A 67,022-nucleotide genomic window follows, 5' to 3' on the forward strand; every position below is an offset into this window, starting at 1 on the left:
GGAGATCGTTCACTGCTCACACCTCAGGCAGACTCTTTGACGGCGTCCCCCAGTGCTACTGCCAGGCTCAAACACTCCTCACAGGAAGGGGGCTGGACAGACGCGTCCTTCTGGGAGGGTTCTGTTTGCCTGGGTACACTTTTACTGGCTGGAGCTTTTGATCGTGTGAGGACCATTGCTGAAAAAACCCAACCAACCAAATCTCAACACAAAAACAAACTCAAAACTCCACGGGCAGGAGAACACCCGCAGCCGTGCCCTCGGAGACTGCCACAGCCCTGTTTGCCCGCTCCTGTTCCCTGCGCTCCCCAGAGCCCTTTTTGAATCCGAGCGCCGCTGGCCGGAGGAAACCCCGCCCCACTCGGGGGTGTCACCCCCTTTGCTCTGCCCACAGAGCTCCTGAGCCGCCGGCGGCCGCAGCCCCTCCCCGTGGCCTCGGGCCCGGCCGGGACCCCCCGCTCCATCCCCGCGCTGATTTTGGGGGGGTCGTGTGTCCCCCCAGCCCCGCTGTCACTCTGCCCCCACCTGGCTGCTTCCAGTGTTCCCAGTAAAGCTTCCCAGTTCGCCCCGGTCCCGTTTATTGGGGAGCAGTGGGGAGGGACCTGGGGGGCTGAGATTGGTGGGGGCAGAACCTGGGGATGGATTGGGAATGGGGACCCCCGTGTGTCCCTCCCCCTGTGTCTCCCCCATATCACACCACTCTGGGGGGGCTTTGGGAGGCAACTGAACCCCACCACGGCACCCAGCGAACCCCAAAAGGCTGCTGGTGGAGAGCTGCAGAGGAAGGAAGGCTGAGCAGGGAGCAGGACCTGGCTCCCCCAGCACGCTGCCCACCGAGATCCACCTGCACGCGGCCCCAGGGTGGATTCTGACATAAAGCGGGAGCTCAGACCCCTCCCCTCAGCCCTCCCGTCATCCCAGCTCACCCCAAGCTTTGGCCTGAGCAGCTCGTGAGGGGCGAGAACTGACCTCGAGCTCCCAACCCAGAGCAGACCCCAGCCCGTCTCCTTCTGGGGGCCGGGCTCTGCACCCCTGAGCTCCCCCAGCGCCCGGAGCTGCCCCCCGCCCTCCACTGCAGCTTCACGCTGCTGACAGGATGTGGCCCCTCCGAGGTGTCACCGTATCTCAGGTGACATCGCAGCGGGAGCCCAGAGAGCGCCGGAGCCTCTGCTCCCCCTCCGGCACCCCGAGCTGTGCCCCCCGAGCTGTGCGGCCCAGAGGGGCCCGGCCCCAGGCTGAGGGGCTGCTCAGCACCCCCTGCCCACCACGGGGACAGTCGCAGCAGTTTATTTGGGGGGATTTTCCCCCAGCTCTGCCCCTCTAAGGGGTCTCCCCAAGATCCAGCAGACATTGGAGTCTCCCTCCCGCCTGCCCGGGTGGTTTGGGGGTGCTGGGGGTGCCAGCACTGGGCACGGGGCTCGTTTTATCGGGGCTCTGGGTGGCCCCGAGCTCGGCCCGGGCCTCCCAAACCCTGTCCGTGCCACAGCTGGGAGATTGTTCCCCCGCACGAGTCCCCCCACAGCTGTCGGGGCTGTCCCCGTGTCCCCATGGCCGCACTCACACGAGCAGCCCCAGCGCCACCGCGGCCTCTCCGAGCAGGAGATTCCCGGTCCAGCCGGCCCCGAGCGCCACGCGGTGCCACCGAGGACAGCCCGGAGCTGCAGGGGACAGAGGTGACCGGAGATCGCCCAGCCCCGCACCCAGCGGGCCGGAACTCTGCAGATTTGGGCTGTTTGTCCCCAAAAGCAGCTCCGAGCCCGGCAGCCCCCAGGGTTCAAACGTTGGTGGATTTTCCCAGCCGCAGGAATCCAATATTTTAGTCAGTGGCTGGACTTTGTGATCTTCGAGGTCTTTTCCAACCTCAACAGTTCTGATTCTCCCACTGGATTTTCTCCATAAGGAAACCGAAACTGGAGCCAGCAGGAAAAAGCACGGGGCACAAGGAGCGGTGGAAGGAAACAAAGCAGGAACCCCCACAAGCGCAGGGAAGATGGACCAGGAGCATCGAGACTCGGATCAGGGTGTCTGAAGGCACCAACAGCCCTTCAGCATCCCAGCTCTCCTTCGAGCAGCGGAATTGGGGCAGATTTGGGGCTTTTGCTCCGAGCACGGACCCTTTGGAAGAACCAGCCCCTGGAAATCCCGTTTGGTGTGGAGCTCAGTTTTCCCCGTTCAGCCTCTCCACGCAGGGATGAGGCTCAAAGGGCCGCGCTGGGCGATGCCAGGGCTTAAAAGTCTTCCTGCAAAGCCGAGCTTTGATCCCGGCAGGGCTGGGCCGAAGCGGCCGCACGGGGAGGAGGAGGAGGGAGGTGGGAGAGCAGCCGGTGTTTAACCCCGCGGCAGCGAGTGCGAACGTGAGCACACCCGGTTCCCAGGGCGGGGAATCCCGGGGGAGAATTCCCGAGGGAGGAATCATGGGGGAGGAATCCCGAGGGAAGGAATCCCGATGGAAGGAATCCCGGGGGAAGGAATCCCGGGGGAAGTATCCCACGGGGAGGAATCCTGCGCGGGGGAATGCTGGGGGGCATTAATTGAGGAATTCATCCCGTTCAATTGAGCCGCAGTGAAGCGGTGCCCGGCGCACCAAGGAAACTCAAACACAAAAGCCCCGCCGGGATCCCAGCCCCGCACCCACCCCCCGCCAGTTCCTGTCCCCCACCAATCGGGGGGGTCCAGCGGACACGACCCCCAGTGCCTGCACCCTGCAGGGGTGGGGGGCTCCCCGCAGCCCCCGCTCGCCCCTCGGGCTAAGACCGTGTAGCCCTCCTCGCCCTCCATGGCTCGGCGGAGCCGGGGGCACAGGCTGGGGACGCGGGGTGGGGACGCGGGGTGGGGACACACAGGAGGGGACGCGAAGCCACAGCACCTCTGAGCGCTGGCCCGGGGTGGGGGGTGAGTGGCAGCGGGACCGGAGCTTCCTGCCCCCACCGCAGCCCTGACACCCCGGGGAGGGGCACCGAGGGGCTGGGGGGTGGTGGGATTTTGTCTCCAGAGGAAGGAAAATCGGGATATGGGGCAGCTCCCCACAGGGGAAAGGAGAAGGAGCTGTGGCAGGAGCTACTGCAAGAGAAAAACCCCTCCTCACCCCGTAAAATGCTGAAAAGATCAGGAGGTTGGTCCTGATCTCTGAGAGGTGAGAATCAATAAAATATCATTGAAGGAGAAATAAAACGTTGAGAGTTGATCAACGAAAAGCCAGAGGTATCCAAAAATAGACACAAATTGTTCTGTGGAGCTCCCAGCCCAGGCTTTCCCAGCCCTGGGTGTGGAGTGGCACCGGCTCAGCGGGAAGCCCTGGGACCTCATTTCTCCTACCCCCTAATTCAGAGCAATTTATTTGGCTAAGTAATTATTACTTAATCGCTGTTTAATTATCCCTGAGCTGCTTTGCTCCTCTACTATGCACAGGCCAGCACAGGCTCAGGGGCTGCAGGGCTGCCCTGTCCTGCCAGGGCTCTGTGCATCGCTTTGATTTCCTCCAAAAAGGGAAAATGGCCCCAAACCCCTTGGGCAGAGTGCAGGAGGAGAGGAGATTTTTGGTAGAAAACTCCCAAAGTCGTTTTTCCCCAGCTTAGGAAGGACAACCCAAACCAAGCAGAGGTGGGACCCCCCAGCAGCGCCTCTCTGCCGCCCCAGCTGAAGCCCTCGCTGGCTGCTCCAGGCTGGATGGGCAGACTGGGAGCACTGGGAAGGGGCCCCGGCTCGGGCCGCAGCCCCCGGGGCAGCCCCACGGCCCCACGGCAGCTCCAAGGCTCCGCCAGCCGGGATGGAACGTGGGAGGGGGAGCAGGGCAAGGGCCGGGGCTGTCGGTGCCCAGGGGACACAAGGGACAGCGGGGGCACTGCACAAGCATTTCATGCAAAAGTAACAGAATAATTGGGTGAACAACCACAACAACAACATTGGCCCTGTGAGTGCTGGTGGGGGTCACACAAGGCCATTTCATAGACTCACAGACTCCTCTGAGCTGGAAGGAACCCACAAGGATCGTGGAGTCCAACTCTAAAGGGAATGGCCCCCGTGGGGTCAAATCACAACCTTGGCATCACTGGCAGCGTGCCCCAACCAAGGGCACATTCCTGTGGAAGCCCAGGTTTTACACCTATATTCATCTATATCCATATCTATCTATATCTATCCATCCATCTACAGGGTTACTCTATAAATACGTGCTGTTACAGAAACAGGATCAGTTCTGGGATGGTCCAAGAAGGAGCAAGAAACCCCCAGCCCCAGCCCAGGCAGCCACACATCAGCTTCCACATCATCTCCTCTTCCTGCAGCTTCATCTCCTGGAGACCAGGCACCGAGGTGACCCTGCAAAGTGGCACTGAGGTGACCCTGAGAGCCAGTGCAAGGCAGACGCTGCGGCTGAGGAAGGACATCCCCGTGCTGGGGGGGAAGAGGGGAAGCTGAGCCTGCCCAGCAGAGGGAAGGTCCTCTCTGCATCCCCTGTCACGGGGCAGTTTGGGCCCTGCTGCAGAGATACGGCCGCGGATTTGAGCAGGTCCCGCTCCTGAGTTCACCCTCTCCAAGGAACGCACACTCTGCATCGCCCAGGACCTCGACCCTGCAAGGAGGAGCAGAGGCAGCGCTGGCAGCACAGGGGGACACGTTGTGCCCCCGTGCCCCCCAGGCCCTGCCCGGCTCCCCGGCACTCACGAGGAGTTGAAGCTGCTGCCGTCCCCCCGGGGCAGCCCCTGGCCCCGTCTGCGCAGCCCGAGGCAGGGATGTGCGCTCCCACAGAGGGGAAGGGGAACTCCTGGGAAGGAGAGAGGAGCGGCAGTGGGAGCTGCCCCGGCCCCTCGGGGGGACGCGCGCCCAGGGCTGCCCCGCACCCCGGGGCTCCTTCCCTGCGAGGCCCCGGGGCAGGGCTGCACCCCCGGCCCCACGAGCACCGAGCCCGGCCCAGGAGCCCCCCAGGCTCCCCTCTGCCACCCCACAGCCCCCACGGCCCCTCACTCACCATTTCCTCATCCTTGAGCACGGCCAGGGAGGCCCCGAGCTCGGAGCACCGAGCCTGACCCTGACCCCAGGTCCCCTGATCCCTCGAGAGGAAGTCGCAGACCCCGCGGTACCCGACCCAGCCCTTGGGACAGGCCAGCAGCACCGGAGCCACAGGTGCAACTGGGGTAACTGGAGTTTTACCACAGCTTCCTGCTGGACAGTGAAGGGGAGAAGGTTCGAGATCGCCCTGCACAGGGAGCGGAGACCCCGCTCTGCCCCGAGGGGCTGGGCCGAGGCAGCTGCCCCTCCCTTACCTGACTGCACAGCCAAGGCCGCCCCCAAAGCCAGGAGCAGGAGCAGCAGAACCAGCAGCGTGACAGGGATGGGATCTGAACCACTCACCTGGAGCGGGAAAGAGCCGCTGGAGGCACTGGCCAGGGCCAGGGGCCAGGGGCCAGGCTGTGGCAGGAGAACTGCCCAGGGCTGGGGGCAGCCGGGGGCGTTGGGCCCGGCCACTGCAAACCACGAGGCCTCTCCCAGAGCCCTGGGAACAGCCACAGCCCTGCCGGCCCTGGGCTCCTGGGCTGACACTGCCCCTCCCCACAGGCCACAGCGCTGGCCCTGCACTCACCCAGAAATCCTCCGAGGGTTCTTTTCTGGATGACGCCGGTTCCTGATGCGGCCTGGGGATCCAGGGCTTCATTCACAACCCCGGGAATGGAGCAGAATTCCCTCTCCTCCAGCCCACAGCCGGCACCTCCCCGCTCAGTGCAACCAGCACCTTGCTCCAGAGGCATCAGCAGTGCTGAAAAACCCTTCCGCAGGAGCCTCAGGAACAGTTTTACAACCACGGCGAAGGCCGGCTGGAAGGACCCCGATGAGAGGCCCCGGCTGGTCCCGGCCCTGCGGGAGCCCCAGGCTCAGGAGGGCGGTGCCGGCTCAGTCCCGCCCTTTCCCGCCTGTGCCCTTCCTGCAGCCTGGTGGCCACAGAGGAGCTGTGCTCGTGTGGCTGCTGTAACCGAGCCCAAAGCAACTTCCCCCAAAGCAGAGCCTCCACCTTCAGCAGACGCTGCCAGGACAGACACAAAGCTCTCAGCTTCTGGGCTCTGCTTACAAAGGGAACAGCTCCATCCCCACCTGCCCGGACATTCCCGTTCTGGCACGGTGCCGATCCTAAAAGTAACATATTTTGGGCACAAATATGGAATACAATAATGCTGTGACTTACCCATGACAAAAATTCATAAAATAATAAGAAAGCCAACAGTAGCAGCAGCATTGGCACCGTAACAGTGCCGGGGGTCACACAAGGCCACTTCACAGAATCACAGAATCCTCTGAGTTGGACGGGACCCACGAGGGTCACCGAGTCCAGCTCTTAAGGGAACGGCCCACGTGGGGATTGAACCACAACCTTGGCATTATTGGCACCGTGCTCCTGAATCAGGGGGATGGGGAAGCAGAGATTAAATGATTTACTAAGAATTGCTTTGTTAGCAGCAATGCATACAGATTGCCCAACACTTATTGTGCCTACCAAAGCAGGATGAGAAGATATGAGACTATTGATAAAGGGGAAGGAATCTTGACCAAAGATCCTGGTCTTAACCTAAAGCTAACTCAAACCAGTCTTGAAGTTTGGACTTAGCCCGGGGACATAAAGAGCACGCGCAGGGAGGAAAGGTGAAAAGTTCGGGATGAGGAAGACCCTTTACTTCATCTGAGGAAGACTCTTATTTCATCTCGGAGACCCCTGCCCACGACCACCAGACAACGCTGTGCAAGCGCAACGCGGATGTAAATGACTTTTGGGCTCATTGTAATACGAAGCGAGGCTGGGCGGGGCCAGGTGATGAATATGTATAGACGTATTGGGAAAGTCAATGAATATGGAACTTGTAACCCGATAAATACCGAGCTGAACGCAGCTGTCGGCACGCATGGCTTTGGAGGAGCGATCCCCCGTGCGTCCCAGCGCTGGAATAAACACACCCACTGTACTACTTATTCCAGTAGCGGAGTCTTTCCCGCTCATCACTCCTGCCGAGGCAGCAGCGGGAAGGAGACCGCGGGCAGCCGCTCCCGCAGCGCCCTCACGCCAGGGCGAACACGGCGCCCACACGGCACAACGAACCCGCCACAGCCCCCTGCCGCCCCCTCCGCCCGCAGCCAGCCCCGAGCCCCGCCAGAACCGAGCGCTGAACTCACTCGCGGCTCCGCCGTGGTTGCCGTCCCCTCAAACCAGCTCTCCTCTGCTCCGTTCCGGACAGCGACGGACGAGGAGTGACGGCGAAAGCTGCCCATCGGGCGCTGGCCCGTTCTTCTCTTCCCTGCCCTCTCGGGTCTCGCAGCGTCACCGGCCCGAGCTCAACCCGCCCGGGGCCGGCTCGAACGTTCCCCCGCCGGGGCGAGCAGCTCCCGCAGCCTCCTCAGCCCCGGAGCCCTCGCAGCCTCCGCTCTTTCGGGCCGTTCCCGCTGCCCGCAGCGAGGGGCCCGGGGGCTCCTCCTGAACTCCCCTGCCCTCGGTCCCTCCTGGGCACGGCCGGGCATTAGCCAGGCTCCCGGGGCTGTCCCGGCACCGGCTGCTGCCACAGGGCACGGCGTTGCTGTAGAGTTTGTTGTTAAACCCAAACAACAGATATGGGGCGGGGTTCAAGCCTAGAAACCCTCGGGGAGCCCTCGGGAGCTCGGAGCAGCACGAGGGGCTTAAGGATCCCCCAAGACCTCCAAGCAGCAGCTCTGCAGCCCAGAATGGAGATGATTCCAGACCCCACGGACCATCCCGGGGTTGGAGATGTGAGAGCGGAGCAGGCGCCGAGCTGCTGGATGGAGCTTCCAGCCCCCGTCGGATCCATCGGGGTACGACAGAGTCAGTGATGGGCGTCTGTCAGGGCTCGGTGTCTGTCAGCGTTTGCAATGCACGTGGATGAGCCGAGTCCACACTGGCAGCGATCCCCACCGCCACCTGCTCTCTCTCCTCTCTTTTCCATGACAGATTTTGTGCTGCTTCCTTTCACTCTAATGACCTGGAAAGCAAAATCCACAGCTGGCCCACGGCCATCCCTGCTGCCTTCCACGTCTCCAGCCTTGATCCTCCGTCCACTCCCTGCCAGCTCGGAGGAAGGGGATTTCACCCACTGGCATCAAGTCCCTCCTCTCCCTGTGTCCCATTTTGCCCAGTTGGTACTTCTGTAACTGCCTGCGAGCGCAGCCGGACCCTCCCTGTGGCTGGTTAATGCTGGAGTGAATTATTGCAGCGATTACTGGGCTGGGCTGGGCCTGGCTGGGTGCCCGGGGCCACCAAACCCGCTCTGTCACTCCCCCCTCAACCTGGGCAGGGAACAGAACACACCAGGAAAGGCGGCAGGGTCAGGACAAGAGTAGGGAAAGATCACTCATGGAAATAACAGACTCGGCTTGGGGAAATGAATTGGATTTATTATCAAACAAATCACAGCAGGAGAATGAAAAGTGAAATGCATCCTAAAAGTGACACCTTCCCCCGACCTCTGCCTCCTTCCCGAGCTTCCCTTTATCCCCCATTCCCTCCCTCCTCCCCACCCAGGGGCACAGGGGATGGGGGTCGCAGTCAGGTCATGTCACTGCCTCCCCCTCGGGGACAGGAATCCTTGTCCTGCTCCAGCCTGGGGTCCCTGCCGCGGGACACAGTCCCTCAGGAGCAGGCTGCTCCAGCGGGGATCCCCCACGGGCTCACGAGTCCCGCCAGCAGCCACTTCCACGGCTCTGCAGGGGCTTCCCACGGGCTCGGGGCCTCTCTCAGGCATCCCCTGCTCCGGCCCGGGCTCCTGCCGGGGCTGCAGGTGGGTCCCTGCTCCATGCCGGACTCACCCGCAGTTCCCAGCGCATTCAGCTCCCGTCACACGGAGCTCCGGGCGGTTCAGGGCAGCAGCGGCTCCGTGGCCTCCGGCCCGGGCCGGGCCCAGCGCCAAAAACAACCCGCAGCCAAGGTTTCCGAGAAATGGCGGAGTGCGGGGAAAGGGAGGGGGTTCCGTGCCGTGTGCAGAGCCCGCCCCTCGCTCCGATTGGGCGGTGCTGCCGTCAGTCGTGGTTCTGGCGCGCTGATTGGTCGGAGCGGGGAGCAGCCCGGGCCCGGAGCCGCCGGCAGGGCGGCCGTGGCGCAGCAGAGGCGCCATTGGCGGAGCGTCTGTGCGGGCCCGGGAGCGGCGGCGGCGGCCGGAGCCCGGTGAGGCGGCGGCGGAGCTCGGAGGCGGCCCCAGCGCAGCGTCCGCGGACGGGGCAGCCACCTCTGTCCTACCCACAGCAGCCGGGACGAGCCAGCGCTGCTCCGGCACCGGCTCCTGCCGAGGCAGCAGCGGGAAGGAGACCGCGGGCAGCCGCTCCCGCAGCGCCCTCACGCCAGGGCGAACACGGCGCCCACACGGCACAACGAACCCGCCACAGCCCCCTGCCGCCCCCTCCGCCCGCAGCCAGCCCCGAGCCCCGCCAGAACCGAGCGCGGCTCCCACCTGCGCTGGGGCCGCCTCCGAGCTCCGCCGCCGCCTCAGCGGCTGTTCCCAGTCACCCCCAGTATGATCCCGGTCACTCCCAGTATGTTCCAAATCACTCCCAATGGGATCCCAGTTGCCCCCAACATGATCCCCGTTGCTCCCAGTCATGCCCAGTATGGTTCATTTCACTCTCAGTCCCTCTCAGTAAGAGTTCAGTGTGGCCCCAGTCACTTCCAGTATGAACCCAGTCATATCCCCTATGATGCCATTTGCCCCCATTGTGGCCCCAGTTGCTCCCAGTATGAGTCCGGTCACCCCCAGTATGATCCCAGTAGCTTCCAGACACTCCCATTATGAATCTGGTTTGATCCCTGTCACCCCCAGTATGATCCCGGTCACTCCAAGTATGACCCTGTCACTCCCAGTATGATCCCAGTATGACCCCAGCATGAGCCAGCTGCTCCCAGGATGATCCCAGTTGCCCCCTGCAATTTTCCAATTGTGTCCTTTCACCACCACTATGGTTCCAGTCACTCCCAGTAGGATTCCAGTCAGTCCCAGGATGATCCCAATCATGCCCACTATATCCCAGGAACACCCAGTTGCTCTCAGCATGCTCCCAGTAGCCCTCAGTGTGGTCCCAGTATATCCCAGTATGATCCCTGGTGCCCCAGTTCTGCTCCCAGTGGATTCTGGTCCCAGTCCTAGTGTATCCCAGTGTCCCAGTCTGTCCCAGCCTGTCCCTCTCTGTCATGGTCCCTTCCCAGCAGCTGCCGCCACTTCCCAGATCCTGCTCCCCCCTGCCCCATTCCTGGGCACTGGGACCTCCCTGCATCTCCTTCCCCAGCTCCAGGACCCCCCTGCACCCCCTGAACCCGCACCAACACCCCCCTGGCCCCCCTTTCCGGGTATCCACCTCTCCCAGACCCTGGATCCCCCTTTTCCCTGACCCTGGGGACCCCCGGACCCCCATTCCCGGCCATCCCGGGGCACCTCAGCCCCAGGCCTCCCTTTGCTGGGAAACCCGAACTGGGCACGGGGCTCTGCAGCTGTTCTGGGATTTGTGATCACCCAAAGGAAAGGGAGAGGAGAGGGGAGAGAGAGAAGGAGATTCGGAATCAGGGATTGGAGTCACAGTGCCCAGTCCTGCTCCCTCAGGGGTGGGGCCCCACAGCCACAGGACAAAATGGATCCGCGGGTCCCGGAGCTTTCCCCGCTTTGGGCCGAACCCAGCGGGTTCCCGGCAGAGTTTGGCCGCAGGGCCCGGGAGTTCAGCCCAGCCCGGCCCGGGGGTCCCACAGGGCGTGGCCGGGGAGGGTCCGGGGAGGGGATCCAGGTGAATTCCCTGGAATTCCCCCTTTTCCCCTCCCCCCCCGCGCTCCCTCGGTCACTTTCGCTTTCGCGTTTCCCAAACTGCGCCACAGCTGCGCTCGGTGACGGCTGCGATGGCTCCAGCGCTGGGTCTGGGGGTGCTCTTGGGGCTCCTGGGGCTCCTGGGGGCCCCGGCGGAAGCGACGAAAGGTGAGTGGGACCCCCAGCACCGGGACCCCCCTGAACCGCAATTCCCGGGCACCGGGACCCCCCTGAACCTCCATTTCCGGCCACCGGGAACCCCTAAACCCCCATTCCCGGGCACGGGAATCCCCCGGAACCCCCATTTTTGGTCCTGTGACCCCCCTCCATCCCCTTCCCCAGCACCGGGACCCCCCCTGTACCCCCTTATCTGGCACCGGGACCCCCCTGAACCGCCATTCCCGGGCATGGGGATCCCCCTGGACCCCCATTCCCGGGCATCAGAATCCACTGAGCCCCCATTCCCGGGCACCGGGACCCCTCTGAACCCCCCTTCCTGGGCACGGGGACCCCCTTGAGCGCCCATTTCCGGGCACCGGGACCCCCCTGTCCCCGCTTCCCCAGCATCGGAAACCCCCGGACCGCCTTATTTGGCACCGGGACCCCCCTGAATCGCCCTTTCCGGGCACCGGGACCCCCCTGTCCCCGCTTCCCCAGCACCGGGAACCTCTGCACCTCCTTATCTGGCACCGGGACCCCCCTGAATCCCCATCTCCCGGCACCGGGAACCCCCTGAATCCCCGATTCCCGGGAAGGGAACTCCCCTGAGCCCCCCATTCCTGGGTACAGGGACCCCTCTGAACCCCCTTATCCGGCACTGGGACCCCCCTGAACCCCGAAACCCGGGAAGGGAGCCCCCCCCCGAACTCCATTTCCTGGGCACCGGGACCCACTTCACCCCCTTAACCTGGGCACCGGGACCCCCCTGAACCCCCATTCCGCTGCACCAGGACCCCCCCGAGTCCCCCATTCCTGTGAGCGGGGACCCCCCTGCACCCCCTTCCCCAACACCGGATCCCCACCACCCCCTTATCTGGCACCAGGACCCCCCTGAACCCCGATTCCTGGGAAGGGAACTCCCCTGAACCCCCATTTCAGGGTACTGGGACCCCCTGCACCCCCTTATCCGGCACCGGGACCCCCTGAACCCCCAATCCTGGGCACGGGGACTCCTCTGGATCTCCATTTCGGGGGATCCGAGATCAATTCCCCATCTCGGGAACCCCCTAAACCCCCAATTCCTGGGCACCGGGACCCCCCTGAACCCCGATTCCCGGGAAGGGAACTCCCCTGAGCCCCCATTTCAGGGTACCGGGGCACCCCTGCACCCCCTTATCTGGGACTGGGACCCCCTCCCTCACCCCCTTCACGTGTCCCGGCGGGTCCCGGCGGGTCCCAGGGGGTCCCAAGCGGTTGTCGCGGGGTCCCAGGGGGGTCGCAGCGCGGATCCAGTGCGATCCAGCTGAATTCCTGGGAATTCCCCTTTTGTCCCCGTCCCCTCCCCCGCTCCCGCGCTCCCTCGGTCACTTTCGCGTCTCCCAAGCTGCGGCACCGTGATCTGCCCGGCGCCTGCTCCGGCACCGGGACCCCTCTGAACCCCCATTCCTGGGCAGAGAGACCCCCCTGCACCCCCATCTCCCGGCACCAGGACCCCCCTGAACCCCGAAACCCGGGAAGGGAACTCCCCTGAACCCCCATTTCAGGGTACTGGGACCCCCCTGCACCCCCTTATCCGGCACCGGGACCCCCTGAACCCCCAATCCTGGGCACCGAGACTCCTCTGGATCTCCATTTCGGGGGATCCGAGACCAATTCCCCATCTCGGGAACCCCCTGAACCCCCATTTCCTGGGCACCGGGACCCCCCTGAACCCCGAAACCCGGGAAGGGAACTCCCCTGAGCCCTCATTTCAGGGTACAGGGACCCCCCTGCACCCCCTTATCCGGCACCGGGACCCCCTGAACCCCTGCTCCTGGGCACCGAGACCCCTCTGAACCCCCCATTCCTGGGCACAGAGACCCCCCTGCACCCCCATCTCCCGGCACCGGGACCCCCCCTGAACCCCGAAACCCGGGAAGGGAGCCCCCCCCGAACCCCATTTCCTGGGCACGGGGACCCCCCTGAATGTCCCTTTCCGGGCACTAGAACAGCCCCCGCCCCAATTTGTGGGCTCGGGCACCGCCCTGAACCCCGACTCGTGGGCATCAGCACCCCCCGACCCTCCATTTCTGGGCACCGGGACCCCTTTGAACCCCGAATCCCAGGAGAGGAAGCCCCCGACCCCCTTTTCCTGGGGACTGGGACCCCCCTGCATCCCTTTATCTGGCACCAGGACCCCCTGAACCCCTTATCCTGCACCAGTGCCCCCCGCACCCCCTTTCCCGGCCCTCCCCTCTCCCAGCCCCCAGCCCCCACTTTTCCCTGATCCAGGGACCCCCTGCACCCCCATTCCGGCCTTTCCCAGCCCCCAGCCCCCTTTTTCCTCAACACCGGGGACCCCTGGACCTCCTTTCCTGGGGGGCACAGGGTACAGGGCCCCCCTGGACTCCCCCATCCCGCCTCTCCCAGTGCCCTCACCCCCCTTTCCTTGACCTGGGAGCCCCTGAACCCCCATTTCAGGGTACTGGGGCACCCCTGCACCCCCTTATCCGGGACTGGGACCCCCTGCACCCCTTCCAGGGCATCCCGCCCTTCCCAGACCCCAGACCCGCCCTTTTCCTTGACCTTTGGACCCCCCAGGTCTCCCAAATTTCCGTGTCCCCCCAGTTCTCCACTCCCGGCGCTTCCTGAAAGGGGGTCCCAGGGGGTCCCAGGGTGTCCCAGAGGGCTCCAGAGGGGTCGCAGCGGGGATCCAGTGGGATCCAGACGAATTCCCGGGAAATCCCCTTTCCCCAGCCCCTCCCCTCCCCCCCCTCCCGCGCTCCCTCGGTCTCCTTCGCTTCCGCGTCCCAACCTGCGAGACCGCGATCTGCCCAGTGACCAATGACGTCACATGGGGATCGGGTCGCCATTGGCCGGCAGGAAATAGCGGCGCCAATGGCGGGGCCGGAGGCGGGGCTGGGGGCGGGGCCAGGGCTGGGGGCGGGGCCAGGGCTGGGGCGGGGCCAGGGCTGGGGCCGGAGCGGAGCAGCGCGATGGCTCCAGCGCCGGCTCTCGGGGCGCTCCTGGGGCTCCTGGGGCTCCTGGGGACCCCGGGGCGGGCGACGAAAGGTGAGTGGGACCCCCGGCACCGGAACCCCCCTGAACCGCAATTCCCGGCACCGGGACCCCCCTGAACCTCCATTTCCGGCCACCGGGAACCCCCCTAAACCCCCATTTTTGGTCCTGTGACCCCCCTCCATCCCCTTCCCCAGCACCGGGACCCCCCTGTACCCCCTTACCTGGCACCGGGACCCCCCTGAACCGCCATTCCCGGGCACGGGGGTCCCCCTGTACCCCCATTCCCGGGCATCAGAATCCACTGAGCCCCCATTCCCGAGCACGGGGACCCCCTTGAACGTTCATTTCCTGGCACCGGGACTCCCCTATACCCCCTTCCCCAGCACCGGGAACCCCCGGACCGCCTTATGTGGCACCGGGACCCCCGTGAACTTCCATTTTCGGGTGCCGATAATCCGAATTCTGGGAAGGGAATCCCCTGATCCCCCATTCCTGGGGATCAGGACCCCCCTGAACCTCCAATTTCGGGCACCGGGACCCCCCTGAACCCCGAATTCCGGGAAGGAAACGCCCCTGAACCCCCATTCCCGGGCACCGGGACCCCCTGCACCCCCTTATCCGGGACTGGGACCGCCCTGCACCCCCTTCCCGGGCATCCCGCCCTTCCCAGACCCCAGTCCCGCCCTTTTCCTCGGCTTTTGGACCCCCCAGATCTCCCAAATTTCCGTGTCCCCCCTGTTTTCCACTCCCACCGCTTCCCAAAAGGGGGTCCCGGAGGCTCCTGGGCGTCCTAGGGGTCTCCAGGGGAATCGCGGCAGCGGGGATCCAGTGGGATCCAGCTGAATTCCCTGGAATTCCCCTTTTCCCCTCTCCTCTCTCTCCGCGCTCCCTCGGTCTCTTTCGCTTTCTCGTTTCCCAAACTGCGCCCCCGGGCTCCGCCCGCCTCTCCCAGCCCCAGCCCCTCCTTTCCCGTGTCTCTGGGACCCCCTGCACCCCCATTCCTGCCTTTCCCAGCACCCAGACCCTGCTTCCCTCCACACCGGGGACCCCTGGACCCCCTTTCGTGGGCACCGGGACTCCCTGGACCCCCCATCCCGCCTCTCCCAGTCCCTTCCTTGAACCTCGGACCCTTCCCGGCTCTCCCAGTTCCGCTTCCTGACCCTTGGACACCCCCAGACCCCTCCAGTCTCTGCGTCCCCCCAGCTCTCCACCCCCTGCGCTTTCTGACGGGGGTCCCAGGGGTCCGGGAGGGTCTCTGGGGGGTCCCAGGGGGGATTCTGGGCTCTGGGACCCCCCTGAATTTCCAGTCCCGGGCACTGGGACCGCCCTGCAGTCCTTTATCCTGCACCAATCCCACCCGATATTTCCTTCCCGGCCTTCCCGCCTTCCCCAGTCCCCAGACTTCCCCCTTTTCCTTGACCCTGAGACCCCCTGGACCCCCATTCCCGCTTTTCTCAGCCCCCAGCCCCCCCTTTCCTCTGCATCAAGGACCCCCAAGCCCCCCATTCCGGCTATCCCAGGTCTCCCCACCTCGTGACTCCTCTTTGCTCGACACTGGGGACCCCTGCACCCCTTTCCTGGGCACAGGGACTCCCTGCACTCCCTTTTCCTGGGTCATGAGATCCCCAAGCCCTTCCCAGCTCTCCCAGTTCCCCTTTCATTGATCCATGACCCTCCCCGACCCCCCAAATCTCCGTGTCCTCCCAGTTCTCCACTCCCTGCGGTACCTGCACGTGGCGGTGTCGGAGCCCGGCCCGGGGGTCCCCCAGTACACGATCATGGGGTTCCTGGATGGGATCCCCTTCACGCGCTACGACAGCGAGCGGGGCCGGATGGAGCCGCAGACGCCGTGGATGGAGAGGGAACCCGAGCCGGGATATTGGGATCGCGGGACTGAGATCTGCAAGAGGCACCAGCACACCAATGCCATTGACCTGGAGACGCTGCGGGCCCGGTACAACCAGAGCAGGGGTGAGTGGGGGGAGCCAGGGCTGGGATGGGATCTGTGGGGCTGGGATGGGATCTGTGGGGCTGGGATGGGATCTGTGGGGCTGGGCTGAGGATCCATGGGGCCAGAGTTGGGACCCATGGGGCTGGGATGGGAAGTGTGGGGCTGGGATGGGATCCGTGGGGCTGGGATGGGATTCATGGGGCTGGGATGGGATCCGTGGGGCTGGGATTGGAAATGTGGGGTTGGGCTGGGATCTGTGGGGCTGGGACGGGGATCAATGGGGCTGGGCAGGGATCTGTGGGGTCGGGCTGAGGATTCATGGGGCCGGAGTTGGAACCCGTGGGGCTGGGACAGGATCTGTGGGGCTGGGCTGGGATCCGTGGGGCTGGGATGGGATCCGTGGGGCTGTGCTGGGATCTGTGGGGCTGAAATGGGAAGTGTGGGGCTGGGACGGGACCCATGGGATCCGTGAGGCTGGGCTGGGATCTGTGGGGTGGGGCTGAGGATCCATGGGGCCAGAGTTGGGACCCGTGGGGCTGGGACAGGATCCGTGGGGCTGGGACAGGATCTGTGGGGCTGGGCTGGAATCTGTGGGGCTGGGATGGGAAATGTGGGGCTGGGATGGGAAGTGTGGGGCTGGGCAGGGATCTGTGGGGCTGGGCTGGGATCCGTGGGGCTGGGCAGGGATCTGTGGGGCTGGGCAGGGATCTGTGGGGCTGGGCTGGGATCCGTGGGGCTGGGATGGGATCCGTGGGGCTGGAATGGGAAGTGTGGGGCTGGGATGGGAAGTGTGGGGCTGGGCAGGGATCCATGGGATCCTTGGGACTGGGCAGGGATCTGTGGGGCTGGGATGGGAAGTGTGGGTCTGGGATGGAATCCGTGGGGCCGGAGTTGGGACCCGTGGGGTTGTGCTGGGATCTGTGGGGTCGGGACGGGATCCATGAGGCCGGGCTGGGATGGAATGTGTGAGGCTGGGATGGGAAGTGTGGGGCTGGGCTGGGATCCATGGGGCTGGGCAGGGATTCATGGGGCTGGGCAGGGATTCATGGGGCTGGGATGGGATCTGTGGGGCTGGGATTGGAAATGTGGGGCTGGGCTGGGACGTGTGGGGCTGGGCTGGGACGTGTGGGGCTGGGCTGGGACGTGTGGGTCTGGGCTGGAATCCGTGGGGCTGGGATGGAGTCCGTGGGGCTGGGCTGGGAAATGTGGGGCTGGGATGGGATCTGTGGGGCTGAAATGGGATCTGTGGGGCTGAAATGGGAAGTGTGGGGCTGGGATGGGACCCATGGGATCCGTAGGGCTGGGCTGGGATCTGTGGGGTGGGGCTGAGGATCCATGGGGCCGGAGTTGGGACCCGTGGGGCTGGGACAGGATCTGTGGGGCTGGGACAGGATCTGTGGGGCTGGGCTGGAATCTGTGGGGCTGGGACAGGATCTGTGGGGCTGGGCAGGGATCTGTGGGGCTGGGCTGGGATCCGTGGGGCTGGGAATGTCTCTGTGAGGCTGGGCTGGGATGTGTGGGGCTGGGCTGGGATCCGTGGGGCTGGGCTGGGATCTCTAGGGCTGGGCTGGGATCCGTGGGGCTGGGCTGGGATCCGTGGGGCTGGAATGGGAAGTGTGGGACTGGGCTGGGATCTGTGGGGCTGGGGTGGGATCCGTGGGGCTGGGCTGGGATCCGTGGGGCCGGAGTTGGGACCCGTGGGGTTGTGCCGGGATCTGTGGGGCCGGGACGGGATCCATGAGGCCGGGCTGGGATCTGTGGGGCCTGGATGGAATCTGTGGGGCTGGGATGGGAAGTGTGGGGCTGGGCTGGGATCCATGGGGCTGGGCTGGGATCTGTGGGGCTGGGATGTGGATCTGTGGGGCTGGGATGAGATCTGTGGGGTCGGGCTGAGGATTGATGGGGCCGGAGTTGGGACCCGTGGGGCTGGGACAGGATCTGTGGGGCTGGGACAGGATCCGTGGGGCTGGGCTGGGATCTGTGGGGTTGTGCTGGGATCTGTGGGGCCGGGACGGGATCTGTGGGGCTGGGCTGGGATCCGTGGGGCTGGGATGGGGATCAATGGGGCTGGGCAGGGATCTGTGGGGTCGGGCTGAGGATTCATGGGGCCGGAGTTGGAACCTCTGGGGCTGGGACAGGATCTGTGGGGCTGGGTTGGAATCTGTGGGGCTGGGACAGGATTTGTGGGGCCGGGATGGAATCTGTGGGGCTGGAATGGGAAGTGTGGGACTGGGCAGGGATCTGTGGGGCTGGGCTGGGATCCGTGGGGCTGGGAATGTCTCTGTGGGGCTGGGCTGGGATGTGTGGGGCTGGGATAGGATCCGTGGGGCCGGAGTTGGGACCTGTGGGGCTGGGATGGGATCCGTGGGGACGGGATGGGAAATGTGGGGCTGGGCTGGGATCTGTGGGGCTGGGCTGGGATCCGTGGGGCTGGAATGGGATCCATGGGGCTGGGATGGGAAGTGTGGGTCTGGGATGGGATCCATGGGGCTGGGCTGGGATCCGTGGGGCTGGAGTTGGGACCCGTGGGGCTGGGACAGGATCTGTGGGGCCGGGCTGGGATCTCTAGGGCTGTGCTGGGATCTGTGGGGCTGGGATGGGAAGTGTGGGACTGGGCAGGGATCCGTGGGGCTGGGCTGGGATCTGTGGGGCTGGGATGGGAAGTGTGGGGCTGGGCTGGGATCTGTGGGGTCGGGCTGGAATCTGTGGGGCTGGGACAGGATCTGTGGGGCCGGGATGGAATCTGTGGGGCTGGGATGGAAAATGTGGGGCTGGAATGGGAAGTGTGGGGCTGGGCAGGGATCTGTGGGGCTGGGCTGGGATCCGTGGGGCTGGGAATGTCTCTGTGAGGCTGGGCTGGGATCTGTGGGGCTGGGATGGGATCCGTGGGGCTGGGATGGGAAGTGTGGGGCTGGGCAGGGATCTGTGGGGCTGGGCTGGGATCCGTGGGGCCGGGATGGGAAATGTGGGGCTGGGCTGGGATCTCTAGGGCTGGGCTGGGATCTGTGGGGCTGGGCTGGGATCCATGGGGCTGGGATGGGATCCGTGGGGCTGCGATGGGAAGTGTGGGGCTGGAATGGGATCCATGGGGCTGGGATGGGAAGTGTGGGTCTGGGATGGGATCCATGGGGCTGGGCTGGGATCCGTGGGGCTGGGCTGGGATCCATGAGGCCGGGCTGGGATCTGTGGGGCCTGGATGGAATCTGCGGGGCTGGGATGGGAAGTGTGGGGCTGGGCTGGGATCTGTGGGGCTGGGACAGGATCTGTGGGGCCGGGATGGAATCTGTGGAGCTGGGATGGGAAGTGTGGGGCTGGGATGGGATGTGTGGGGCTGGGATGGGATCCGTGGGGCTGGAATGGGAAGTGTGGGGCTTGAATGGGAAGTGTGGGGCTGGGATGGGAAGTGTGGGGCTGGGCAGGGATCCATGGGATCCGTGGGGCTGGGCTGGGATCTGTGGGGCTGGGATGGGAAGTGTGGGGCTGGGCTGGGATCTGTGGGGCTGGGCTGGGATCTGTGGGGCTGGGCAGGGATCTGTGGGGCTGGGATGGGATCCGTGGGGCTGGGATGTGGATTCACAGGGCTCCAGGGGGCTGGGCAGGGATCTGTGGGGCTGGGATGGGATCCATGGGGCCGGAGTTGGGATCCGTGGGGCTGTGCTGGGATTCATGGGGCTGGGCTGGGATCTGTGGGGCTGGGATGGGGATCCGTGGGGCTGGGACAGGATCTGTGGGGCTGGGCTGGGATTCATGGGGCTGGGCTGGGATCTGTGGGGCTGGGCTGGGATCTGTGGGGCTGGGCTTTGATTTGTGGGGCTGGGATGTGGATCCGTGGGGCTGGGCTGGGATCTCTTGTGATCCCTGGGTTTGGGATGTGGATCCATGGGGCTCCAAGGGGCTGGGATGGGATCTGTGGGTTTCCATCGGACTCTGGGGCTCCTTGGGGCTGGGATACAATTCCATGGGTCTCTGTGGGTCCGGTCCCCCCCAGGTCTCCACACACTGCAGGTGGATTACGGCTGTGACTTCCTGTCCGATGGGAGTGTCCGTGGATCCCGCCGGGATGGCTACGACGGGTGGGATTTCATGTCCTTCGAGCTGGGATCCCAGGGCTTTGTGCCGGCCGACGGCGCTGCCCAGGTCACCACGAGACGCTGGAATAGTGACGGGGCCGTGGTGGAGCAATTGACGAATTACCTGGAGCACATCTGCCCGGAATGGCTCCAGAAATACGTCAGATATGGGCAGGAGGCACTGGAGCGAAAAGGTGGGAGCAGAATTCCTGTAGGAATCTGGGATTTGGGAATGGAGGACCTGGGAACACGGGAATTCCATGGGCGGATCTCACCCCCATCCCATTCCCGTGGAATTCCATGGGCGGATCTCATCCCCATCCCATTCCTGTGGGAATTCCGTGGGCGGATCTCACCCCCATCCTTTTCCCCTGGAATTCCATGGATGCATCTCACCGTTGTCCCATTCCAGAGCCCCCCGATGTCCACGTGTCCGGAAAAGAGGAATTTGGGACGCTGATCTTGTCCTGCCACGCCTACGGATTCTACCCCAGGCCCATCGCAGTCAGCTGGATGAAGGGGGATGAAATCCGGGATCAGGAGACGGAGTGGGGCGGGGTCGTTCCCAACAGCGACGGCACCTTCCACACCTGGGCCAGGATCGAGGCGCGGCCGGAGGAGCGGGAGCAGTACCGGTGCCGGGTGGAGCATTCCGGAATGCCGGAGCCCGGGATCTTTGCCTTGGGTGAGGCTGGGAGTGTGGGAATTGGGAATGTGGGAACTGGGAATTTGGGAATTCCCAACTGGGGATTCGCCTCCCCCTCCTCACTGTCCCGCGTTTCCCAGAGCCGGAATCCGGCGGGAATCTCACCCTGGTGGTCACTGTGTCCGTCATCGCTGCCATCGTCATCCTCGTTCTCCTCGTCGGATTCATCGTATGGAAGCTCCAATCCGGTACGGGGTTGACACAGGATGGGGGTCGGGAAGGGGCACGGATCTGCCCGGCACCATTCCGGGAATCCCCCACCACAGGTGCTGATCCCACTTTATTTCCATAGGGAGGAGGCAGAACCATGGATACAGCCCGCCAGCCAGTGAGTACCAGCGGTGGATCTGGCTCTGGATCCCCTCCATGCGGATCCCAGGATGGATCCTGGGGGTAATCCCAGTGTGTGATCCGTGCTGGAATCTCATGGATCTTCTCTTTCTGCAGGAAAAGACGTGGGAACCAACGGCTCGACCGCAGGTACGGAGCGGGATTGGGGTGGGATTCCAGAGGGGAATCGGGGCAGGATGGGTGGAGTGGGATTCAGGTGGGATGGATGGAGCAGGATTGGTGTGGGATGGATGGAGCAGGATTAGGTGGGATGGACAGAGCAGGATTGGGGTGGGATGGATGGAGCGGGATTGGTGTGGGATGGACAGAGCGGGATCAGGTGGGATGGGCGGAGCAGAATCAGGTGGGGAGGATGGAGCGGGATTAGTGTGGGATGGATGGAGCAGGATCAGGTGGGATGGATGGAGCAGGATTGGTGTGGGATGGATGGAGCAGGATGGGGTGGGATGGATGGAGCAGGATTGGTGTGGGATGGGCGGAGCAGGATCAGGTGGGATGGATGGAGCAGGATCAGGTGGGATGGATGGAGCAGGATTGGTGAGGGATGGATGGAACAGGATCAGGTGGGATGGATGGAGCAGGATCAGGTGGGATGGATTGAGTGGGATTGGTGCAGGATGGATGGAGCAGGATCAGGTGGGATGGAAGGAGCGGAATCAGGTGGGATGGATGGAGCAGGATCAGGTGGGATGGATGGAGCAGGATTGCGGCAGGATTGGGGCAGGATCAGGTGAGATTCCGGAGCAGCTCCTGCTGTCCATGGGCTCCACAGCCAGGTCCATCCTGTGGGATGGGGACAGGGACAGGGTGACACTGTGATCCTCTCTCATCCCAGTACAAATCACCGCCTGAGCGATCCACGCAGCGGAGCCGGAGCCGGCCCCTTCTCTCTTCAGATTCGGCTGATTCAGCCAAGCTCTTCCCACTGCTTCCACCCATCCCAGCCCTGCCCATCCCAGCCTCTCCCATCCTGGCACTGTCCATCCCGCTGCTCCCGCCCATCCCAGCCTCTCCCGTCCCAGTTCTGTCCATCCCAGCCTCTCCCATCCCATCCCTGTCCATCCCGGCCTCTCCCATCCTATCCCTGTCCATCCCGCTGCTCCCACCCACCCCACAGCTCTTCCCAATTTCGCATATTTTAAAGCCAAGAACCACAATTATTCCTGATGCTTTGAGTTTGATGTGAAATTATCTTTCTTTGGCCAATGAATCCTGCTTTGGGCAATAAATCTGGGTTCCCTCCTCCAGTGTCCAGCAGTTCCTCTCTGGGAGCCAGGAATGGCAATGGGGACACTGGGGACTGGAATGGGGACACTGGGAGCAGGTTGGAGACACCAGGAACGGGAAATGGGGACATCAGGACTGGGATGGGAATACCAGGACTGGGATGGGGACACCGGAAGCAGGATGGTGACACCAGGACTGGGATGGGGACACCAGGACCAGGTTGGGGACACCAGGCCTGGGATCAGGTTGGAGACACCAGGAGCAGGACGAGGATGGGGACACCAGGAGCAGGGTGGGGACACCAGGATCAGGCTGGGGACACCAGAACTGGGATGGGGACACCAGAACTGGGATGGAGACATCAGGATCAGGTTGGAGACACCAGGATCAGGTTGGAGACACCAGGAGCAGGATGGGGACACCAGGACTGGGATGGAGACGCCAGGAGCAGGTTGGGGGCACCAGGAGCAGGACCAGGCTGGGGACACCAGGATCAGGATGGGGACACCAGGAGCAGGATGGGGACACCAGGATCAGGATGGGGACCTGGACTTGCCACCCATGCCTGGCTCCATCTCCCGGGATTCATTTCCCACTCTGTGTCCCATGTCCGAGGTGTCCCCAGGAGATTTTGGCCACATCGGGCTCCTGGAAGGGCAGTAGGGTGGGGGGAGGGGTCAGGCCAGGCCTCGTTGTCCCCAACAGTCCTTGAGTGTCCCAAAATCGGGGTTCGGGGTCTTGGAGCATGAGCATGAGCGTGACAGGAGCATGGCAGGGAGATGGACATGGGATCACAGTGACCATGAGATGACCAAAATACAACTGTGAGGTGACCATGACCACGGACGGGATGACCGTGACTGTGACCATCACCATGAGATGACCATGACACAGCCCCAACCCTGACCATGAGATGATTGGGACCAAGAGATGACCATGGGTTGGCCATGGCGCAACCACGGCTTTGAGGTGACCATGACATGATTGTGAGCATGAGGTGACCATGAGGTGACAATGAGATGGTGACCATGAGATGGCCACTGCAATGAGATGACTGTGAGCATGAGATGATGGTGATCAGGAAATGACCATGACCGTGAGATAACCATGACACCACCATGGCCATGAAATGATGAAGCTCATGAGATGACCATGACTATGACCATGACACGATCTTGACCAAGAGGTGACCATGAAATGACCATGGCCATGTGGTGATCAAGACCAGGAGAAGATCATGACATGACCACGGCTGTGAGACAATCGTGACCATGAGGTGACTGTGAGATGACCATGAGCATAAGATGATGGTGGTCAGGAAATGACCATAACCATGAGACGGCCACGATATGATTGTGGCCATGAGATGACCATGAGATGATCATGACCATGAGATGACCATGACACAGGCATGAGGTGATCAAGATCATGAGCTGACCATGACCATGAGCATGAGATGATTGTGATCAGGAGATGACCATGAGCATGAGATGACCATGACTGTGACCATGACATGACTGTGACCATGAGATGACCATGACAGAACCATGGCCATGGCCATGGAGTCATAAAGACCATGAGATGAGCAAGAGATGACCGTGGCCATGACATGATTGTGGCCACGAGATGACCATTACAATGAGATGACCACAAGCATGAGATGATGGTGGTCAGGAAATGACCATGACCAGGAGAAGATCATGACCGTGAGATGAGCGTGACCACAAGATGAGCATTACAGTGAGATGACTGTAAGCATGAGAGGATGGTGATCAGATGACCATGAGCATGTGATGACCATGACTGTGAGATAACCACAACATGACCGTGACATGATCGAGACCAGGACATGATTATGACCATGAGATGACCATGACCACGCAATGACCATGACACAACCATGACCTTGAGATGACGGTGACCATAAAATGACCATGACCGTGACATGCTCATGACACCACCATGGACAATGAGGGGATCAAGACTATGAGATGACCATGACTCTGACCATGACATGACTTTGACCATGAGATGACCATGAGATGACCACAACACACCATGGCCATGTGGTGATCAAGACCATGTGATGATCATGACATGACCATGGCTGCGAAATTATCACGATCATGAGGTGACTGTGAGATGACCATGAGATGGCCATTACAGTGAGATGACAGTGAACATGAGATGATGGAGACCAGGAAATGACCATGTCCATGAGATGACCATGACCATGACCATGACGTGATCATGATCATGACCATGAGATGACCATTAGAGTGAAATGACCATGATCATGAGATGGCCATAAGATGACCATGACCATGATATGATCGTGAGCATGAGATGACTGCGACCATGAGATGACCATGACACAAGCACAACCCTGAGATGACCGTGATGATTGTGGTCATGAGTAGACCATGAGACAATCATAAGATGACCATGAGCATGCAATGACCATGACTGTGACCATGACACAACCATGACCCTGAGATGACCATTACGATGAGATGACAATGAGCATGAGATGATGGTGATCAGGAAATGACCATGACATGAGATGTCCATGACTGTGACCAGGACAGAACCCTGACCGTGAGATGACCATGAGCAGGAGATGATTGTGACTAAGAGATGACCATGAGGTGACCACAACACGACCATGAGATCATTGTGACCATGAGATGTCTGTGAGCATGAGGTGATGACGATCAGGAAATGACCATGGCCATGAGATGACCATGAAGTGACCGTGCTCATGAGATGACCGTGACTATGACACAACCACAGCCAAGAGATGACTGTGATATGATTGTGGCCATGAGTTGACCACGAGACAATCATGAGATGACCATGACTGTTACCATGACATTACGATGACCATGATAATAACCATGAGATGACCACCAGAAGATCATGAGATGACCATGACCAGGCAATGAACTCAACACAACTATGACCATGAGAAGACCATGAGATGCCCATTACAATGAGATGACCACAAGCATGAGATGCTTGTGACCAAGAGATGACCATGAGATGACCATGACCATGACACAAGCACAGCTGTGAGATGACCAGGATATGATTGTGGCCATAAGTTACCAAAGAGACTGTCGCAGTTTCGGAGACAGACAAGCCACAAGACACACAAGGTTCATGCACAACGGCCAATTTTTATGGAGTCCTCCTTTCCTTACGCAGAGTTGAAGCTCCACACGGTCGATCCCTATGGGCTGAGCCAGTGGCCACCCAGCCAACCAGCCAAGAGCTGCCTGCGTCCCCAGCGGCCTGGGCCTGCTCTCCAACACTCCACACTGGTCAGATTACACAACCCACCGGTCAGGGCACTTCTATAATTCCAGTTCTCTATTCGTTATTTCAGTTATAAACCAGGGAGTTCTAAAGTGGGATGAATTCTTATTGTGAGGCCTTCAGGCCAGCTGCTGACCACCACAGTATGAGACGATTATGAGATGACCATGAGCATGCAATGACCATGACCATGACTATGACACAACCATGACCATGAGATGACCATTACAATGAGATAACCGTGACTGTGAGATGACCGTGAGCATGTGATGATTGGGACCAAGAGATGACCATGAGATGACCACAACACAACCTTGGCCATGAGGTGATCCATGACAATGAGGTGACCATGAGATGACCATGACCATGAGATGACCATTTCAGAGAGATGACCATGAGCATGAGATAATGGTGATCAGAAAATGACGATGACCATGAGATGACCACGGCACAACCATCGCTGTGAGATGACCATGATATGATTGTGGCCATGAGTTGACCACAAGACAATCATGAGATGACCATGAGGTGACCAATGACCATGAGGTTACCATGAGATGGCCACCACTATGAGATGACCATGACCACAAAGTGACCATGAGGTGACCATTACAGTGAGATGAGCATGAGCATGAGATGATGCTGACCAGGAAATGACCACGACACAACAGCAACTGTGAGATGACCATGATATGATTGTGGCCATGAGATGGCCATGAGGTAACCGTGAGATGACCACGACTGTGACCGTGAGATGACCTTAACTGTGAGGTGACCATCAGCATGAGATGATTGTGACCAAGAGATGACTATGAGATGACCACAACTCACCATGGATATGTGTTGAGCAAGGCCATGAGATGACCATAACAATGAGATGACCATGAGCAGGAGATGACCATGATCATGATGTGATTGTGACCATGAGATGACCATGACCATGAGATGACCATGAGATGACCATGACCATGAGATGACCATGACCATGACCCGGCCATGGTCTGGAGCTGCCCAGTCCCCGTCATTCCCCTCAGCTCCGGGCTCGGCCGTTACTGGAATGGTTCATTTTCCATGGATAACGTTTTACAGGGCGTGGGGCGGCCAATGGGAATCCGGGAAATCCGTGACGTCACCGGTTGCTAGGCAGAATAGGCCTCCTTTCCCGCCCGAGGGAAATCAGCCAATGGGAAATGGCAGTTTCGGTGACGTCACCGCTCTAATGCGGAAGTGCCGAGCGCGGGGGCTGCCGGGATCGGGGCGGCGGTCGCGGATCGCGATCGGTCCCGATCGGCCCCGACTGATCCCGATCGGCCCCGACTGATCCCGATCGATCCCGATCGATCCCGACTGATCCCGATCGGCCCCGATCGATCCCGATCGGCCCCTCGCTCTCCCCCGCCGCGATGTTCTTCACCTGCGGTCCCAACGAGGCCATGGTGGTGTCGGGTGAGTTCGGGGGGGCCCGGGGGCTCCTGGGGACCCCCCCCCGAACTCCCGAGAACCCCCAGAATCCCCCAAAACCTCCGCGGAACTCCCCCAAAACTCCCGGGAACCCCAAGAATCCCCCAAAACCTCCAGGGAACCCCCAGAATCCTCCCCAAAACCTCCTGGGAACCCCCCCACCGGGACCCCCAAACCCACCCTGGGAACCCTCGGACCCCTCCCAACTCCCCCCACCCCAAAACCCCGGGGTCCCCCCAACCCCTTCCCGAGGGTCCCCCCCATCCATTTCCCCCGCGGGACTCGTGAGGACCCCCTCAGCCCCCCCCAAACCCCTCCTGGGACCCCTCCCGGGGATTCCTGGGGGTCTCCTCGTGTCCCCCCCCCCTCTCCGGGATTTTGGGGTCCCCCCCCGAGCTGTCCGTGCCCCCCCAGGTTTCTGCCGCAGCCCCCCCGTGATGGTGGCGGGGGGCCGGGTGCTGGTGATCCCGTGCCTGCAGCAGATCCAGCGGTGAGGAGGGGGCTGGGGGGGAGCTTTTGGGATTGGGGGGGGTCCCCAGGGATTTGGGGTGACCCCCCCGACCCCCCCCGGACCCCCCAGGATCTCCCTGAACACGCTGACGCTGCCCGTGCGCAGTGAGAAGGTTTATACCCGGCATGGGGTCCCCATCTCTGTCACCGGCATCGCCCAGGTAACCCCAAAAAACCCCCAAAAATCCCTTCGGGATCCCCAAAATCCCCCTCGGAACCCCCCAGCTCCCCCTGGACCCCCAAACCCCCACTTAACCCCCTGGAACACCAAAACCCCCGCCCAAAACCACAAAAAATCCACTCAGGACCCCCCAAAATCCTTTCGGGAACCCCCCAAAATCTCCTCCGGGACCCCCCCAAAACCTCCCCGGGATTCCCCGAGTCCTCCCCGGGACCCCCAGATATCCCGGGCGGGTACCCCAAAACCCCCCTGGAACCCCAAAAAACGCTCTCAGGACCCCCAAAATCTCTTGGGAACCTCCCAAAAGCGCCTCGGGACCCCCAAATTTCCCTCCCGGACCCCCAACCCCCCCCCCCCCGAGTCTCCCCTGCCGGAACCAACGGGGGTGGTGTTGCCCTTTTAAATGAGGGTTATGGTGGGGCCCACCTGAGAGCGCCCTTAAAGCGGCGATGGCAGAGGGACCCTCGAAGTAAAGCGGGGAGAAGGAAGGAGCCCTTTAAAGGGGGTTCGCAGTGGTGGAGCCCACCAGGAACCCTTAAAGGGGTAAAAAAGCCTTCTTAAAAAGGGCACTCAGAGACGGGGACCGCATTAAAAGGGGCTCGAAGTTTTGGGGACCCCCAACTCCCTGTAATGGGAAGGCAAAACCCCCTTAAAAGGGGCACGGAGTGGTGGGGACCCCTAAAAATCCTTAGGGGGGGAAAAACTCTCCTTAAAAAGGGTTTGTGGTGGTGGGGCCTCCCTAAAAGCTTCTTAAAGGGGTCACGATCGAACCCTTAAAGGGTCTTGGGGTGGGGGACACCCAAATCTCATTAGAGGGGTCCAAGCCGCCCTTAAAAGGGGCTTGGGGTGGTGAGGACCCCCCTTAAAGGAGGCAAAACCTCCCTGGAAAGGGGCTTGGGGTGGTGGGGACCCCCAAAGCCCCTCCAAGGGGGGGAGACCCCTTAAAAGGGCACTGTCGTAGTGGGCCCCACCCAGCCAAGCAAGCAGCCTCTTAAAAGGGCAATGCCGCAATGACACCTTAAAGGGGCCGCACCCATTTGGGGGTCCCAGGGGTGGCCTGGGGGGCGTCCCCAGGTGATCCCAGCCCCCCCCCTCCCCCTCCCACCACAGGTGAAGATCCAGGGGCAGAACAAGGAGATGCTGGCGGCCGCCTGCCAGATGTTCCTGGGCAAGTCGGAGAGCGAGATCGGCCAGATCGCCCTGGAGACACTGGAGGGCCACCAGCGCGCCATCATGGCCCACATGACCGTGGAGGTGGGGACAGGCCCCGAGCTGGGGAGCCACGCCCACCCCAGGGAAGCCACGCCCACTTGGGAGTATCACTGACTCCCTCCCCCTTGGGATGGGACATGGCGCCTTTAAGAACTCCCAGATCCACTTGGAAGATGCAGTGGGCCATAAGCCACGCCCCTGAGATAGCCACGCCCCCGAGATAGCCATGCCCGCCTGGATGGACGCACCCCCTTGGATGACCACCCCCCCCTTAAAAGGGACGTGGCCCTTTAAGTGTCCCCTCCCCATGTGACCCATAAGCTCCTCCCCCTTGAAAAGCCACACCCCTGAGAGGCCACACCCACTGGCAAAGCCACGCCCCCAGCTCCACCCCACAGAAGCCCCGCCCCTTTGCCAAAGCCCCGTCCTCACATGCCCCGCCTTCCCTGACCACACCCACCAGAAGCCACGCCCCCTGCTCAAGCCACGCCCCCTCAATCCTGACCCCACCCCCCGCTCCAAGCCACGCCCACCTGGCCACAGCCACACCCCCCGCTCCAAGCCACGCCCATCTGGCCCCACCCCGGGTTGAAGCCACCCCCACCCGACCATCCCAGTGCAAGCCACGCCCCCATCCCCTCCCCTTTATCAAGCCACGCCCCCCTCAACCCCTCCCCCCACTCTACCCTGGCCTCAAGCCACACCCCCGGTCAAAGCCACGCCCACCTGGCCCCACCCCTTGGGTCAAGCCACACCCCAGCCTCGAGGCTGACCACACCCCTGGTTTTTAAGCCACGCCCCCACGATCAAGCCATGCCCCTGCCCCACCCACTTGTCCTAAGCCACGCCCCCATGGCTCCACCCACACCCAGCCACACCCACTTGGCTCAAGCCACACCCCTGCCCTAAGCCTGGCCCCGCCCCTTGCTTAAGCCCCACCCCAGCTCAAAGCCACGCCCACTCTGACCCACCCCTCATCTCCAACCACGCCCCGCTAAGCTCCTCCCCCATGGCCCCACCCTGCTAAGCCCCGCCCCCGGCCCCGCCCAGGAGATCTACAAGGACCGGCAGAAGTTCTCGGATCAGGTTTTCCGCGTGGCCTCGTCCGACCTGGTGAACATGGGCATCTCCGTGGTCAGCTACACCCTCAAGGACGTGCACGACGAGCAGGTGGCACCGGGCACCCCTGGGGACACACCTGGGCACAGCTGGGCACAGCTGGGCACAGCTGGGCACAGCTGGGGGGCGCTTAGGACACACCGGGGAAGCCCTGGGGGCGCACCTGGGATGTCCCGGGTGTGACCCAGGTGTGACCGAGTCGCGGGGTTACCTGTGCCCAGGTGACGGGGGGTGACAGAGGTGACACAGGTGTGATAGGGGGTGACAGGAGGTGACACAGGTGACACAGGAGGTGACAGGAGGTGGTGGCACAGGTGTGACAGGAGGTGACACAGGGGTGACAGAGGTGACACAGGTGTGATAGGGGGTGACAGGAGGTGACACAGGAGGTGACAGGGGGTGGTGGCACAGGTGTGACAGGTGGTGACACAGGGCTGTCCCCACGGCAGGATTACCTGCGCTCCCTCGGGAAGGGCCGCACGGCGCAGGTGCAGCGCGACGCCCGCGTGGGAGAGGCCGAGGCCAAACGCGACGCCGGGATCCGCGTGAGTGACCCTGGGGCCACCTGGGGCCACCCAGGGCCACCTGGGGCCACCTGGGACAGCTGGGGCTACATGGGGACACCTGGGGACAGCTGGGGCACCTTCCTGTCAGTCACTCCCCAGTACTCCCAGTACTCCCAGGGCCCTGCAGTGCTCTCCCAGTCCCTCCCAGTAGGCCCAGTACCCTTCTAGTCCCATTCCAGTCCCTCCCAGTACCCCATCCCCCAGCCCCTCTCAGTGCTCCCAGTTGAGCCCAGTCCCTGCAGGAGGCGCGGGCGCGGCAGGAGCAGGTGTCGGCGCAGCTGCTGAGCGAGGAGGCCACGGCGCGGGCCCAGCGCGACTTCCAGGTGGCCCAGGCCGAGTGCGACGGAGCCGTCAGCGCCCGCAGGGCCACGGCTGAGCTGGCCTTCCAGCTGCAGGTACCTGCCCGACCTGGGGGGCCTCACCTGGGCCCCCTGGGCCACCTGGGACCACCCCAGGACCACCTGGGCCACCTGAGCCCCCTGGGCCACCTGGGCCACCTGAGCACCCCAGGGCCATCGGGAGGGGGGGGTCTCTCCTGGGAGATGGGAGGGGTTTGGGAGCTCACCTGAAGCTTGGGACTCACCATTCCTTGGGACCCCCCCCCCCCCCCCCCCAATTTGGGTCTCCTGGGTCACCTGGGACCCCCCAGGACACCTGGGACCACCCCAGGGCCACCTGGGCCACCTGGGACCCCCCTCCAGGACACCTGGGACCACCCCCAAAAGGCTTTGGGAGCTCACCTGGAGCACCTGAGACCCCTCCAGAACACCGGCAACCTCCCAATCCTGGCGTTTCCCCCCAGATTTCTGCCTGAGGACCCCCCCCACCCCCCCCCCCCACCCCGAGGCCCCCAGGACCCTTCCCGGTGTCACCGGTCCCCCCGTGGCCGCGCAGGCGGCGCGCTCCCAGCAGGCGATCGCGGCGCAGCGCGGCGAGGTGGCGCTGGTGGAGCGGGCGCAGCGGGCGCAGCTGCAGGAGCAGGAGGTCGGGCGGCGCCGGCAGGAGCTCGAGGCCACCGTGCGCAAACCGGCCGAGGCCGAGCGCTACCGGCTGGAGCAGCTGGCTGAGGCACAGAAGTGAGCACGGCCCCTTTAAGGGCAGCCACGTCCCCCCCTCCCGCCCCCCCCGGGTCAGGCCCAGTGGCATTTAGGGGGGTCCCACCAGTTTGGGTGGAAGTGTTGCCCTTTTAAGAGAAGCATTGCCCTTTTAAGGAGAGTCCACACCTCTCACAGTAGTGGGCCCCACTGCTTTGGTGAAGCTGTTGCCCTTTTAAGGGCACCAACATTGCCATATTGGTGGGTCCCACAAGTGCAAGTGGAGCCATTGCCCCTTTAAGAGAGGTGTTGCCCCTTTTAAGAGAAGCTCCACCCCTTAAGGGAGCCACACCCCCAGTGGGTTCCATCAGTTTTGGAGGGGTCATTGCCTTTTTAAGAAAAGCATTGCCCTTTCAAGAAGGAGTCACGCTGCCTCCAGTCAGCCGCAATTCCATTCTTGGTGGGTCCCACTGGTTCAGATGAAACCATTGCCCTTTTAAGAGAAGCGCTGCTCCTTTAAGAAGAAGCCACACCCCCACCATGGTGGGTCCCACCAGTATAAATGGAGCTATTGCCCCTTTAAGAGAAGCCCTGCCCCCTTAAAGTGAGTCGCACCCAACTGGTGGGCCCCACCCTTTCATGGGAGCCCATGGCCCCTTTAAGAGAGTCTTTTAAAGGAGAAGCTACTCCCATTAAATGGGGCCACAACTTCACCCTGTGGGTCCCGCCCTGTTGGGTAAAGCCATGGCCCTTTTAAGGGGAGCCACGCCCCTTTAGAGTTAAGCCACGCCTCCTTCCAGTCAGCCATGATCCCACTTTGGTGGGCCCCACCAGTGTGTCTGGAGCCATTGCCCCTTTAAGAAACACATGGCCCGCATCTCAGGTGATGTCATTGCCCTTTTAAGAACCCCCTGCCCCTTTTAGGAGCAGCCACGCCCACTTCAAACCAGCCACTCCCCCACCCGTGTGGTCCCACTCATGGTGAGCCATTGCCCCTTTAAGAGAGGCCCCGCCCCCCTGACTTGGCGCCCCCTACAGGATGCAGGTGCTGCTGCAGGCGGAGGCCGAGGCCGAGGCCCTCAGGGTGAGCGCGGGGCCGGGGGGGGCCGGGGGGGATTTTGGGGGGTCCTGGGGGGGGTTTGGGGGTCCTTGAGGGGATTTTGGGAGTCCCAGGGGGATTTTGGGGGGGTCCCAGGCGGTGTTTGGGGGGTCCTGAGGGGATTTTGGGGGATTTCAGGTGGGATTGGGGGGGTCCTGGGGGGATTTTGGGGGTCCCAGAGGGATTTTGGGGGGTCCCAGGTGGCGTTTGGGGGGTCCCAGGTGGGATTTGGGGGGTCCCAGGGGGATTTTGGGGGTCCTTGAGGGGATTTTGGGGGGTCCCAGGCGGCATTTGAAGAGTCCTGTGGGGGGTTTGGGGGTCCCAGGGGGATTTTGGGGGGTTCTGGGGGGATTTTGGGGGTTCTTGAGGGGATTTTGGGGGGTCCCAGGCAGCGTTTGGAGCGTCCTATGGGGGAATTTGGGGGTCCCAGGGGGATTTTTGGGGGGGTCCCCAAGGGGCTTTTGGGGGATCCTGTGGGGGCTTTTGGGGGGTCCTGTGGGGGATTTGGAGGGTCCTGTGGGAGGGTTTGGGGATCCCAGAGGGATTTTTGGGAGTTCTGGGGGGATTTGGGGGGTCCTGTGGGGGGTTTTCGGGGTCCTTTAGGGGATTTTGTGGGGTCCTAAGCAGCATTAGGAGGGTCCCGTGGGGGGTTTTGAGGGGTCCCGGGGGGATTTTGGGGGGTCCCAGGGGGATTTTGGGGGGGTCCCAGGTGGCGTTTGGGGAGTCCTGGGGGGATTCGGGGGTTCCTGGGGGGGTTGGGGGGTCCTGGGGGGATTTTGGGGGGTCCCAGGTGGGGTTTGGGGGGTCCCAGGTGGGGTTTGGGGGGTCCCAGAGGGATTTTGGGGGGTCCCAGGTGGCGTTTGGGGCGTCCTGGGGGGATGTGGGGGGTCCCAGGGGGATTTTGGGGGGTCTTGAGGGGATTTGGGGGTCCCACGTCTGGGATTTTTTTGTATTTCTGGGGGATTTTTGGGGTTTCTCGTCATTCCCGGGAATTCCCAACGAACCCAATCCCATTTCCGGAGATCCCAACCCTGGTTTTGGGGTCCCCGATCCCATTCCCGATGTTCCCGATCCCATTTCCGGGGGTCCCAATCCCATTTTTGGGGGTCCCGGCCCCATTTTGGGTTTCCCCATCCCATTTCCGGTGTCCCTGACCCCATTTTTTGGGGTCCCTGACCCCATTTTCAATGTCCCCGATGCCGTTTTTGGGGTCCTGATCCCATTTTTGGGGTCCCCGATCCCATTTTTGGGGGTCCCGGCCCCATTTTTGGGCTCCCCGATCCCATTTTTGGGGGTCCCTGACCCCATTTTTGGGGGTTCTGACCCCAATTTTGGAGTCCCTGACCCCGTTTTTGGGGTCCCTGATCCCATTTTTGGGGTCCCCGATCCCATTTTGGGGTCCCCAATCCCATTTTTGGGGTCCCCGATCCCATTTTGGGGTCCCCGATCCCATTTTGGGCTCCCCGATCCCATTTTTGGGGCTCCTGATCCGATTTTTGGGGTCCCCGATCCCATTTTTGGGGCTCCCAGTCCCATTTTGGGGTCTCCACCCCCATTTTTGGGGTCTCCAGCTCCATTTTGGGGTCCCCAGCCCCATTTTTGAGGTCCCCAGCCCCATTTTTGGGGTCTCCAGCCCCATTTTTGGGGTTCCCAATCCCATTTTTGGGGTCCCCGATCCCATTTTTGGGGCTCCCAATCCCGTTTTTGGGGTCCCCGATCCCATTTTTGGGGCTCCTGATCCCATTTTTGGGGTCCCCGATCCCATTTTTGGGGCTCCCAATCCCATTTTTGGGGTTCCCAATCCCATTTTTGGGGCTCCCAATCCCGTTTTTGGGGTCCCCAATCCCATTTTGGGGTCCCCGATCCCATTTTTGGGGCTCCCATCCCCATTTTTGGGGCTCCCATCCCCATTTTCGGGGCTCCCATCCCATTTTTGGGGCTCCCATCCCCATTTTTGGGGTCCCATCCCCATTTTCGGGGCTCCCATCCCCATTTTTGGGGTTCCCATCCCCATTTTCGAGGTTCCCATCCCATTTTTGGGGCTCCCAATCCCATTTTTGGGGTCCCCGATCCCATTTTTGGGGCTCCCAATCCCCATTTTCGGGGCTCCCAATCCCATTTTTGGGGTCCCCGATCCCATTTTTGGGGCTCCCAATCCCGTTTTTGGGGTCCCCGATCCCATTTTGGGGTCCCCGATCCCATTTTTGGGGTCCCCGATCCCATTTTTGGGGCTCCCAATCCCATTTTTGGGGTTCCCAATCCCATTTTTGGGGCTCCCAATCCCGTTTTTGGGGTCCCCAATCCCATTTTGGGGTCCCCGATCCCATTTTTGGGGCTCCCAATCCCATTTTTGGGGCTCCCAATCCCGTTTTTGGGGTCCCCGATCCCCATTTTCGGGGCTCCCATCCCCATTTTTGGGGTCCCCGATCCCATTTTTGGGGCTCCCATCCCCATTTTTGGGGTTCCCAATCCCATTTTTGGGGTCCCCGATCCCATTTTTGGGGTCCCCGATCCCATTTTTGGGGTCCCCGATCCCATTTTTGGGGCTCCCAATCCCGTTTTTGGGGTCCCCGATCCCATTTTGGGGTCCCCGATCCCATTTTTGGGGTCCCCGATCCCATTTTTGGGGCTCCCAATCCCGTTTTTGGGGTTCCCAATCCCATTTTTGGGGTCCCCGATCCCATTTTTGGGGCTCCCAATCCCGTTTTTGGGGTCCCCGATCCCATTTTGGGGTCCCCGATCCCATTTTTGGGGTCCCCGATCCCATTTTTGGGGCTCCCAATCCCATTTTTGGGGTCCCCGATCCCATTTTTGGGGCTCCCAATCCCGTTTTTGGGGTCCTCGATCCCATTTTTGGGGCTCCCAATCCCGTTTTTGGGGTCCCCGATCCCATTTTTGGGGCTCCCAATCCCATTTTTGGGGCTCCCAATCCCATTTTTGGGGTCCCCGATCCCATTTTTGGGGCTCCCAATCCCGTTTTTGGGGTCCCCAATCCCATTTTGGGGTCCCCAATCCCATTTTGGGGTCCCTGCCCCCTCTCCCCCGCAGGTGACGGGCTCTGCCCGGGCTGCCGCCCTGGGCTCGCGGGCGCGGGCGGAGGCGGCGGCGGCGGCGGCCAAGGCCGAGGCCTTCGGGCAGTTCCGGGACGCGGCCGTGGTGGATCTGGTGCTGCAGAGGCTGCCCCAGGTGGGGCACGGCACGGACAGCTGGGGACAGCTGGGGACAGCTGGGGACACTTTGGGGACATTGGGGACACTTTGGGGACACTTCGGGGCACTTTGGGAACTTTTGGGGACTTTTGGGGACAGCTGGGGACACTTTGGGGGCACTTTGGGGACATTTTGGGGACACTTTGGGACATTTGGGGACTTTTGGGGCCATTTTGGGATATTTGGGGACACTTTGGGGACATTTGGGGGCATTTTGGGGACATTTGGGGGCATTTTGGGGACATTTTGGGGACATTTTGGGGACACGGCAGGGACATTTGGGACATTTTGGGGCACCTTGGGGACATTTTAGGGACATTTGGGGATATTTTGGGGACATTGGGGACATTTGGGGACATTGGGGACACTTTGGGGACATTGGGGACACTTTGGGGACATTTGGGGACATTTTGGGGACATTTTGGGGACATTGGGGACAGTCTGGGATATTTGGGGACACTTTGGGGACATTTGGGGACTTTTGGGGCCATTTTGGGATATTTGGGGACACTTTGGGGACATTTGGGGGCATTTTGGGGACATTTGGGGGCATTTTGGGGACATTTTGGGGACACGGCAGGGACATTTGGGACATTTTGGGGCACCTTGGGGACATTTTCGGGACATTTGGGGACATTTTGGGGACATTTGGGGACATTTTGGGGACATTTTGGGGATGTATTGGGGACATTTTGGGGACATTGGGGACACTTTGGGGACATTTGGAGACACTTTGGGGACATTTGGGGACATTTTTGGGACACTTTGGGGGCACTCTGGGGACATTTTGGGGACATTGGGGACAGTCTGGGGACATTTGGGGATACCTTGGGGACATTTTGGGGACACTGCAGGGACATCTGGGACATTTTGGGGCACCTTGGGGACATTTTCGGGACATTTGGGGACATTTTGGGGACATTGGGGACATTTGGGGACACTTTGGGGACATTTGGGGACATTTTGGGGGCATTTTGGGGACACTTTGGGGACATTTGGGACATTTTGGGGCACCTTGGGGACACTTTGGGGACATTTTTTGGGACATTTGGGGACATTTTGGGGCCATTTTGGGACATTTGGGGACGTTTTGGGGACATTTGGGGACACTTTGGGGGTGGCAATTCTGGGACACTTTGGGGACACCTTGGGGACACTCTGGAGGCACTTTGGGGACTTGGGGACGTGGTGGTGGCATTTTGGGGACATTTTGGGACATTTGGGGGTTGGCAGCTCTGGGACACTTTGGGGACACTTTGGGGACATTTTGAGACATTTTGGGGACATTTTGGGGTGGCAGCTCTGGGACACTTTGGGGGGTGGTGGCACCTTGGGGACACTTGGGGACACTTTGGGGACATTTGGGGACATTTTGGGGACACTTAGGGACATTTTGGGAACATTTTGGGACATTTGGGGACATTTCGGGGACATTTTGAGGACATTTTGGGGACACTTTGAGGACATTTGAGGACATTTTGGAGACGTTTTGGGGCATTTTGAAACATTTGGGAACATTTTGGGGACATTTTGGGGACATTTTGGGGGGTTGGGGACACTTTGGGCGGTGGCACCTTGGGGACACTTTGGGGACATTTTGGGGACATTTGGGGGTGGCAGCTCTGGGACACTTTGGGGGGCTGGTGGCACCTTGGGGACACTTTGGGGACACTTTGGGGACATTTGGGGGACATTTTGGGGGGTGGCAGCTCTGGGACACTTTGGGGACACTTTGGGGCACCTTGGGGACATTTGGGGATATTTTGGGGACATTTGGGAACATTTTGGGACATTTTGGGGACACCTTGGGGACACCCGGGGGTGGCAGCTCCGGGACCCTTTGGGGACATTTCGGGACATTTGGGGACACTCTGGGGACATTTCGGTGGCCCCGAATTCCCGATTCCCCCCCATTCCCAGCTTTCAGCCCCGGCACTCCCAGAATTCCCCAAATTCCCGGATTTCCCCCCAAATTCAGCGTTTTCCTCCGGAATTCCCGGATTTCAGCCCCGACCGCAACATTTCCCCCCAAAATCTCCCAATTCCGGCCCCAAATTCCCAGATTTCAGATAAAAATTCCCAATTTTCAGCCCCAACTCCCCAATTTTTGGATAAAAATTCCCAAATTTCACCCCGGAATTCCAGTTTTTCCTCCAAAATCCCCAAATTTCAGCCCCCACCTCAACATTTTTCCCAAATTTGGACCCGAATTCCCGAGTTTCAGCCCCAAATCCCCAAATTTGACCCCAAATCCCCAAATTCCAGCCCCAAATCCTCAAATTTGCTCTCAAACCCCCAAATTCCAGCCCCAAATTCCTGAATTTCACCCCCAAATTGACAAATTCCTGCCCAAAGCCCCAAATTTCATCCCCCAACCCCCCAAATTCCGGCCCCAAATCCCCGAATTTGATCCCAAATCCCCAAATTTCAGCCCCAAACTCCCAAATTCCAGCCCCAAATCCCGAACCCCCAAATCCCGAATCCCCGAAATCCTGACTCCCCAAATTCCCAAATCTGATCCCAAATCCCCGAATTTCAGCCCCAAACCCCAAACCTCAAATTTGACCCCAAACCCCAAACACCAAATCCGATCCCAAATCCCCAAATTTGACCCCAACTCCTCAAATTCCAGCCCCGAATTCCCAAATTTCAGCCCCAAATCCTGGCCCCAAATCCCCAATCCCCAAATCCCACATTCCCATATTCCCAAATCCCCGAATTTGACCCCAAACCCCCAAATTTCAGCTCCAAACTCCCAAATTTGACCCCAAACCCCAAATTCCAAAACCCCTCATTCCCAAACCCCAAAATCCGGTCCCAAATCCCCAAATTTGACCCCAAATCCCAATCCCCAACCCCCAATCCCAAATCCCCTCATTCCCAAACCCCAAAATCCGGTCCCAAATCCCCAAATTTGACCCCAAATCCCTGAATCCCGAATTCCCAAACCCCAAATTTGACCCCAAATCCCAATCCCCAACCCCCAATCCCAAATCCCCTCATTCCCAAACCCCAATCCTGCACCCCAGACTTCAAATCTGACCCCAAACCCTGAACCTCAAACCCCAAATGTGACCCCAAATGTGACCCAAAAGCCGGAACCCCAAACCCCAAATCTGAGCCCGAAGCCCAAACCGCAAACCCCAAACCCCTGAACCCCAAATCCCAAACTCCAAACCTGACCCCACACCTCAAATCTGACTCCAAACCCGACCCCAAACCCCAATCCCGCACCCCAAACCCCAAATGTGACCCCAAACCCTGAACCCCAATCCCAAATCCCCATTCCCAAACCCCAAATGTGACCCCAAACCCTGAACCCCAAAGGTGACCCTAAACCCCAAATCCTGAACTTCAACCCCCAAATCTGACCCCAAATATGACCCCAGACCCCAAATGTGACTCCAAACCCCAATCCCACACCCCAAACTCCAAACCCCAAACCCCAAACCTGGCCCCAAACCCCAAACCCCAAATGTGACCCCAAATCCCCAAACCCCAAATCCCCAAATCTGACCCCAAACCTGATCCCGAACCCCAAATGTGACCCTGAATCTGACCCCAAATGTGACCCCAAATGTGACCCCAAACCCCAAATGTGACTCCGAATCTGACCCCAAACCCAGAACCCCGAACCCCGAATCCCGAACCCCAAATGTGACCCCGAACCCCGAATCCCGAACCCCAAACCTGACCCCGAACCCCAAATGTGACCCCAAACCTGACTCCAAACCCCAAATGTGACCCCAAACCCCAAATGTGACCCCAAACCTGACCCCAAATGCGACCCCAAACCCCAAATCCCCTCATTCCCAAACCCCAAACCTGACCCCAAACCCCAAATCTGACCCCAAGCCTGACCCCAAACCCCAAACCTGACCCCAAATGTGACCCCAGACCCCAAATGTGACCCCAAACCCCAAACCTGACCCCAAACCCCAAACCTGACCCCAAACCCCAAATGTGACCCCAAACCCCAAATCCCCTCATTCCCAAACCCTAAACCTGACCCCAAACCCCAAATGTGACCCCAAACCCCGAATGTGGCCCCAAACCTGACCCCGAACCCCAAATCCCAAACCCCAAATGTGACCCCAAACCCCAAATGTGACCCCAAACCTGACCCCAAATGTGACCCCAAACCCCAAACCTGACCCCAAACCCCAAACCTGACCCCAAACCTGACCCCAAACCCCAAATCTGACCCCAAATGTGACCCCAAACCCCAAACCTGACCCCAAACCCCAAACGTGACCCCAAACCCAAAATGTGACCCCAAACCCCAAATCCCCTCATTCCCAAACCCTAAACCTGACCCCAAACCCCAAATGTGGCCCCAAACCCCAAACCTGACCCCAAACCCCGAATGTGGCCCCAAACCTGACCCCGAACCCCAAACCCCAAATGTGACCCCAAACCCCAAATGTGACCCCAAACCTGACCCCAAATGTGGCCCCAAACCCCAAACCTGACCCCAAACCCGACCCCAAACCTGACCCCAAACCCCGAATCCCGACCCCAAACCTGAGCCCGCCTTTTCCTCCCCTCAGGTGGCCGAGGCCGTAGCGCGCCCCCTGGCGGCGATGCAGCGGCTGACGCTGGTGGGCGGGGCCGGCGCTGTGGGCGTGGCCAAAGTTCCCGCCGAAATCCTGGACCTGGTCACGTGCCTGCCCCGCGCCGTGGGGGCGCTGGCACGCGGCTGCCAGGTGGGGGCGGGGCGGGAATTCGGGGTTTTTGGGGTGAATTCCGGGGGTTTTGGGGCTGCCGGGTGGGGGCGGGGCGGGAATTCGGGGATTTTGGGGTGAATTCCGGGGGTTTTGGGGCTGCCAGGTGGGGGAGGGGCGGGAATTCGGGGTTTTTGGGGTGAATTCGGGGGGATTTGGGGTGAATTCGGGGGGATTTGGGGGAAATTCGGGGGGAATTCGGGGGTTTTGGGGGGAATTCGGAGTTTTTGGGGCTGCCAAGTGGGGGCGGGGCGGGGGGGGGGTTGGGGGGTTTGGTGGGAATTCGGGGGGAATTTGGGGCTGCCAGGTGGGGATTGGGGGGAATTCGGGGGGTTTGGGGTTTCTGGGGGGAATTCCGGGAGATTTGGGGGTTTTTGGGGGGGAATTCCGGGGGTTTTGGGGCTCCCAGGTGGGGTTTGGGGGGGATTCCAGGGATTTGGGGTTTTTGAGGGGAATTCGGGGGGATTTCGGGGAATTCCGGGGGATTTGGGGTGAATTCGGGGGGATTTGGGGGGAATTCGGGGGGATTTGGGGGGAATTTGGGGTTTTGGGGGGAATTTTGGGGGTTTTGGGGCTGCCAGGTGGGGTTTGGGGGGAATTCCGGGGGATTTGGGGTTTTGGGGGGAATTTGGGGCGACTTGGGGGTTTTGGGGGGAATAAAGGGGGGTTTTGGGTTTTTGGAACTGCCAGGTGGGAATCTGGGGGGAATTCCGGGGGATTTGGGGTTTTGGGGGGAATTCGGGGGGTTTTGGGGTTTTTGGGGGGAATTCGGGGCTGTTTGGGGCTGCCAGGTGGGGGCGGGGCTTGGGGGGAGTCTGGGGGGGTTTGGGGTTTTTGGGGGGAATTCCGGGGGTTTTGGCGGGAATTCGGGGGGATTTGGGGTATTGGCGGGAATTCGGGGGGATTTCGGGTTTTGGGGGGAATTCGGGGGGTTTTGGGGATTTTGGGGCTGTTTGGGGCTGCCAGGTCGGGGCGGGGCGGGGGGGAAGCCGGAGATTTTGGGGGGATTCGGGGGATTTGGGGTTTTTGGGGGGAATTCGGGGAGATTTGGGGGGAATTTGGGGGGTTTTGGGGAGAATTCGGGGGGGAATTCCGGGGGATTTGGGGTTTTGGGGGGAATTCGGGGGGAATTTGGGGGATTTGGGGTGAATTCTGGGGTTTTTGGGGCTGCCAGGTGGGGTTTGGCGGGAATTTGGGGGGAATTCGGGGGGATTGGGGGTTTTTGGGATGAATTCGGGGGTTTTGGGGCTGCCAGGTGGGGATTGGGGGGAATTCCCGGGGCTTTTGGCGTTTTGGGGGGATTTCGGGGGATTTTGGGGGGAATTCGGGGAGATTTGGGGGGAATTCGGGGGGTTTTGGGGTCAATTTGGGGGGTTTTGGGGAGAATTCGGGGGGGAATTCCGGGGGATTTGGGGTTTTGGGGGGAATTCGGGGGGAATTTGGGGGATTTGGGGTGAATTCTGGGGTTTTTGGGGCTGCCAGGTGGGGTTTGGCGGGAATTTGGGGGGAATTCGGGGGTTTTGGGGCTGCCAGGTGGGGATTGGGGGGAATTCCGGGGGGTTTGGGGTTTTGGGGGGAATTCGGGGGGGGGGGTTGGGGTTTTTGGGGGGAATTCCGGGGGGTTTGGGGCTGCCAGGTGGGGTTTGGGGGGAATTCGGGGTCTTTGGGGGGAATTCGGGGGGTTTTGGGGTTTTTCGGGGGAATTCGGGGCTGTTTGGGGCTGCCAGGTGGGGGCGGGGCTTGGGGGGAGTCTGGGGGGGTTTGGGGTTTTTGGGGGGAATTCCGGGGGTTTTGGAGGGGAATTCGGGGGGATTTTGGGGCTGCCAGGTGGGGTTTTGGGGTGAATTTGGGGCTTTTGGGGGGAATTCGGGGGGTTTTGGGGATTTTGGGGCTGCCAGGTGGGGTTGGGATTTTGGGCTGAATTCCGGGAGTTTTGGGGCTGCCACGTAGGGTTGGGAGCGAATTCTGGGAATTTTGGGGTGAATTACGAGGATTTTGGGGGGAATTAGGGGGATTTTGGGGGGAATTTGGGGGGTTTTGGGGTGAATTCAGGGGGTTTGGGGGTTTTTGGGGCTGCCAGGTGGGGTTTGGGGGGAATTCTGGGGATTGGGAACAGGGTGGGGTTTTGGGGAAAATTCAGGGGTTTTGCGGCTCCCAGGTGGGATTGGGGTGAATTTGGGGGTTTTTGGGGCTGCCAGGTGGGATTGGGGTGAATTCCGGGGATTTTGGGGCTCCTGGGTGGATTTGGGGTGAATTTGGGGTAAATTTGGGGGATTTTGGCGCTCCTGGGTGGGTTTGGGGTGAATTTGGGGGATTTTGGGGTGAATTCGGAGCACTTTGGGGCTCCCAGGCGGGTTTGGGGCCGTTTGGGGGATTGGTGACACCTCCGCTCCCGTTTGTCCCCTCAGATGACCCCGACGGACCCCGAAACGTCCCCGAACGTCCCCAAAACGTCCCCGAATGTCCCCAAAACGTCCCTGAACGTCCCCAAAATGTCCCTGAACGTCCCCAAAATGTCCCCGAGTGCCAGCACCTCGCAGTGACCCCGCAGCGCCCCCCAAAGTGCCACCCAAGTGCCACCATCCCCCGGTGCCACCGTGTCCCCAAAGTGCCACCACCCCCCAGGTCCCCAAAGTGCCACCGTGTCCCCAAAGTGCCACCACCCCCCAGGTCCCCAAAGTGCCACCAACCCCCGGTGCCACCGGTCCCCAAAGTGCCACCACCCCGTGGTGCCATCGTGTCCCCAAAGTGCCACCACCCCCCGGTGCCACCGTGTCCCCCAAGTGCCACCACCCCGTGGTGCCATCGTGTCCCCAAAGTGCCACCACCGCAGCGCCACCAAAGCGTCCCCGAGGTGCCACTGCCACCCCCGAAGTGTCCCCAAGGTGCCACCACCACCCCTGGCAGTGTCCCCAAGGTGCCACCACCCCCCAGTGCCACCCCGGTGTCCCCAAAGCAATAAAGTCCCTGCGCCGACAGAGCCACCTCGGGGGGGTTGGGGACACCTCGGGGACACCCTGGGGACATCGGGGGGGGGGTTGGGGACACCCTGGGGGGGACCCCGAGGATGGGGAGGGGACATTGGGGACCCCAAGAGTGACCCAGGGACCCCCAGGGGACAGCGGGGACCCCAAAGGGACACAGGGAGCTCGGAGGTGACCCCAAAGTGACCCCAGGACCCCCCCAGGTGACCCCAAAGTGACCCCAGGACCCCCCAAGTGACCCCAGAGTGACCCCAGGACCCCCCAGGTGACCCCAAAGTGACCCCAGGACCCCCCCAGGTGACCCCAAAGTGACCCCAGGACCCTCCAGGTGACCCCAAAGTGACCCCAGGACCCCCCAGGTGACCCCAGAGTGACCCCAGGACCCTCCAGGTGACCCCGAAGTGACCCCAGGACCCCCCAGGTGACCCTGGGAACCCTCAGGTGGGGACATGGGGACACCCAGAACCCTCCAAGTGACCCCAAAGTGATCCTGGAACCCCTCAGGTGACCCCAGAGTGACCCCCAGGGGACACTGGGGACCCCAAGGTGACCCTGAGACCCCCCCCCAGTGACCCCAGGGGACAATGGGGACCCCAAGGTGACCTCAAAGTGACCCCTGGACCCTCCAAATGACCCCAGAGTGACAAAGTGACCCCCAGGTGACCCCAGGGACCCTCAGGTGACCCCAAAGCGACTCCAGAACCCCTCAGGTGACCCCCAGATGACCCCAAAGTGACCCTGGGACCCCTCAGGTGACATTGGGGACCCTCAAGTGACCCCAGAGTGACCCCAGGACCCTCTGGGTAACCCCAGAGTGACCCTGAGACCCCTCAGGTGACCCCAAAGTGACCCCCAGGTGACCCCAGGACCCTCCAGGTGACCCTGGGGACCCCCGTGTGACCCTGGAACCCCTAAGGTGACCCAAAGTGACCCCAGGACCCTCCAAGTGACCCCAAAGGGACCCCAGGACCTTCCTGGTGACCGCAGAGTGACCCTGAGACCTCTCAGGTGACCCCAAGACCCCCCAGGTGACCCCAGGACCCCTCAGGTGACCCCAGGACGCCCCAAGTGATCCCAAAGTGAACCCAGGACCCTCCTGGTGACCCCAAAGTCACCCCAGGACCCCCAGGTGACCGCAGTGGCTGCAGAGTGACCCCAGGACCCCCCAAGTGACCCCAGAGTGACCCTGAAGTGACCCCAGGAGATCCCAAAGTGACCCTGAAGTGACCCCAGCACCCCCCAGTGGCCGCAGTGACCACAGAGTGACCACAGGTCCCCCCAGGTGACCCCAAAGTGACCGTCAGGACCCCCCAGTGGCCGCAGAGTGACCCCAGGGCCCCCAGGACCCCCCAAGTGACCCCAGGACCTGCCGGTGGCCGCAGTGACCTCAACACCCCGCAGGTGACCCCAAAGTGACCCCAGAACCCCCCAGGTGACCCCAGAGTGACCCAGTGACCCCCCGGTGGCCGCAGAGTGACCCCAGTGACCCCAGGACCCCCCAGGTGACCCCAGGACGGGGCCGGAGCCGCTTTTCCATCCCGAGTTTATTCCGGACCCGGGGGCGACTTTTCAATATGAAAAACCAAAGAAACGGGCAAAAAAAACCATCCGGGAACGGGCAAAAAAACCATCCAGGAACGGGGCAAAACGGGGGGAAAACGGGCAAAGGGGAACGGGAACGGGGCAAAACGGAGGGAAATTGGGAAAAATGAACAGAAATGGGGAAAAACGGAGGAAAAATGAACAAAAATGGGGAAAAATGCAGAAAAAATTGGGGAAAAAATTGAGGAAAATGAACAGAAATTGGGGAAAAATGGAGAAAAAAATGGGGAAAAAGGAACAAAAATTGGGAAAAATAAAATTGGGGAAAAATGAACAAAAAGTGGGAAAAATGGAGGGAAAAAGGGGAAGAATGAAAAATGAACGGAAATGAGGAGAAACGGAGAAAAATTTGGAAAAATGGAGAAAAAGTGGGAAAAAGGTGAAGAAAAATTGGGGAGAAATGAATAAAAAATTGGGGGAAAATGGAGAAAAAACGGGAAAAATGAATAAAAAAGTGGGAAGAACAAACAAAAGCTGGGAAAAATGGGGAAAAATGGAAAAAATATAGAAAATTGAAAAAATTGGGAAAATGGAAAAAATTTGGAAAAAGAAACAGAAAATGGAGAAAAAAAAGGGAAAAAATGAACAAAACTGGAGGAAAACAGAGAGAAACTGGGGAGAAATGAACAAAAAAGTGGGGGAAATGGACAGAAATTGGGGGAAATGGAGAAAAAAATGGGGAAAACGGAGAAAAATTGGGGAAAAAATGACAAAAATTGGGGCAAAACCGCCCCAAAAAATGGGGGGGAAATGGCTCAAAATTGGGAAAAATCAATAGAAATTTGGGGAAAAATGAAGGAAAATTGGGGAAAATGAACAAAAATAGGGAAAATGAACAAAAAACTGGGGAAAAATGAACGAAAATGGGGAAAAATGAACGAAAATTTGGGGAAAAATGAAGGAAAATTGGGGAAAAGGAAGCGGAACCGACGGGGGCGGGGAGGGGACGCGAGGCCGCGGCGGCAGCGGGGGAGGGGCGCGGGGGGGACGAGGAGGATGAGGAGGATGAGGATGAGGAGGATGAGGAGGATGAAGGTCCAGGGGTCCCGGTGCCGATGGTGAAGGTCAGGAGCTCGTGAGGATGAGGAGGGCGAAGGTCCAACGACGATGATGAAGGTCAAGGGCTCCTCCACGGTGAGGATGATGAAGGTCAAGGGCTCCTCGGTGCCGAAGGCTGGAGACTCTCAGGGACTCTCTGATGATGATGAAGATGACGAAGGCCAGGGATTCTTCACCGCTGACGATGACGAAGGTCGGGAGCTCTGACTGCGATCAAGACTGGAGACTCTTCAACGATGACGACGACGAAGGCCGGGGACTCTTCAAAGATGACGATGATGACGGTTGGGCGCTCTGACCGTGATGATGAAGGCTGGGGACTCTTCAACGATGATGACAAAGACCAGGGACTCTTGGAGGATGACGATGATGAAGGTTGGGAACTCTTCAACGATGATGATGAAGACCAGGGACTCTTTGACAATGGCGACGATGAAGGTTGGGTGCTCTGACCGCGATGATGAAGGCTGGGGAGTCTTCAACGATGATGATGAAGACCAGGGACTCTTGGAGGATGACAACGATGAAGGTTGGGAGCTCTGACCATGATGATGAAGGCTGGGGACTCTCCAACGATGATGAAGACCAGGGACTCTTTGAAAACGATGATGATGAAGGTTGGGAACTCTTCAACGATGACAATGAAGACCAGGGACTCTTTGAGGATGATGATGATGAAGGTTGGGTGCTCTGACCTTGATGAGGAAGGTTGGGAACTCTTCAACAATGACGATGAAGACCAGGGACTCTCTGACGATGAAGACCAGGGACTCTCCGAGGATGCCGACGATGAAGCTCGAGCACTACGAGGACAACGCTGAAGGTCGGGTGGGGACTCCGCTGCCACCGCTGGCGATGACGAAGGACGACGATGACGAAGGACGATGACGACGACGCCGAAAGCGCCGCCCTCCAACGATGCCGGGGGGGGGGAGGGGTTGGGTTGACGCCGCCGATGAGGGCCCCTCAGGCCTCCTCCTCGGCCTCCTCGCCAAAATCCTCCTCCTCCTCGGCCGTGGCATCCTGGTACTGCTGGTACTCGGAGACGAGGTCGTTCATGTTGCTCTCGGCCTCGGTGAACTCCATCTCGTCCATGCCCTCGCCCGTGTACCAGTGCAGGAAGGCCTTGCGGCGGAACATGGCCGTGAACTGCTCCGAGATGCGCTTGAAGAGCTCCTGGATGGCCGTGCTGTTGCCGATGAAGGTGACGGCCATCTTGAGGCCGCGCGGCGGGATGTCGCACACGGCCGTCTTCACGTTGTTGGGGATCCACTCCACGAAGTAGGAGCTGTTCTTGTTCTGCACGTTGAGCATCTGCTCGTCCACCTCCTTCATGGACATGCGGCCGCGGAAGACGGCGGCCACGGTGAGGTAGCGGCCGTGCCGCGGGTCGCAGGCGGCCATCATGTTCTTGGCGTCGAACACCTGCTGGGTGAGCTCGGGCACGGTGAGGGCGCGGTACTGCTGGCTGCCGCGCGACGTCAGCGGCGCGAAGCCGGGCATGAAGAAGTGCAGCCGAGGGAAGGGCACCATGTTGACGGCCAGCTTGCGCAGGTCGGCGTTGAGCTGCCCGGGGAAGCGCAGGCAGGTGGTGACGCCGCTCATGGTGGCCGACACCAGGTGGTTGAGGTCGCCGTAGGTGGGCGTGGTCAGCTTGAGGGTGCGGAAGCAGATGTCGTAGAGCGCCTCGTTGTCGATGCAGTACGTCTCGTCCGTGTTCTCCACCAGCTGGTGCACCGACAGCGTGGCGTTGTAGGGCTCCACCACCGTGTCCGACACCTTGGGCGACGGCACCACGCTGAAGGTGTTCATGATGCGGTCGGGGTACTCCTCGCGGATCTTGGAGATCAGCAGCGTGCCCATGCCCGAGCCGGTGCCGCCGCCCAGCGAGTGCGTCAGCTGGAAGCCCTGCAGGCAGTCGCAGCTCTCGGCCTCCTTGCGCACCACGTCCAGCACCGAGTCCACCAGCTCGGCGCCCTCCGTGTAGTGACCCTTGGCCCAGTTGTTGCCGGCGCCGCTTTGGCCTGAGAGGGGGGAGGAGGACAGAGAGCGGCGTGAGCTGGGGCCAGGAGGCCTTTGAACCGAGCCTGGGGACCCTCAAAGCACCTCTGGGGTCCTCAACCAAACCCTGAGGTTCTTGATGACCTTCAAACCACCTTTAGGGACCTTCAAACCACTTCTGGAGACCTCAAAGCACCCTTGGAGACTCTAAACCCAACCTTGAGGTTCTCGATGACCCTCAAACCACTTCTGGAGACCTCAAAGCACCCTTGGAGACTCTCAACCCAACCTTGAGGTTTTTGATGACCATCAAACCACCTCTAGGGATCTCAAACCATTGTTGGCAACCTCAAAGCACCTTTGAAAACCTCTGGGAACCTCACAGCACTTTTGGGGACCCTCAACCCAACCTTGAGGTTCTTGACAACCATCAGACCACCTCTGGGGACCTCAAACCACCTCTGGGAACCTCAAAGCACCTTTGGAGACCTCAAAGCACCTTTAGAGACCCTCACCCAAAATTGGGATTCTTGAAGATCCTCAAACCATCTTTGGGAGACCTCAAACCACCTTTGGCGACCTCAAGCACCACCATCAACACTCCGAGAACCTTCAAAGCATCTTTGGAGACCCTAATCCGACCTTGAGCTTCTTGAAGACCTTCAAACCATCTCTAAAGGGCTTTAAACCATCTTTGGGGACCTCAAAGCACTTTTGGAAACCTCAACCCAACCTTGAGGTTTTTGATGACCATCAAACCACCTCTGAGGACTTCAAACCACGTTTGGGGACCTCGAGCACCACCATCACCACTTGGAAAACCTTCAAAGCATCTTTGGAGACCGTTGAACCAAGGCTGAAATCCTTGGAGACCCTCAAAGCACCTTTGGAGACCCTCAACCCACCTTGGTTTCTTGATGACTTTCAAACCACCTTTGCAGACCGCAAAACACCTTTCGACACCCTCAACCCAACCTTGAGCTTCTCGATGGCCTTCAAACCATCTCTGGAAACCTTTAATCCACCTTTGCAGACCTCAAATCATCTCTGGGGACCTCAAACCACCCCTGGGGACCTTGAGCACCACCATCACCACTTGGAGAACCTTTAAACAGCTCTGGAGACCTTTGAACCAAGGCTGAGGTCCTTGGAGAGTCTCAAAGCACCTCTGGAAACCCTGAACCAACCTTGGGGTTCTTGATGGCTTTCAAATCATCTCTGGGCACCTCAAACCACGTCTGGGCACCTTCAAATCATCTCTGGGCACCTCAAACCACCTCTAGGGACCTGAGAGAGCCCCAAACCACCCTTGGGGACCTTCCTCCCCTCCTTAGGGACCTCAACACCACCTGTGGGGACCTCAGGGACCGTCAGACTCCACTTTGGGGACACTTGGGGACCTTGATGTCCCCTTTGGGGCCCTGCCACCCCTCGGGGCCACCACCCCGCTGTCCCACGTGTGGCTCTGATGTCCTGGAGCGTGTCCTAAGTGTCCCATCCCAGCTGTCCCCAAGGTGTCCCCAGTGTCCCCAAGGTGTCCCCAATGTCCCTCAGAAGCCCCCAGGTGCCTTCAGGAACCCCCAATGTGTCCCCCAAGCATCCCCAGATGTCCCTCAGAAGCCCCCAGGTGTCCCTGATGTCCCCAGATGTCCTCAGGTGTGTCCCAGGTGTCCCAGATGTCCCCAAGTGCCCCTCACTCACCCCCAGGTGTCCCCAAATGTCCCTCAGGAGTCCCCGGGGGTGTCCCAAATACTCCCAGGTGTCCCCAAGGTCCCCATTCACCCCCAGGCATCCCTAAATGTCCCTCAGGAGCCACCAGGTGTCCCTGATGTCCCCCCCAGTTGTCCCTGCTCACCCCCAGGTGTCCCCAGGCGTGTCCTAGAGACCCCCACTCACCCCCAGGTGTCCCCAAATGTCCCTCAGGTGTCTCCAAATGTCCCCAGATGTCCCTCAGGAGCCCCCAGGTGTCCCCAGGGGTGTCGTGTCCCAAACACTCCCAGGTGGCCCCAGATGTGTTCTAGAGATCCTCACTCACCCCCAGGTGTCCCTAAATGTCTCTCAAGAGCCACCAGGTGTCCCTGATGTCCCCCCAGGTGTCCAGGTGTCCCCAGATGTCCCTCAGGAGCCCCCAGATTGTCCCCAAATGTCCTCAGGTGTCCCCAGATGTCCCTCAGGAGCCCCCAGATTGTCCCCAAATGCCCTCAGGTGTCTCCAGGTGTCTCCAGATGTCCCTCAGGAGCCCCCAGGTGTTCCTGATGTTCCCCCAGGTGTCCCCGATGTCCCCCCCAGGTGTCCCCCAGGTGTCCCCAATGTCCCCCCCAGATGTCCCTGATATCCCCCCCCAGGTGTCCCAGATGTCCCCAAGGTGTCCCCGATGTCCCTCCCAGGTGTCCCCAATGTTCCCCCAGATGTCTCTCAGGAGCCTCCAGGTGTCCCCCAAACATCCCCAGGTGTCTCCAGGCGTCCCCAAGGTTCCCCCCAGGTGTCCCTAAGGTCCCCCCAGGTGTCCCCAATGTCCCCCCCGGTCACTCACCGAAGACGAAGTTGTCGGGCCGGAAGATCTGCCCGAAGGGGCCGGAGCGCACCGAGTCCATCGTGCCGGGCTCCAGGTCCACCAGGATGGCCCTGGGCACGTATTTACCCCCTGGGGACAGCGGGGACGTCAGCGGGGGCACGCGCAGGGGACACGGCCCCGAGCGGCCCGGCAACGGCCAAACTGGCCCGAAAGCACCCGGAACGGCCCCAAAAGCACCCGGAATGGCCCCAAAAGCACCCGGAATGGCCCCAGAACCATCTGGAATAGCCCCAAAAGCACCCGGAACGGCCCCAAAACTGCCCGGAATAGCCCCAAAACTGCCCAAAATTACCTAAAATCACTCCAAGCCCACCCAAAATCGCCCCAAACCCACCCTGAAGCCATCTAAAATCACCCCAAACTGACCCAAAATCAGCCCAAGATGGGACAAAGCAACACCAGGGGGTGACAAAGTGACACTGGGGGGGTGACAAAGTGACACCAACAGGTGACAGAAAAGAGGTGACACCCAGGGGGTGGCAGGGGACAGGGTGACATCAAGAGGTGACAGAGCACAGGGTGACACCAAGGGGGTGACAGGGGACAGGGTGACATCAAGAGGTGACAGAGCACAGGGTGACACCAAGGGGGTGGCAGGGGACAGGGTGACACCGGGGAGATTAAAGTGACACCAAGGGTGTCACACAGAACAAGGTGGCACCAGAGCAGTGACAGGGGACAGGGTGACATCAAGGGGGTGACAAAGCACAGGGTGACACCAAGGGGGTGACAGAGCACAAGGTGACACCAAGGGGGTGACAGAGGACAGGGTGACATCAAGAGGTGACAGAGCACAGGGTGACACCAAGGGGGTGACAGGGTACAGGGTGACACCGGGGAGATTAAAGTGACACCAAGGGTGTCACACAGAACAAGGTGGCACCAGAGCAGTGACAGGGGACAGGGTGACACCAAGAAGTGACAAATGACAAAGCGACACCAGGGGGTGAACCCAGGGGTGACAAAAGACAAGGTGACACCTGGGAGGTGACAAGGGACAGATGGGACCAGGGAGGGAACAAAGCACAAGGTGACACCAAAGAGGTGACAGAGGACAGGGTGACACCAGGGGGTGTCAGGGGACAGGGTGACACCACGGGGTGATACAGAAGTGGGTGACACCAGAGGGTGATAGGAAACAGGGTGACAGCAACAGGTAACAGAGAACACGGTGGCACCAGGGTGACACCAGGGGGTGACAGAGAACAGGGTGACACCAAGAGGTGACAGCAGACAGGGTGGCACCAGGGAGGGCACAAAGGACAGGGTGACATCAAAAGGTGACAGAGAACAGGGTGACAACAAGAGATGATGCTCAGGGTCACACCAGGGGGTGACGGAGAACAACGCGACACTTAGAGATGACAGGGGACAGGATGGCACCTAGGAGGGCACAAAGGACAGGGTGACACCAAGGGGTCACACAGGACACGGTGGCACCAGGGAGGTGACAAGGGACAGATGAGACCGGGGAGGGAACAAAGGACACGGTGACACCAGGGGGTGACAGGGAACAAAGTGACACCCAGAGGGTGACAAAGGACAGGGTGACACCAAGAGGTGACAAAGCACAGGGTGACACCAGGGAAGGGACAAAAGAACACGGTGACACCAGGGGGTGACAGCAGACAGGGTGGCAGCAGGGAGGGCACAAAGGACAGGGTGACACCAGGACGGTGACACAGGACAGGGTGACACCAAGAGATGATGCTCAGGGTGACACCAGGGGGTGACAGAGAACAGCGTGACACCCACAAGGGTGACACAGGACAGGATGGCACCTAGGAGGGCACAAAGGATGGGGTGACATCAGGGGGTGACAGAAGACAGAGTGACACCATGAGGTGGCAGAGAACAGGGTGACAACAAGAGATGATGCTCAGGGTGACACCAGGGAGGTGACAGAGGACAGGATGGCACCTAGGAGGGCACAAAGGACAGGGTGACACCAGGAAGGTGACACAGGACAGGGTGACACCAACAGATGACGCTCAGGGTGACACCAGGGGGTGACAGAGCACAGGGTGACACCAAAGGTGACAAACCAACACCGGGAGAAGGTGACAAAGGCAGACGACACCGACGGTGCCACCGGGCGAGGTGACAGATGCCACCCGATGCCACCCAGTGCCACCCCGGATGGGGGGTGACAGCTGTCCCCGAGTGCCACCAGCTGTCCCCAAATGTCCCCAAACACCCCCAATGTCCCCACCCGTGGCCTCGTTGTAGTAGACGCTGATGCGGTCCAGCTGCAGGTCGCTGTCGCCGTGGTAGGTGCCCGTGGGGTCGATGCCGTGCTCGTCGCTGATCACCTCCCAGAACTGCGGGGCCGCGGCGTTGGGGTGAAAAACGGGCATTTCGGGCAAAGAAATGAGGATTTTCGGTGAAAAAATCAGGATTTTAGGTGGAAAAACGGGGATTTTTGGTGGAAAAACGAGGGTTCTAGGGGGGAAATTGGGGGGTTGGGGGCGTGGTCAGGGGTTAAAAGGGGCGGGGCTTGGGGCAGGGGTGGGGTCAGGGGGCCACACCCACCCCAGGCAGGGTTTTGAGGGGAAAAAAGGAGGATTTGGGAGAAAAGAAAAAATGGGGGTTTTCAGGTGGGAAATGGGGGTTTGGGAGGCTAAAATGGAGCTGGGGGCGTGGCCAGGGGTTAAAGGGGGCGGGGCTTGTGGAGGGGTGGGGTCGGGTGAGCCACGCCCACTTTGCTACACCCGGGACTGGATTTTGGGGGAAAAACCTGGGGATTTGGGTCTAAAAAATGGTGATTTTAGGGTGCAAAGGGAATTAAATGAGGGTTGGGGGCGTGGTCTGGGGCTGAAGGGGGCGTGGCTTGTGGGGGTGGGGTCACGTGGGCCACGCCCACCCCCCCCCACCCCACCATTTTGGGGAAAAAACTGGAATTTGGGGATGAAAAAATGGAGATTTTAGGGTGGAAACTGGGGGGCGTGGTCAGGGTTAAAGGGGGCGGGGCTCAAGGAGGGGTGGGGTCACACAGGCCACGCCCACTTTGTTCTGCCTGGGGTTCATTTTGGGGACAAAAAAGGGGATTTTGGAACCTTAAAGAAAAAGGAGAATTTGAGTCTGGCCCCGCCCACCTCCCCATGGCTGCGTTTTTGGGGGAAAACCGAAGGATTTGGGGAATTTAAAGGAATTTGGGGGCGTGGCCAAGGCAGGGATGGGGTCAGCCACACCCCACCCACAGCCAGGATTTGTTTCGGGGAAAAAACCGAGGATTTGGGGAGTATTTAGAAGAAATTTAGGGCGTGGCCAAGGATAAAAGGGGCGGGGCTTAATGAGGAGCAGAGCCAGGAAAACCCCACCCACACCTGGAACAAATTTTGGGGTAAAACCCCCCAATTTGGAGACTTGAAGGGTGAGATGGGGGCGTGGCCAAGCCGGGGTGGGCGGGGCTTGAGAGGCCGGGTCAGACAAGCCCCTCCCACTAACCCACGGCCACTTTTTGGGGTAAAAAAGGCGATTTTTCGGCTTTTAATGCGATTTGGGGGCGTGGCCACGCGGAGTGGGCGTGGTTTGGTGATGGGGGCGTGGCCAGAGCAGCGCGGCCCCGCCCCCTAAAAAGGGCGGGAACGCGGGGAAACGGCGGCAAAAACGTTCAAATTCAAACAAACGCCCCCAAAATCGGCTCTTCTGGACCCAAAATCAGGGTTTTTACACCCAAAACTCCCCTCCGGAAATTGGGGTTCCCCAAATTTGGGGGTTTGGGGTTAAAAATGGGCCCAAGGGAAGGAGCGGAGGGAGCGCGGCCTGAGGGGAAAATGAGGTGAAAAAAGGCGATTTTTGGGACCGTGGAGGGAGGAATGGGGTTGAAACAGGAATTTGGGTTAAAAAATGGTTATTTTTGGATTGGCAAAATAAAGGAAAAAAGTTAAAAAACCAGCGGTTTGCAATAAAAATGGCGCTTTGAGAATTATGAGGGAGAAATTTATACAAAAAAACGACAATTTTGGCACCAAAAAGCAAAAATGCCTTCAAAAATGTCAATTTTGGGGCTGAGCGAGAAAAGCAGATTAAAATCTAGCAATTTGGGGTGAAAATAAGGCAGAAATAGACTTAAAAATGCAGATTTTGGAGCTAAGGGAAGGAATAGGTTAAAACCCGGCATTTTGGGGAGTTGTGGGTAGAAATGGGTTAAATACCGGTGATTTTGGGGCTGTTGGGAGAAATGAGTTAAAAAGGGCAATTTTTGGGGGTTGTAGGAAAGAAATGGGTCCAAAAAATGTCAATTTGGGGGAAAAAATGGAGATTTTAGGCAAGTGAGAAAAAAAAGTATTTTAAAAAGGTCAAATTTTGTTTAAAAAAAATCAGCATTTTTGGGAAAAATCCCTGCGTTTTGGAAGCTTGGAACACAGGAAGTTAAAAATTGCAATTTTTGGTTAAAAATGGGAATTCGGAGCAGAAATCGAGAATTTAGTGACAGAAATGCGGATTATGGAACAAAAAAGGGCTTTTAAGAGTAAAAAAAGCCAATTTTGGGGTGAAAAAATGGGAGTTTGGGGCTAAAATACAATTTTTGAGAATAAATTCGACCTCTTAAACACTAAAATTTTCTGTAGAAAAAAAGAACCTTTTTTTGGGCGCCAAAATCACAATTTTGGTCCAACACCTCCTTTGCAAACCAAAAAAAAAATCCCATTTTGGGGCTAAAAACTCCAATTTGAGGCTTTTTGGAGAACAAAGATTTGGGTTTGGGGCGGAAAAAGTCCCTGTAGGGCGCAGGAAATGCGGTCTGCGGACACAAAGAGGTGAATTTGGGGCTGAAAATGGCGATTTCTGGACAGAAATGGACATTTAAAGACAAATAAAAAAACAAATCTGGGGGTAAAAGCGACAGTTTTGGGGTTGAAGTAATTTTGGGGGGCAAAAAGGGGTTTTTGAAGCACAAAAAACAACGCTGCGGTGGGAAAAATCGCCAATTCCAAGGCCTAAAATGACGCTTTTTGGGGCAAAAATCCCCAATTCGTCTAATTAAAAAAAAAATTGAAATAAAAAAGGTGAATTTCGGAGCTGGAGCGGTGATTTTGAGGTAAAAAAAGCGGATTTAGGAGCACAAAGCTGCGGTTCTTCCCCCGAACCTCCATTTTGGGGCTGGAAACCTCCATTTTGGAGCTGGGAACTCCCTTCGGACTGCAAAAAAACCCCAATTTTAACCCCAACTCGCCTTTTTAGGAAACAAATTCATCCTTTTTCAGCCTCAAAAATCCGCGCTGAGGGATAAAAATCCTCATTTTGGAGCAAAATCGGCGTTTTGGAGAACAAAGATGCTGAGCTGGAGCTGCCGAGCTCCATTTTGGGGCTGGGAAAGGTTTCAGAGGGACAAAAATCCGCATTTTTAGCAGCAAAACCGCTCAGAAATGGAATAAAAACCTCATTTAAGGTGCAAATATTAATGTTTTAAGAATTAAAATATCTCTTTGGGGAGGGAAATTGTTCTTTTTTAGGGAAAAAAAAGCATTTTCAGGGAACAAAGCTGATGCCGGAGAGGACAATCAGCATTTTACGGGCTGAAAAATCACAATTTAAAGGCACAAAATCCACACTTGAGGCATAAAAAAGTGGCGGATTTGGGAATAAAACCCTCCAGCTTCAAATCCTTTATTTAGCAGAGAAAAAAAACCCGATTTGGGATAAAAAACCCCGATTCTGGAACAAAAAGCGGCGCCACGCCTCGGATTTTGGGGCTAAAAAGCTTTATTGTGAGGATTAAATCGCTTTTTCCCCTTGGGTTACACCCTCCCATTCTCAGGTCTGGAACCCCTCCAGGTTCACGCCCCGTTTGGGGGTCAGAAAAATCTTCTTTTTGGGGCACAAAATCCGCTTTTTTTCAGGTGAAATTTGATCATTTGGGCGTGAAAATAGACGAAATTAGGGGAGAAAAGACCGAATGTTGAGGCGGAAAGAACCGATTTCGGGTCTGGAAAAGCAGCACTTAAACATCCGTGTTTTAAAAAACCCTAAAAAATCACTTTTTGCACTAAATTAGGAGGAAAACATTGTGAGAATCTCAATTCTGGGGATAAATCCTTTAATTTCGGGGCTCTTCGCCGCCATTTTGGCGCCTTCCCCGCCCATTCTCGGCTGAACCCTCCACGATTTGGGGCAAAAAGCGCCATTTACGGCCGAATCTTTAAAATACGCATTTAAACAAGCAAGGAATCGTTATTTCATCCTAAAACAACCCAAAAAAGGCGACTTTGGGGGCGAAACCGCCGCGTTTCGGGGCCGCCGCCCAGAGCCGCCATTTTGCGGCCGCGTGGGGGGGGGGAGCGCGGTCAGACACCCCAAATCCTCATTCAGCGACAAAATCGCCTCATTTTAACCCAAACCCGCTAAATTTGGCACCGCGTCCTTCCCCCGCAGGTATCGTTTTGGCGCGAAAACGCCGATTTTTGGGGGAAATCGCCCTGTTTTGGGTCACCCTTTGTCTTCGCGCGGGGGGGGGGGGGGGCTCTTAAAGGGGCAACGCCGCCGCGGCGCGGGATGGAGGTGGGGACCGCCCCGCTCACCTTGGCGCCGATCTGGTTGCCGCATTGGCCCGCCTGGATGTGGACGATCTCCCTCATGGCGGCGGCGGTGTGTGATGGGGGGGTCTCGGGCCCACCCGGACGGCGCTGAGGCGCTTGGAAAAGGGAATAGAAAAAAAAAAGAGGCGGCGCGGCCCCTTTAAGAGCGGAGCAAAGGCGCGAGCGCGGCGGCGGCGAAAATGGCGGCGGTCGCGGCCCCGCGCGCGCTCATATAGGACAAAGCCGCGGCTCCCATTGGTCGGCGCCGCCCGCTCCCCGCGATTCCATTGGTCAATCCTTCTGTCAATCCTTCATTCTGCCCCTCCATTAGTCAAAACCCCTTTTAAACCCCTCCCTCCGGCGCTCCGCCGCTCTCGGAGGACCGCCCCGCCTCGTCTCGGTGGTCTGGCGATGATTGACGTCCGCGGCGGCCAATGAAAAGCGCGGATAGGCGTTGGCGCGCGGAGAGAGCCGCCAATGGGAGCGCGGGGGGCGGGGCCCGGCGGTGATGGCGCGGGAGGGGTGAGCGGGGGGGGGATCGGGGCCGCTTTTGGGGGACTCTGAGGGAGTTTGGGGGGAATTTGGGGCGGTTTGGGGTTCCGGGGGGAGGTTGGGGGTTCCTACAGGGGATTTGGGGGCCACAAGAGGGGTTGGAGGGGTCCTTGGTGGGGGTTGGAGTCTCAGGGGGATCATTTGGGGGGGTTCCTGAGGGAGGTTGGGCCTTCCTGAGGGGAGTTTGGGGTCCCTGAGGGGGGATTGGGGGTGCCTGAGGGGAGTTGGGGGTTTCGTGAGGGAATTTGGGGTTCGTGGGGGAAGTTTGAGGTCTCTGAGGGGGGGCTTGGGTGTTCCTGAGGGAAGATGGGAGTTCTTGCGGGAGTTCGGGGGTTCCGGAGGGAAGTTTGGGGTCCCTGAGGGAGGTTTGGGGTCCTTGAGGGGGCTTTGGGGGTTTCTGAGGGGATTTGGGGGTCCCTGAGGGGAGTTTGGGGTCCCTGAGGGCAGTCTGGGGGCTTCTGAGGGGAGTTTGGGGTCCCTGAGGGGGCTTTGGGGTCCCTGAGGGATCTTGGGGGGTCCTGGGGTGGTTTGGGCCCTTTGGGGGAAGTTTTGGGGTCTCTCAGCGGTTTTGGGGGTCCTTGGGGTAATTTGGGCAGGTTGGGGGGGGGGGGAGGAACTGAGGGGATTTTGGGGGTCTCTGGGACATTTTGGGAGGGTCCTGGGGTGGTTTAGGGGGGTTTGGGGGGGGTCCCTGGACCGTTTGGGGGGGGGGGGGGGGGGGGTTGGGGTTTCAGGGGCATTTTTTGGGGGGGTTGGGGGTCCCAGGGACAGTTTTGGGGCATTTTTGGGGGTCCCTGTGAGAGTTCTGGGCTCCTTGGGGCATTTTTTGACGGTTTTGGGGCAGTTTGGGGGGGTTTGGGGCTCTTTGGGTCATTTTTGGGTCCCTGGGGGATTTTTGAGGGGGGTCCCAAATTCCTGAGCCCCTCCCCCCTCCAACTCCTTCCCCTTTCCAGCGCCCTGGAGGATCCAGCTGTGCCCCCAGATGTCGGGGGTCCCCCAAAACACCTTCCCTGCCCCCGAAACGCCCCAGATGTGGCGGGGGAGGGGCCGGATCCAGATGTCGGAAGCCCGGAAACGCCGAGAGCGGCCCAAAATGCGCCCGGGACCCCAGATGTGGGGCAGAGACCCCCGAATCCAGATGTTTTACACCCAAAAATCAGAGCCCGGATGCTGCTGGTGGAGAGCGACACAGATGTGGAGGAGGAGGAGGAGGAGGCGGATCCAGATGTTCGGCCCTCGGGAAGACGGAAAGCGCCCCGAAACGTCCCTGGAGCTCCAGATGTGCAGCCAGAACCCCCAAATCCAGATGTTGCAGGGCTTAAAAACGGGCGCGGGGCACTGGTGGTGGAGAGCGACACAGATGTGGAGGAGGAGGAGGAGGAGGGGATAGTTCCAGATGTTCGGCCCTCAAAAGGACGGAAAGCGCCCCGGAACGTGCCGGGAGCTCCAGATGTGGAGGTGGGGACCCCGAATCCAGATGTTGGCGCTACCAGAACCGGGCGTGCGGCACAGCCGGTGGGCAGCGACACAGATGTGGAGGGGGAGGAGGCGGATCCAGATGTGGAGCCCCCGAAACGGCTCAAGATGACCCAAAACGTCCCCGGAACTCCAGATGTGCGGCGGAACCCCCCGAATCCAGATGTTTTACGCCCAAAAATCAGACCCCGGATGCTGCTGGTGGGCAGCGACACAGATGTGGAGGGGGAGGAGGCGGATCCAGATGTGGAGCCCCCGAAACGGCTCAAGATGACCCAAAACGTCCCCGGAACTCCAGATGTGCGGCGGAACCCCCCAAATCCAGATGTTTTACGCCCAAAAATCAGACCCCGGATGCTGCTGGTGGACAGCGACACAGATGTGGAGGGAGAGGAGGCGGATCCAGATGTTCGGCCCTCAAAAAGACGGAAAACGCCCCGAAACGTGCCTGAAACTCCAGATGTGGGGCAGAAACCCCCGAATCCAGATGTGCCCGGCCCCAAATCCGGTCACAGGGTGCTGCTGGTGGAGAGCGACACAGATGTGGAGGAGGATCCAGATATGGAGCCCCTAAAACGGCTCAAAATGACCCAAAACGTGCCCGAAACTCCAGATGTGCGGCTGAGGACCCCGAATCCAGATGTTCCCGGCCCCAAATCTGGCCACAGGGCGCTGCTGGTGGAGAGCGACACAGATGTGGAGGAGGAGGAGGCGGATCCAGTTGTTTGGACCTCAGAAGGACGGGAAATGACCCAAAACGTGCCTGAAACTCCAGATGTAGGGCGGGAGCTCCCGAATCCAGATGTTTTGCACCCAAAAATGGGGCGTGGGGCGCTGCTGGTGGAGAGTGACACAGATGTGGAGGAGGATCCAGATGTGGAGTCCCCAAAACGGCTCCAAATGACCCAAAACGTGCCCGAAACTCCAGGTGTGGCAGCGGAGACCCCGAGTCCAGATGTTCTCGGCCCCCGAAATGGGCGTTGGGCACAGCTGGTGGGCAGCGACACAGATGCGGAGGCGGATCCAGATGTGGAGCCCCCAAAGCAAGGCAAAATTACGCAAAACGTGCCTGGAACTCCAGATGTGGGGCGGAAACTCCCGAATCCAGATGTTTCTCACCCAGAAACCAGAGCCCAGGAGCTGCTGGTGGAGAGCGACACAGATGTGGAGGAGGATCCAGATGTGGAGTCCCAGAAATGGCCCAAAATGACCCAAAGCGTGCCCGAAACTCCAGGTGTGGCAGCGGAGACCCCAAGTCCAGATGTTTCGTGCCCCCGAAATGGGCTTGGGGCACAGCTGGTGGGCAGTGACACAGATGTGGAGGCGGATCCAGATGTGGAGCCCCCAAAGCAACTGGCAACGACCCAAAATGTGCCCGAAACTCCAGATGTGGGGCGGAAACTCCCAAATCCAGATGTTCCACGTCCAGAAATGGGGTGTGGGACGCTGCTGGTGGGGAGCGACACAGATGTGGAGGAGGATCCAGATGTTGAGGCTTCAGAACGGCTCAAAATGACCCAAAGCGTGCCCGAAACTCCAGATGTGGCAGCGGCGACCCCGAATCCAGATGTTTCGTGCCCAAAAATGGGGCTGCTGGTGGAGAGCGACACAGATGTGGAGGAGGATCCAGATGTGGAGCCCCGGGAACGGCTCCAAATGACCCAGAACGACCCCGGAGCTCCAGATGTGGGGGCGGGGAGCCCGGATCCAGCTGTGGCGGCCACCCAGCTGTTCCCAGCCCCGGATCCAGCTGTGGAGGGGGAGGAGCCAGATCCAGATGTTCGGCCCCCAGAACGGCTCCGAATGGCCCAGAACAACCCTGGAGCTCTAGATGTGGGGCCGGAAGCCCCGGATCCAGATGTTGGCAGCCCCCAGAGGCTCAGGGTGGCCCAAACCGTGGCCAGGATTCCAGATGTGGCAGGGGGGAACTCGGACTCGGACTCGGATCCAGATGTGGCTGCCACCCAGCTGTTCCTGCCCCCAGATCCAGATGTTGGGAGGAGGCCGGAACGGCTCCGAAGGACCCGGAGCGCACCCGGGATTCCAGATGTGGAGGAGGAGGAGGAGGAGGAAGGGCCGGATCCAGATGTGGCCACCCAGCTGTTCCTGCCCCCAGATCCAGATGTTGGGCCCCCGAAACGCCTCCGAACGAGCCGGGGTGGGCGCGGGGTTCCAGATGTGGAGGAGGAGGAGGAGGAGTCAGATCCAGATGTGGCCGCCACCCAGCTGTTCCTGCCCCCTCCCGATGTCGGAGGAGCCCCCGAAGGCCCCGGGATTCCAGATGTGGAGGAGCCGGGGAGCCCCTCCCCCGATCCAGATGTGGCCACGCAGCTGTTCCCACCCCCGGATCCAGATGTTGGGGGCCCGAGCGAGCCCGGCGCGCCAGATGTGGGGGCGGGGAGCCCGGATCCAGATGTGGAGGAGGGGGAGGGCTTCGATGTGGCCACCCAGCTGTTCCCAGCCCCCCGTCCAGATGTGGAGGAGGGGGAGGGGCCCCCCAATCCAGATGTGGCCACCCAGCTGTTCCCACCCCCGGGTCCAGATGTGGAGAGCCCCAAGGCGGCCGCGGGCCAGCCCCGGGCTCCAGATGTGCGGCGGGAGAGCCCAAATCCAGATGTTGGGGGTCCCCCAGGCCCCGCCCCCCAGGGAGAGGAGGCCCCGCCCACCCCGCAGGTGAATTTGGGGGGGTCCCTGAAGGGTTTGAGGGGTCCCAGGGGGATTTTGGGGTGAATTTGGGGGGTCCCAGATGAGATTTCGGGGGTTCTGGGAGGATTTTGGGAGATCCCTGAGGGGATTTTGGGTGTCCTGGATGAATTTTGGGGTATCCCAGAGGACTTTTGGGTGAATTTGGTGGATTTTGGGGGTTCCTGGGTGGATTTTGGGGGTTCCTGGATGGATTTTGGGGTCCCTGGGTGGATTTTGGGGGTCCTGGGTGGATTTTGGGGTTCCCGGGTGGATTTTTGGGGGGTCCCGGGTGGATTTTGGGGTCCCCGGGTAGATTTTGGGGTCCCGGGTGGATTTTGGGTGTCCCAGGTGGATTTTTGGGGTCCCTGAGGGGATTTTTGGGGTCCTGGGTGGATTTTGGGGGTCCCGGGTGGGTTTTTGGGGTGTCCCGGGTGGATTTTGGGGTCTCAGGGTGGATTTTGGGGGTCCCAAGATGAATTTTGGGGTTCCAGGGTGGATTTTGGGGGTCCCGGGTGAATTTTGGGGTCCCTGGGTGGATTTTGGGGGTCCCGGGTGGATTTTTGGGGGTCCCTGAGTGGATTTTTGGGGATCCCTGGGTGGATTTTGGGGTCCCTGGGTGGATTTTAGGGGCCCCAGGTGGATTTTGGGGTCCCTGGGTGGATTTTGGGGGTCCCGGGTGAATTTTGGGGTCCCTGGGTGGATTTTGGGTGTCCCAGGTGGATTTTTGGGGTCCCTGAGGGGATTTTGGGGGTCCCGGGTGGATTTTTGGGGTCCCTGAGGGGATTTTGGGGGTCTCGGGTGGATTTTGGGGGGTCCTGGGTGGATTTTGGGGGTCCTGGGTGGATTTTGGGGTCCCTGGGTGGATTTTGGGGGGTCCCGGGTGGATTTTGGGGTCCCTGGGTGGATTTTGGGGGGTCCCGGGTGGATTTTGGGGGTCCCGGGTGAATTTTGGGGTCCCTGGGTGGATTTTGGGTGTCCCAGGTGGATTTTTGGGGTCCCTGAGGGGGTTTTGGGGGTCCCGGGTGGATTTTTGGGGTCCCTGAGGGGATTTTGGGGGTCTCGGGTGGATTTTGGGGGGTCCTGGGTGGATTTTGGGGGTCCCGGGTGAATTTTGGGGTCCCTGGGTGGATTTTGGGGGGTCCCGGGTGGATTTTGGGGTCCCTGGGTGGATTTTGGGGGGTCCCGGGTGGATTTTGGGGGTCCCGGGTGGATTTTGGGGTCTCTGGGTGGATTTTGGGGGGTCCCGGGTGGATTTTGGGGTCCCCACCGTCGCCCCTCCCCCCCAGGTGCGGCGCAGCCTGCGATTGGCCGAGCGCAGAGGGGGCGGGGCCTCCGCCGGCCCCTCCCCCACGGAGAGGGGGCGTGGCCAAGCTCAGAGGCCCCGCCCATCGCCCAAGCCCCGCCCCCAGACGAGGCAGAGCCAATCGGGGGAGGGGCATGAGGTGACCCCGCCCTCTGTGCCCATAAAAGGAAGTGGGCGGGGCTCGGCGGTGACCCCGCCCCCACAGGAGGAGGAGCCAGCAGGGGGCGCCAAGCGCCGGCTCCGCCCCCGGACGGCGCCGGGCCCCGCCCCCATCCGGGTAAGGGGGGAACCAGTATGGACCAGTATGGACCAGTAGAGACCAGTACGGACTAGCATGGACCAGTAGAGACCAGTAACGACCAGAACAGAGCAGCACAGATCAATAAAGACCAGTATGAATCAGTAGAGACCAGTAAAGACCAGTGTGAAGCAGTATGGACTAGTACAGACCAGTAAGGACCAGGACAGACTAGTAAAGACCAGTATGGAGTGGTATGGACCAGTAGAAAGTAACATGAGCTAATACAGGCCAGTACAGACCAGCATGGACCACTACAGACCAATGCAGACCAGTATGAACCAATAGAGACCAGTATGGGCCAGTACAAACCAATACGGACCAATACAGATCAGTAGGGATCAGTATGGGCCAGTACAGACCAGCATGGAGTAGTAGGGACCAGTAAAGACCAGTATGGACTGCTACGGACCAATAGAAACCAGCATGGGCTAGTACAGGCCGCTACAGACCAACCTAAACTAGTATGGACCAGTACAGACCAGTATGGATCCATACAGACTAATACAGACTGGTATGAATCAATAAAGACGCGTATGGACTAGTGCAAACCAGTATGGGCCAGTACAAACCAGTATGGATCAGTACGGACCAGCATGGACCAGTACGGACCCGTACAGACCAGTAGGGACCAGTATGGACCAGTATGAACCAGTATAGGTTAGTATTGACCGGTGTGCATTAGTATGGACCAGTATGGACTAACGTGGACCAGTAGGAACCACTATAGGCCAGTACGGAGCAATACGGACCAGGAGGGAACAGTGGGGACCAGGGGGACCAGTATGGACCAGTAGAAACCAGTATGGATCAGTATGGACTAATATGGACCGGTATAGACCCGTACAGACCGATACGGACTAGTATAGACCAGTATAGACCAATATGGACCAGTAGGGAGCTGTATGAACTAGTATGGGCCAATACAGACCATTGGAGACCAGTATGGACCAGTACAGACTGATTAGACCAGTAGAGACCAGTATTGAGCAGTACAGACCAGTAGGAACCAGTATAGACCAGTAGAAGCCAGTACAACCCACTGAGCCCCCCCAGTCCTCCCAGTATGGACCAGTGCAGACCAGTATGGACCTGTGACCTCCCAGCATGGACCAGTACAGACCAGTGACCTCCCAGTGCTCCCAGTACGGACCAGTGCCCCTCCCAGTCCCCGCTGTCCCCAGCTGCTCTTCCGGGGCTGGTGGCACCTGCCCGTGTCCCCAGTGTGTCCCCAGCGTGTCCCCAGTGTGTCCCAGTGTCCTCCAGGTGTCCCCAACCCATCCAGGCATGTCCCCAACGTGTCCCCAAACCCCCCAGGGATGTCCCCAGTCTGTCCCCAACGCCTCCCAGTGTCCCCCAGGTGTCCCCAACCCCCTCAGGGATGTCCCCAACCTGTCCTCAGCGTGTCCCAGTGTCCCCTCCATGTCCCTGGGCCTGGTGGCACTCGGGGCTGTCCCCAATGTCCCCTCTGTGTCCCCAGGTGCTGTCCCCAGGCCTGGTGGCACTCGGGGCTGTCCCCAATGTCCCCTCTGTGTCCCCTCGTGTCCCCAGGTGCTGTTCACGGGCCTGGTGGCCTCCCCGGCGCTGCTGGTGGCCCTGGGCACGCTGGGTGGCACCGAGGCCACGTCGGTGCACGACTGCAGCCACCTGGTGACCGACGGCGCCCGGCGGACGCTGAAGCTGCTCTGTGCCCTGGCCAGGGGCGTGCCCATCGTCACCCCCGAGTGGCTGCTCCAGGTGACACCGGGGACACTGGGGTGGCACTGGGGTGGCACTGGGGACGTTGGGGTGGCACTGGGGACACTGCAGCCCCGAGTGGCTGCTCCAGGTGACACCGGGGACATCGGGGGGGGGTTGGGGACATTGGGGACAATCAGGGACATCAGGGGACATCAGGGACATTGGGGTGGCACTGGAGGAGTGGGGACATCCAGGGGGATTGGGGACATGGGGGACATTGGGGGGGGGTTGGGGACAATCAGGGACATCAGGGACATTGGGGTGGCATTGGGGACATTGGGGGACATCGGGGAAATTGGGGTGGCACTGGGGGCTTGGGGACAATCAGGGACATTGAGGGGACACTGGGGTGGCACTGGGGGCTTGGGGACAATCAGGGACATTGAGGGGACACTGGGGTGGCACTGGGGGCTTGGGGACAATCAGGGACATTGAGGGGACACTGGGGTGGCACTGGGGGCTTGGGGACAATCAGGGACATTGAGGGGACACTGGGGTGGCACAGGGGCCTTGGGGACAATCAGGGACATTGGGGACATCAGGGGTGGCACTGGGGGCTTGGGGACAATCAGGGTCTCTGAGGACAAGGAAAGGGGACTTGGGGACAATGGGGACACTGAGGATGGGGCACTTGGGGACACGGGGGTGGCCTTGGGGACATTGGGGGATGAGGGTGGCCTTGGGGACAGTGGGGTGGCTTGGGGACAATGGGGGGGTGGCCTTGGGGACAGCGGCGAGTGTGGGTGGCCGTGGGTGTCCCCAGTGTCCCCAGAGTTCCCACGGTGGCCCTGGGTGACCCCGCTGTCCCCAGAGTTCCCACGGTGGCCCTGGGTGACCCCGCTGTCCCCTGTGTCCCCAGAGTTCCCACGGTGGCCGCCCGCTGTCCCCAGCTCCGTTCCTGCCCCGGTGTCCCCCCCTCGGCCTCCGGCTGCGTTCGGCGCTGGCCCGGGCTCGGCGCCAGCCCCTGCTGCAGGTGACTGTCCCCAAATGTCCCCAAATGTCCCCAAACCCAGCCCTGAGCCAGCCCCGGGCTCGGCGCCAGCCCCTGCTGCAGGTGACTGTCCCCAGATGTCCCCAAATGTCCCCAAATGTCCCCAAACCCAGCCCTGAGCCAGCCCCGGGCTCGGCGTCACCCCCCGCTGCAGGGGACTGTCCCCAAACGTCCTCGCGATGTCCCCAACACCCTTTTGATGTCCCCAACCCCTTCGATGTCCCCCCACTGTCGCCAATGTCCCCTCAATCCCCCCAAGCCCCCACTGTCCCCAAATGTCCCCAATGTCCCCAATCCCCTCAACGTCCCCAATCCCCCGATGTCCCCGGTGTCCCCAAGCCCCTCAATGTCCCTGAGTGTCCCCAAATGTCCCCAAACCCCGCAACGTCCCCAATCCCCCGATGTCCCTGAGTGTCCCCAAACCCCCCAACGTCCCCAATCCCCTGATGTCCCCGGTGTCCCCAACCCCCAATGTCCCCAAGCCCCGATGTCCCCGGTGTCCCCAATCCCCCAATGTCCCCAAGTCCCCAATCCTCTCCATGTCCCCACGATGTCCCCAAGCCCCCGAT

The 67,022-nt window shown here is 60.2% G+C and overlaps 7 protein-coding genes and 1 long non-coding RNA gene across 14 annotated transcripts in view; 4 read left to right on the plus strand and 4 right to left on the minus strand.

Moving 5' to 3' along the window:
- The window catches only part of LOC116436931 (zinc finger protein 79-like), a 509,410-nt gene extending 509,217 nt beyond the window's left edge, over window positions 1-193 (plus strand). The window contains exon 2 of the mRNA XM_032094388.1: window positions 1-193. This exon is cut by the window's left edge and continues 1,429 nt beyond it. The gene's annotated coding sequence lies outside the window, so the exon portion shown is untranslated.
- A 3,728-nt stretch (window positions 194-3,921) lies between these two features.
- LOC116436921 (early activation antigen CD69-like) lies at window positions 3,922-7,592 on the minus strand. Of its 5 annotated transcripts, none has more exons than XM_032094375.1 (6): window positions 7,156-7,592; window positions 5,579-5,850; window positions 5,262-5,349; window positions 4,967-5,160; window positions 4,663-4,762; window positions 3,922-4,570 (listed from the first exon to the last, which is right to left on the minus strand). In XM_032094375.1, the coding sequence occupies exons 2-6, from the start codon at window positions 5,648-5,650 to the stop codon at window positions 4,176-4,178; spliced, it is 849 nt and encodes a 282-aa protein (XP_031950266.1). In that variant the 5' UTR covers window positions 5,651-5,850; window positions 7,156-7,592; the 3' UTR covers window positions 3,922-4,175. The 5 variants fall into 5 exon arrangements, with proteins under 5 accessions (XP_031950266.1, XP_031950265.1, XP_031950264.1 ...); XM_032094374.1 differs by having other exon boundaries at window positions 5,579-6,120; XM_032094373.1 differs by lacking the exon at window positions 5,579-5,850 and having other exon boundaries at window positions 4,967-5,157.
- Window positions 7,593-7,595: 3 nt separating this feature from the next.
- On the minus strand, window positions 7,596-10,201 carry LOC116436929. Its single transcript, XM_032094386.1, has 2 exons — window positions 8,797-10,201; window positions 7,596-7,973 (listed from the first exon to the last, which is right to left on the minus strand). Exons 1-2 carry the CDS (start codon window positions 9,582-9,584, stop codon window positions 7,961-7,963), a joined length of 801 nt encoding a protein of 266 aa, XP_031950277.1. The 5' UTR covers window positions 9,585-10,201; the 3' UTR covers window positions 7,596-7,960.
- A 548-nt stretch (window positions 10,202-10,749) lies between these two features.
- On the plus strand, window positions 10,750-21,922 carry LOC116436894 (class I histocompatibility antigen, F10 alpha chain-like). The gene is made up of 9 exons (XM_032094336.1): window positions 10,750-10,937; window positions 13,536-13,979; window positions 15,636-15,899; window positions 19,868-20,143; window positions 20,362-20,634; window positions 20,736-20,843; window positions 20,948-20,983; window positions 21,103-21,135; window positions 21,842-21,922. The coding sequence occupies exons 1-9, from the start codon at window positions 10,862-10,864 to the stop codon at window positions 21,856-21,858; spliced, it is 1,527 nt and encodes a 508-aa protein (XP_031950227.1). The 5' UTR covers window positions 10,750-10,861; the 3' UTR covers window positions 21,859-21,922.
- LOC116436960 lies at window positions 10,765-11,893 on the minus strand. Its single transcript, XR_004237129.1, has 2 exons — window positions 11,826-11,893; window positions 10,765-11,005 (listed from the first exon to the last, which is right to left on the minus strand). It is a non-coding gene; the product is annotated as an uncharacterized LOC116436960 (long non-coding RNA).
- A 4,843-nt stretch (window positions 21,923-26,765) lies between the features above and the next one.
- On the plus strand, window positions 26,766-43,299 carry FLOT1 (flotillin 1). 3 transcript variants are annotated; one of them, XM_032094327.1, is made up of 14 exons: window positions 26,785-26,859; window positions 26,906-26,997; window positions 27,427-27,502; window positions 27,593-27,683; window positions 28,814-28,957; window positions 29,966-30,085; window positions 30,484-30,579; window positions 30,843-30,995; window positions 31,495-31,676; window positions 32,673-32,718; window positions 35,782-35,919; window positions 40,493-40,648; window positions 43,075-43,124; window positions 43,167-43,299. In XM_032094327.1, exons 2-14 carry the CDS (start codon window positions 26,955-26,957, stop codon window positions 43,207-43,209), a joined length of 1,338 nt encoding a protein of 445 aa, XP_031950218.1. In that variant the 5' UTR covers window positions 26,785-26,859; window positions 26,906-26,954; the 3' UTR covers window positions 43,210-43,299. The 3 variants fall into 3 exon arrangements, with proteins under 3 accessions (XP_031950219.1, XP_031950218.1, XP_031950217.1); XM_032094326.1 differs by having other exon boundaries at window positions 43,075-43,299; XM_032094328.1 differs by having other exon boundaries at window positions 26,766-26,997; window positions 43,075-43,299.
- Window positions 43,300-46,629: 3,330 nt separating this feature from the next.
- Window positions 46,630-57,618, minus strand: LOC116436919 (tubulin beta-7 chain). Its single transcript, XM_032094367.1, has 4 exons — window positions 57,412-57,618; window positions 53,100-53,208; window positions 50,846-50,956; window positions 46,630-48,335 (listed from the first exon to the last, which is right to left on the minus strand). Exons 1-4 carry the CDS (start codon window positions 57,466-57,468, stop codon window positions 47,278-47,280), a joined length of 1,335 nt encoding a protein of 444 aa, XP_031950258.1. The 5' UTR covers window positions 57,469-57,618; the 3' UTR covers window positions 46,630-47,277.
- Window positions 57,619-57,886: 268 nt separating this feature from the next.
- LOC116436870 (mediator of DNA damage checkpoint protein 1-like) overlaps window positions 57,887-67,022 on the plus strand; it is a 13,271-nt gene continuing 4,135 nt past the window's right edge. Inside the window, exons 1-5 of the mRNA XM_032094289.1 lie at window positions 57,887-57,930; window positions 58,914-62,109; window positions 63,408-63,701; window positions 65,274-65,459; window positions 66,322-66,435. Coding sequence (XP_031950180.1) covers window positions 57,917-57,930; window positions 58,914-62,109; window positions 63,408-63,701; window positions 65,274-65,459; window positions 66,322-66,435 — 3,804 coding nt within the window. The 5' untranslated portion in view covers window positions 57,887-57,916. The remainder of the gene's footprint in view (window positions 57,931-58,913; window positions 62,110-63,407; window positions 63,702-65,273; window positions 65,460-66,321; window positions 66,436-67,022) is intronic.

Source organism: Corvus moneduloides, chromosome 31 (genome assembly GCF_009650955.1).
Source record: "Corvus moneduloides isolate bCorMon1 chromosome 31, bCorMon1.pri, whole genome shotgun sequence".
Classification (NCBI taxonomy): Eukaryota; Metazoa; Chordata; class Aves; order Passeriformes; family Corvidae; genus Corvus; species Corvus moneduloides.

Coding starts and splice junctions, on each gene's coding strand:
- LOC116436919 (XM_032094367.1), bottom strand. CDS start 57,468: ATGAGGGAGATCGTCCACATCCAGGCGGGCCAATGCGGCAACCAGATC. Junction 53,209..57,411: donor GCAACCAGATCGGCGCCAAG/GTGAGCGGGGCG, acceptor GCGGCCCCGCAG/TTCTGGGAGGTGATCAGCGA. Junction 48,336..50,845: donor GCCCGACAACTTCGTCTTCG/GTGAGTGACCGG, acceptor CCCCCCTCTCAG/GCCAAAGCGGCGCCGGCAAC.
- LOC116436929 (XM_032094386.1), bottom strand. CDS start 9,584: ATGACTGGGAGCAACGGGGATCATGTTGGGGGCAACTGGGATCCCATT.
- LOC116436894 (XM_032094336.1), top strand. CDS start 10,862: ATGGCTCCAGCGCTGGGTCTGGGGGTGCTCTTGGGGCTCCTGGGGCTC. Junction 20,844..20,947: donor CGTATGGAAGCTCCAATCCG/GTACGGGGTTGA, acceptor TTATTTCCATAG/GGAGGAGGCAGAACCATGGA. Junction 20,984..21,102: donor TGGATACAGCCCGCCAGCCA/GTGAGTACCAGC, acceptor CTCTTTCTGCAG/GAAAAGACGTGGGAACCAAC.
- FLOT1 (XM_032094328.1), top strand. CDS start 26,955: ATGTTCTTCACCTGCGGTCCCAACGAGGCCATGGTGGTGTCGG. Junction 28,958..29,965: donor TGGCCCACATGACCGTGGAG/GTGGGGACAGGC, acceptor GGCCCCGCCCAG/GAGATCTACAAGGACCGGCA. Junction 30,580..30,842: donor AACGCGACGCCGGGATCCGC/GTGAGTGACCCT, acceptor CAGTCCCTGCAG/GAGGCGCGGGCGCGGCAGGA.
- LOC116436921 (XM_032094372.1), bottom strand. CDS start 7,251: ATGGGCAGCTTTCGCCGTCACTCCTCGTCCGTCGCTGTCCGGAACGGA. Junction 5,350..7,155: donor CAACCACGGCGGAGCCGCGA/GTGAGTTCAGCG, acceptor TTCCCGCTCCAG/GTGAGTGGTTCAGATCCCAT. Junction 5,161..5,261: donor GGCCTTGGCTGTGCAGTCAG/GTAAGGGAGGGG, acceptor TTCACTGTCCAG/CAGGAAGCTGTGGTAAAACT.